Source organism: Zingiber officinale, chromosome 5B (genome assembly GCF_018446385.1).
Source record: "Zingiber officinale cultivar Zhangliang chromosome 5B, Zo_v1.1, whole genome shotgun sequence".
NCBI classification, from domain to species: domain Eukaryota; kingdom Viridiplantae; phylum Streptophyta; class Magnoliopsida; order Zingiberales; family Zingiberaceae; genus Zingiber; species Zingiber officinale.
This window is the reverse complement of record NC_055995.1, coordinates 115,407,665-115,479,753: the sequence shown is the minus strand read 5'-3', so window position 1 is coordinate 115,479,753 and position 72,089 is coordinate 115,407,665. Positions and strand designations below refer to the sequence as shown.

The 72,089-nt window shown below is 37.4% G+C and overlaps 2 protein-coding genes and 3 pseudogenes across 3 annotated transcripts; 1 reads left to right on the top strand and 4 right to left on the bottom strand.

Moving 5' to 3' along the window:
• Positions 1-16,755: 16,755 nt before the first annotated feature.
• On the bottom strand, positions 16,756-24,123 carry LOC121985442 (protein FLX-like 4). 2 transcript variants are annotated; one of them, XM_042538904.1, is made up of 4 exons: positions 23,903-24,123; positions 17,575-18,195; positions 17,351-17,490; positions 16,756-17,264 (listed from the first exon to the last, which is right to left on the bottom strand). In XM_042538904.1, the coding sequence occupies exons 2-4, from the start codon at positions 18,120-18,122 to the stop codon at positions 16,954-16,956; spliced, it is 999 nt and encodes a 332-aa protein (XP_042394838.1). In that variant the 5' UTR covers positions 18,123-18,195; positions 23,903-24,123; the 3' UTR covers positions 16,756-16,953. The 2 variants fall into 2 exon arrangements, with proteins under 2 accessions (XP_042394838.1, XP_042394837.1); XM_042538903.1 differs by having other exon boundaries at positions 17,575-18,127.
• Positions 24,124-32,441: 8,318 nt separating this feature from the next.
• On the bottom strand, positions 32,442-34,096 carry LOC121987754 (GDSL esterase/lipase At3g26430-like). The gene is made up of 5 exons (XM_042541487.1): positions 33,860-34,096; positions 33,564-33,773; positions 33,225-33,391; positions 32,842-33,112; positions 32,442-32,775 (listed from the first exon to the last, which is right to left on the bottom strand). Exons 1-5 carry the CDS (start codon positions 34,089-34,091, stop codon positions 32,513-32,515), a joined length of 1,143 nt encoding a protein of 380 aa, XP_042397421.1. The 5' UTR covers positions 34,092-34,096; the 3' UTR covers positions 32,442-32,512.
• A 3,922-nt stretch (positions 34,097-38,018) lies between these two features.
• LOC121986948 lies at positions 38,019-39,501 on the bottom strand (annotated as a pseudogene).
• A 1,993-nt stretch (positions 39,502-41,494) lies between these two features.
• LOC121987753 lies at positions 41,495-51,435 on the bottom strand (annotated as a pseudogene).
• A 4,011-nt stretch (positions 51,436-55,446) lies between these two features.
• On the top strand, positions 55,447-57,172 carry LOC121986947 (annotated as a pseudogene).
• Positions 57,173-72,089: the final 14,917 nt, after the last annotated feature.

Genomic DNA, 72,089 nt, shown 5'->3' with positions numbered 1-72,089 from the left:
AATTGATTACAAGTGAGTTAAATAATCTGTGCAGACCAGTACTATATTTATAGTACTGGTCCGGGCGCCTAGAAGGGGTTCCGGGCGCCCTGGGGGGGATAAAATTTTATCCCCCAACGATTAGATCGCGTTTGACGCAATCGTGGTCAAAAGTCAGCTCCGGGCGCCCGGACCCTCAATAGCGCCCAGGGCGCCCGGAATGATTCTGGGCGCCCGGACCTCTCAAGTCAACTTTGTTGACTTTTTGTGGTCCGGTTCCACTGCTCCGGTTTAGCTCGTTTCGGTCCGGGTCTGTTCGCTCTGGCTCCGTTAGCTTGGGTGATCTCGGCCTTCCGGAATAGGGCTCACCCGAACCCATGTTCCGGCCTTCTCCTCGAGCAGCCTTCCTTCCCGGTTTCTCATCCCTCGAACGCCGCGCACGTTCTTCTCGTCCACCGGTGTACTCTTCCATGGTCACCTCGTCCCTCGGACGCACCGAGCCCGTCGGCTCTCTCCCGTGCCATCCTTCTCGCTAGCCGCGTCTTCCGCTCGACTTCCTGTGTTCCTAAGCTCCTGCACACTTAGACACAAGGGTTAAACAAACGCAGGACCTAACTTAGCTTGTTTGATCACATCAAAACACCTTTGGGGTTCCAACAGTTAAACGCGGGTCTACATCAACGGTCGAGCAGCGACCTTAAACTCAAGTCTTCGCGAATTCTTCAACGGCGGTCGAGCGGCGACCTTAAACCCAGGTCTCCGCCTACGGTCGAGCGTGTTAGAGTATATACTAAAAGCCTAACTTTTGTATAAACATTTATTTAGAAATAAGAATCACATTGGTCAAGTATCTACATTTGTATATACTGAGTGTAGTCGTTCAATTAATTTATATTGTAGAAAACACGGTGTGTGGTGTCACGCACAGGAGATCGTGTTATTGGTTCTCTATAAATTATAAACAGTAGTTCACGACTGAGATGGAAAGGAACAAACCATTGGAATAGTCGTAGTGTAATTAGGTATTAGTTTATCTTGACTGATAAATTACACTAGTACACTCTAAGTGTATTGAGCAGGACCATTTAAGGAAAGTTCATTTTATACTGACTTAATAAAAGAACAAGTCCTTAGTTATTATGGAAGTGTGTGCTCTTAATCCTAATATAATAACAAGTACATATATTTAATATTTATTTCTTTGACTTATCAAAGGGTGAGATTTAGCTCGATAAATCAAAATACCCGATAAGTTGGGAAATGATGTTACTTATAGTGTGTCTTGTTGATTATAGAAGGAAATTATATCCTAGTAATGTAGGTTAATAATGTCCCCAGGAGGAGCTCATAAAGATTGTCATGTTAAACCCTGCAGGTGGACTTAGTCCGATATGACGATAAGGTTGAGTGGTACTACTCTTGGACTGAGATATTAATTAAAATGAGTTGTCAGTAACTCAATTAATTAGTGGACATCCGACATCTTAAACACAGGGAGACTAACACACTCATAATAAGAAGGAGCTCAAAATGTAATTTGAGATTGGTGCAGTAGTTCAATAATAATTCTTTAGTGGTATGAATTATTATTGATGAAATAAAGTTGTGTGTTCGGGGCGAACAAGGGAAGCTTAATTTCATCGGGAGACCAAAACCAATTCCTCCTCTCGGTCCCTATCGTAGCCTCTTGTATATAGAGAATTATACCCACCTTCTTACCCACTCTTTGGTGGCCGGCCAAGCTAGCTTGGAACCCAAGCTAGGGCCGGCCAAGACCCAAGGATTTAGCCAAGATTAGTGGCCGACCCTAGCTTGGAGTCCAAGCTAGGTGTGGCCGGCCACATATAATATAAAAGGGATTTTATTTATAAAATTTTCTTATGTGGATTCCATGGTTTTAAAAGAGAGTTTAAAATTTAAATATTTCCTTTTATAGCTTTCTACAAAAGATTAAGAAAAGATTTGAAATCTTTCCTTATTTGTATATTGAAAGGTAGATTTAATTTTGAGAAAACTTTCCTTTTTTGTAACCATGTTCATGATTTAAAAGAAAGTTTAAAAATTAAATATTCTCTTTTATAAGTTTCTACAAAAGATTAAGAAAAGATTTGATATCTTTCCTTATTTGTAGATTGAAAGGAGATTTTAATTTTTAGAGATAACTTTCCTTTTCGGAAATCATCCACATGTTTAAAAGAAAGATTTTAATTTATAAAATTTTATTTTATAACCCACCATGAAGGGAAAAATTATTAGAGAAATTTTTTATAAATTTCCGGAAATAAATTAGGAAGTTTTAATTCTTGTGAATAAAACTTTCCTTGATGGAGAATTGGATGTGGCCGGCCACCTTAATAAGAGAAAAGAAAATTGATTTTATCATTTTTTTTTCTTTTTCATGGCAAAGAAAATAAGAAAGTTTTATTAAACTTTCCTTATTTGCCAAGACTAAGGATTATAAAAGAGGGGGTAGAGGTGCCTTCATGAAGTGAACAACTCTATTCTATTTCTTCCTCTCTTTTCTTCCTTGGTTGTGGCCAGCCCTAGAGGTTCTCCCTCTCCTCTTCTCTTCTTCTTTAGTGGCCGGTTTCATCCTTCTCTTGGAGCTTTTGATGGTGGCCGGTTCTAGCTAGGAGAAGAAGGAGAGAAAGGAGACTTTATTTCTAACATCCCTTGGAGCTTGGTGGTGGTGGCTGAACCTCTACATCTCTTGGAGACTTGGTGGTGGCCGAAACTTGCTTGGAGAAGAAGGGATTGGGTGATTCTCATCTCGGTAGATCGTTGCCCACACAACATCCGAGATAAGAAGAGGAATACGGTAGAAGATCAAGAGGTCGTTATTTACAAAGAAAGGTATAATTAGTAATTATTTTCCGTATCATACTAGTTTCTTTTCTTTGTATGAATTCCAAACACAAGAGGCTAGAGATTCTAGATTTTCGGATTAGATATTCGAAGTTGTGTTTCTTTTATTTTGTTTTTCAAATTTGTGATTCGATTGTTCCTTTTGGTTAAACCTAGAGTTATATAAGGAAATTAAATATTAGCTTTCCTTAAAAAGCTTTGTCTAGGCAGTGGTGGATGCTCCCATACCCAAGAAGGCCACGTGCCTCGCCATGCAGTCCTGGAAGTCAATTTTGGAAATTAATATTTAATTGAATTTATAACATAGGTTGATTTGGATCAATAGTGTTAAGTTCCGCTTGCGATCCAAGTCTAAACCATTAAGAACAGATAAGTTAAATTTGGAATCAATAATGTTAAGTTCCGTTTGCGATTCCTAATTTAACTTCTAAAGAACACAATAGGTTGTTTAAGAAAGGTTTGACACTTATACAAAATTTTGTACAGTGGAACCGTTACGATCTTCCTAGGACCAACGTGACCATAAACTCGAGTCGCGCATTCTGCACCAACGGTCGATCGGTGACCCTAAACACTTGGCGCAGTAAGAAAAGCATCGACTATTCAAAAGACAAAGTCTTCAAAATACAATGACCGTTCGGCACTGCTCTTCAAAGCGTCCCCAAGACCGATCGACGGTATATGGAATTAGCGTGCCACTAAATTCAAAAATGGGTCGGTCAGCTGGGTGGACTAATTGCAGACGATCAGAGACATAGGGCCACAAGTTCGTTTAGGAATAAAAAAAAACAAGGGAGAAGAAGAAGAAGCATGCAAGGAAATAAAGCTCGTCCAAACGGACGAGCATGCACTAAAACTTGGGATTACAGTCTACAGGGCTCTACCTCACTCAAGATAATCTAGGGCATCGTTAAGCAGCGCAGCTGTAAGCTTGTCCCGGCTGATGACGCTATCGGTCAGAGCAGCTGGTAAGTGGCCTCCTTCTTAGAGCTGGCTGATCGTCCCATCGATCGCCAGATCGAACAACTAGAGTGCCCGGTCGGCGACTTTGTCGCAGAATGCGTCCGAGTGGATATAAGATGCTTCCTGGCCTCAAACCTACTCGACTCGGCCTCCTGATGGGTCTTTAAGGCCGTCCGGGAGGCCTCCAGCTCATCCTTGGCGGTGGTAATTTGGACGCGAAGGGCGTTTCTTCGGTCGAGCGGCTATGCCGCTTGGCAACCAGGAAGTCTTCAGCTTCTGGGCGAGGACCCGGACCTCTTTATTCTTCTCGTCGAGGTCGGCGATGACTCGGTTCTTTCGCGCATTCGCTGACTCGATCTTATCATCGAAGGTGGTAACTTGTTTATTGAGCCGCTCCAGCATGGTGGCCTGCCTGGCGCTCTTGTCCTGCTCGGCCTCAAGCAATTTGTCGCTCTTCTCCAGAACGGCTTAAAGTCTGGCCACCTCAACGGTTGTTTGTGAAGGCGCTGAAATTCCTTTCTGTTTCAATTTCCCTGTACAAAAAAAAATTGTACAAGAACAGAACTTTTCCTAGCAACCCGCATGTTCGATCAAACATGTGTTTGATTAATCAAGCAAGTTCTTGAATGATTAAAGCATACCTTGATCGAAGTACAAGATTGCTGGCCTCTTATGTTGGTATTCCAAAAATGATACAAAGAAAACTAACTAATTATGCAGCGGAATTAAAGAACTAGTTGTACCTTTTCTTTGTAACTAAAGACCTCTTGATCTTCTGCCGTATTCCTCTCCTCTTCTTGGACGTCGTGTGGGCGACGATCTACCAAGATAACACCACCCTCCTTCTCTTCTCGGTTTCCAAACCGCTGGCTACAAAAGGAGGCTCTAGGATGTGGTACCTTCTAATTTTCTTCCTCTTCTCCAAGCTGCTGCTCACCAAGGAGTAGAAGAGGGGGACGCCGACCTTAGCAAGGAGGGGGCCACCGACCCTAGCAAGGAGAGGGGTCGTCGGCTCTTAGCAAGAGGAGGGGAGGGGCGCCAGCCTTAGGTGAGGAGGAAAGGGAGGGGCGCCGACCACAAAGAGGAGAAGAGAGAAAATTAGGTTTTAGGAGCCACCACCTACTCCTTTTTATAGGCTTGCCGCCGGTTACAAAGAAAGAAAAATAACAGAATTCTGTTTAGAAAAAATCTCCCTTTCTATAACCAAGTTAAACCAAGCCAAGTTAAACCAAACCAAGTTAAACCAAACTAGGTTAAACCAAGTTAAACCAAACCAGGTTAAATCAAGTTAAGGATGGATGGATGCGAGGCTTTATATAAAGGCTACAACAGGGACATAGAGTTGGAATTGGTTTAGGCCTCCTGATGGGCTTGGGCTTCCTGTGTTCGGCCCGAACACCCAACCCAAGTCCATCAGTAATAATCTATACCACTAAAGGGTTATTATTGAACTACCGCACTAATCCCATATTACAATATGGGCTCCTTCTTATCATGGGTGCGTTAATCTCCCTGTGTTTAAGATATCGTATGTCCGTTAATTAAATGAGTTACTGACAACTCAATTAATTAACATCTGATTCCAAGAGTAGTATCACTCAACTTTATTATCATGTCAGACTAAGTCCACCTGTAGGGTTTACATGATAATCCTTATGAGCTCCTCAACGAGACATCATCAGTCTAAATAATTAGGACGCAGATTCCTTCTATAATCAGCAACACACCATATAAACAGTACTATTTCCCAACTCATCGGGTCTATTGATTTAACGAATAAATCTCACCCATTGATAAGTTAAAGAAATGAATACTAAATATACGCGCTTGTTATTATATAGGGATTAAGAGGACGCACATCCATAATAACAGAGGTTCTGTTCTTTTACGTAGTCAGTACAAATCGAACAACCTCAAACGATCCTACTCAATACACATATAGTGTACTAGTGTAATTTTATAGTCAAGACAAATTAATACCAAATTACACTACAACTGTTCCAATGGTTCGTCCCTACCTATCTTGGTTGTCAGCTATTATTTATAATTTATAAGGAAACGATAACATGATCTTCTGTGTGGCACCACACACCATGTTATCTACAATATAAATTAAATGGACAACTGCATCGACATATATATAAATATAAAATGCAAACATTTGACCAAAGTGATTCTCATTTTAAAATATTTCAAAACAGATGTTCATACAAAAACTAGGTTTATAGTATACATCCCAACAGTTTGTTCCTAAGCGACGGAGCGTTGTCCGCTCGACACCTTCAGCTGCTTCATCTCCTCCTCCAAGAAGGCGAGCCTCTAGCACATAGCCAGGCTCTCCACCCAGTACTGCGGACAATAGACAAACATAAGCATCGATCGGGAGTGAATCATGCAAATGTAGATGAAGCTAACCAGAGTGGACATCTGGGTGTGGCTGTCCGCGAGCGCCCCTAGGGGTATCATCACCGTGTGGGCTCGAGCGTCCTCTCAGATCTTCACGAGCAGCCCTTGGATGTGAATTTGGTGCTCAAGGGTCCGTGAATCAGCACTCGACTCGTGGTATTCTTCGGTCGGCAGATGGAGGATCGCTGTGATATGTCGCTGCCCACACAGGGCTGACTGTGCCGAGGTTACCCTACCGAATGTGCGGGACGCAGACACCGAATGGATGCTGGACTTCTTAACCTTTGAGGGCTTCGAAGGTGGTGGTAGGAAGGCCACTGCGGGGCGGCGAGGGTCCCCTGCTGTAGCTCGGCTAGAGAAGGCTTCCGATCGGACGATGTAACCGCTATAATCTCCTGGAGGGTCGAAGTCTCGACCCGCTCGACAGACTGTGCTCCCAAAGTGGCAGAGCGCAGTGAAGGAGCCGCTCGGTGCCTCTTGCGTCAGTTCAGTGGTACGTCGGAGGAGGCCGAGCCAGAAGGCTCCTCAACTGGCATGATGGATTGATGGGGTGCTGCTCGAACAAAGGGTGTGACGTCGCGGTCGCTTCCTCGCTCGGTGTGTGGCTGGCCTCGCCTCCACTCACCAGGATGGGTGCCGCATCTCTCTCATGCATCCTGGGGCTCTTCATGAGAGTCGACCGACTGCAGGCCGCGGCTCGCCAGTTCTTCAACAGCAGTCGCATTGATCGAGACATCCTTAAGCTTCACCCTGCTGGTCATACGGGCTTGCATCATGACTTCGACTGCAAAAGAGAAGAAGAAATCAGTTAGCATCAAAGGAAAAGTTAAAAGAAGCTTCATACCTAGGCTGGTCGACAATCAGGTGTAGATTGAACTCAGGCCAAAGATATACAGGACACCCTCCAGCAGCAGCTTATGGATGTCATATTCTAGCCGATTAGCATGGAGGCTGCGTTCAGATAGTTCGATCGGTCTTGTAGTTTTTCAGAGGAGGTCGAGGTGCAACTTCGAACTGCCAGCTGGTCGGGAAGTCTGACCACTTGGGAAGATACATAAAGAAAAAATACTCTTTCCAGTGCTTGTTAGAGGTCGGCATCTTGTTGAAGAATATCAAACCGACCCGCGACTAGAAGAGGAAAGTCCCCGAATCAGACAGTTTAGGGTAATATAAATAGTGGAAGATCTGGGAGATAAGAGAGATGTCGTGCATGACTCTGCACAACAACCGAAAAGAGTTTGACACAAGTTGAGGAAAGGAAATGCGAAAATATTTACAAACTGCTGGAATAAAAGGATGAAGGGGAAACCGCAGACCGACAACAAATTAGTCTCGGAAGAAATAAAGGTAGTTGGTCGGCAGGGAATGGGGTCGATCGAACAAAGAACGCAGAATAATTTGATGATCTGAAGGAACCTCAAAAGCATCGCACAGGCTCTCAGTGTCGCCTCCATCAAACCTACACTCCATGGATGTGTACCAGAGTTCGGGGGTAGAGGCAGATGGCTGTGAAGAGCTTTGTCATCGCAAAAGTAGACGAAAAAGAGAAGAAACACAATCACAAAGAAAAGCTATTGGAAGGTCGCCGGAGCGAAAAGAAATGCTGGAAAAGATCAGAAGCAGACACAAGGGGGAGTAGGCTTACGGGAGAAAGGTTAGCGGGAAAACTGAGATCGCCGGAGAAGAAGCACGAAGGATCACCGGAGAACAAAGGAAACAGGAACTCGAATGCAAGGGAACTCGAACACGAAGTGTGCGAAAGAAGCGGCGCAGAGGGCTTATAAGGCCCGGGCTCGATCGACCGGGGTCGTCCGATCTAGGTCATGGAAACCCAGGCCAAGATCTCACCGTCGAATTCGAACTGCCAAATGTCACAATCAATGCCCTATCACGTCAGGCATGCAGCGGCAAAGGGCATGACACATCACACACTACCACGGGCCGGCATTTAATGACGACATGGAAGCGCGTTCCGCCTTAATGCGCAAGGATTTGCACAATTTCCAAGAAATCTGGGTGACATCAACTTGGCTCGCGCTCGTCCGAGACAGCCTAAGGAGAATTTGAACAAGTGCAAACCTTTGTCGTGCCGATCGAAGGAGGGAGCTTACCCACAACCGAACGATAAACTTCAATAGGCCGATCGGTAGGATGAAGTCGCCTCTCGGACAGACTACACAGTGTCAAAGGCTGATTAGGAGAAAACCTACTTGGACAATCATCCAGTCAGTCGGACTACAGACTCCTTCGACTAGACTTGAGGGGGAGACTTGTGATGCAGTGATGAAGAAGGGCCCCACCCTGCCGCCACGATGGAGGTCAAAGTCAAGGCGGTCAATGCGTATAAGGCATCGGCCGGTCAGGCGAAGCAGTCCCCGATCGAGCAGAAGGCGCCGACCCGCCACCGTCTTCGACACGAGCATTTCAAACACCCAACGCTCAAAGGACGATGTGCAGAAGCCGAGCTGAGCAGCTACCCCACTCGGCCTGGTAGCGAGGCCTGGCACCAACAGAGTTCAACTTCGGCCGAGCGGCTCTTCCGCTCGACCTAGTAGCAGACTTGATGTCAGCCGAGCACGTGGACAGTGGGCTCCCGACCGAGCGGCTATCTCACTCAGCCCTTCAACAGACAACACTTGGGCAATGGACTTCTGACCAAGCGGCCACCCCGTTCGGCTTGACAACAGACATCATGTGGACAACCGAATTTCGGCCGAGCGGCTATTCTGCTTGGCCGAGCAACAGACATAGCAGGATATCTTTTAACATTCTTTTGGGAGCTAGTGCCGCTGACAGGCGGCATGGTTAAATAGAGGATCGTACGGCGGAAGCTTCCACTGTCATTTCAGAGATATGCTCGGCCCATTAAGGTACTATGTCAGGGACACTTTACCGACACATCTTTTCAGGAAAAGCTTTGAGATGCGTGCTCGCTGCGGGAAGCGGGCATGAGCACTACAGAAGCTCAATATAAAGGGGGTCCAAGCATCGGCGGAGGTATGCATGACATGCGATATTTACTGTTGCGCTACAATTCTCATTGCTTCTTCTTCTTCTTCTTGCTTCGCCGGAGACTGACTTGAGTGTCGAAAGGCCATCGCCGGGGAGCTCTTCCCTGGCTCGACACTGACGCTGCTTGTGTTATAGGTCGGAGCGAAGTACACCGGAGGTCAACAGGAGTGTCACGTCCTGAGCATCCATCTCGTCGACTTTCGGACAGGATCAGGGACTTCTCATGAATAAAGTATAAGTATCCATATAAAGAATAGTCATCTATAAAGTTTATAAAGTATGTTTGACTGTTCCAAGAAGCCTTAGGGAACAGTTCACATATATCTGTATGTATAAACTCTAAGATACTATTACTCCACCTTGAACCCTTATTACTTTTGTTATTTATTTTACCTTTGATACACTCAATGAAAATTTCAAAATCAGACATATCGAGGGAATCAATAACTCCTAGTAACAGTAACCTTTCTATGTGTTGTTTAGAGATGTGCCCTAAACGCCTATGTCATAACATAAATAAATTTTCATTTGTCACATCACGCTTTACACCTATACCACAAGGTTATCTATATAAGTTTCAATATCCAATCTGTATAGTTTGTCAATCAAGGAATCAATACCATACAAGATAGAATATAAAAAAATATTAAACTTTCCATTTCTAAATAAACAAATGTAGCTAGATTTGGCCAAATGTGAAATAAAAATTAAGTTTTGTCTAAAAGACGACACTACAAATGTATTTTCCAAATTTAAAAGTATATTGTTCCCTAAACAAACTCTAAAGACACCTATTACCTCTACTTTTATTTTCTTATCATTTCTTGTATAGATGAATCTATCAGCATCAATTGGCATTTGACTCCTGAGACAACCCTGCATAGTTACACTTATATGAGTAGTTGCACCAGTATTTATCTACCTAGTGTTATTAGAACAATAACTAGGTTGACTTCTGAACTAATAAAATTGAAAAGTTTACCTTTCTTGATATGCCGGTTGACATATCTAGGGTAATCCTTCTTCGGATGACCTTTCTTTTTACAATAGAAATAAGTTGGGTCCAGATCTTGTTATTTTTGCATCTTATGCCCTATACCCCCAATCATAGTAATTTGTTTACTCTTACTCTTATTATTATCTTTTTTCTTCTTCTTGTTCGAATACTGAGATGAGGATGTATAGTAAGCACTATGAAATGTGTCACCTCTCAATCTCTCTTCTTTATGTACACATTGAGTTATGACTCATTTAGTGTCCATTTCTCCTTTTGAGTATTATAACTAATCTTAAAAGGAGTCAAATGTGTAGGCAGAGAGATTAAGATAAGATTTACAAGGACACTTTTAGACATGTCTAGCTTTAGTGTCTTAAGTTTTGTAACCAAGTTGGATATTTCTATGATGTACTCGCTATGTTACCCTTCCCGTTGTACTGCATGGACACTAATTTCGTGAGAAGTATAGTAGTCTCGACCTTTTTGTTTGAGGTGAATCGGTCCGCTAATTCCTTAAGGAAGATTTTAGCATCTTCATTCTCAGTTATTAAACCCCTAAGTGATTCCGGAATAGACATCCTCATGATCATTAGACTCATGCGGTTTGATCGCTCCCACTTATCAAAGTTCACCTTTTGATTTGCAGTGGAATCATCAGTTAAAGATGTAGGGCGATCATGCGTAAATGCAAAGTCTATATCTATGCAACCCAATAAAATTATAATATGCTCTTTCCAGTCTAAAGTTTATGTTAATAAGCATGGGAATGTTGTTCAGATTAGTAGACATTGAGAGTACTACATAAATAAAAGCAAAGAACGTAACTCAATTTAACAAATAAGACATGTATCTTTATAGTTGTGCAATAATAAAATACAACAAATAAAACATGCTACTATATGGCCATTAATAGAGATACCTAGTGCAATATTACATCAAATCTTTGGACTAAATTGTAAATTACTATTAGTACTCTCCAAATACCTCATAATTACCTTCATCTGCCATGTAACTCTCCTTCCTTTAGGCCGACGCATTATGCACATAAAACTTTATTTATGAGCTTCCTTATTTAGCCTGTATTTTCAACCATCACTCACAATACTCTAATTGACCACATAATGCCCCTTCCTTTAGGCCAACATATTACACGTGTTAGAATTCAATCAAAGTTTCACATTGAAAAGATTTGGTAAAGATTATGGGTTTAAAAGGATATAGGATATCTCCATTGGCATAAGGTCTTTTAGAGAGAGCCCAAGAGCAAAGATATGAGAGTCTAGGCCCAAAGTAGATAATATCATGTCATTGTAGAGATATGTGGACATTCTTTGGGCACAACAAATGGTATCAGAGTCATGGTCCAGACCAGATGCAATGTGGGGTAGCCTTGAATTAAGTTGAGGGTAGGCTCGAATCTGGTCATGAATGACCGGATGCTTGTGGGAAGGCCCTGGAGCAGGTGAGGGTGACCAGATATTTGGGTAGAAACGAGTAGCTCAGGGTGACCGAATGCTCACGGGGAGGTCCGAAGCAAGTCATGAGTGACCAGATGCTCGTGGGGAGGCCCGAAGTAGGTTAGAATGATCGGATGCTTGCGAGGAGACGCGAAGCAGGTCAAGAGTGACTGGATGCAGATGCTTGCAGGGAGGCCCAGAGCATGTCAGGGTGACAGGATCTTGCGCGAAGGGGGGGTTCTGGACCATGAGAGTAATTGTGGCCCTTCGTTTGAGAGGAGGATTATTGGAATTCAATCAAACTCCCACATTGGAAAGATCTGGTAAAGATCATGGGTTTAAAAGAATGTAAGATATCCCCATTGGCATAAGGCCTTTTGGGGAGAGGCTAAAAGAAAAGCCATGAGGGCTAGACCCAAAGTGGACAATATGTATCTGGCATAACAATGTGCATGACTTAGAAGTTTAACTTAATTTGTAAACTTTCTTAAATATGTATCTGACATGGATATACATCCCCATACGCTAATACTCCTAGCATCCCCAATAGTTCTCACTTTGGCAATAGTATATGTTCCATTAGGCAGTAAGAGCAAAGAAGAATCCAATAAAAACTGTTAAAAACTGAGCCAAATAAGAATAGACTAATCGATTGCCCAACATTGACAATTAATTAGTACACAACAATCGATCCCTTGATCGATTCCGAAGGTCACTGTTTGTAGTTCATCCACTCTAATCGATTGGTGTAATTGATTCAGGAACGTCAATCGATTCGCTGATCGATTTAGAGACCATCTGTGGACAACTTAATGAACTATAATTGATTGTCCAATCGATTAGTAAATATCAGTCGATCAGCCGATCGATTCAGAAACTCTATGTGGGCGTCATCAAATTCCATATCGATTGACTCCTCATGGTAATTAATTATTGAATGTCAATCAATCACCCAATCGATTTTGAAAATCTATGTTTGCAAATCATGTTCGAGTAATCAATTGGTGAACACCAATCGATCAACCCAATTGATTTGGAACCCTGTCGCGATCTGGCAATCACAATCAAATGACCCTCATGCTAATAGATTGGTACACATCAATCGATTAGCCCAATCGATTTGGGAACCTTCATCGCGATTTGGCAATCCCAATTGATTGGTGCTCATGCTAATCGATTGGTAAACACCAATCGATTAGCCCAATCGATTTGGGAATTCTCTGTTCGCAATTTTGGGTATCTTAATCGATTGAACTTGTATGGTAATTGATTAGTGAACACCAATTGATTACTCAATCGATTGATAACTAAAAAAAAAATATGATTTCTGATTATGATTTTTCAACCAAAAGAACACTAAAACCATGCTGCCAATCGTGTTCTTCATGGATAATGCAAAAAACTCGATTCATAGGTTAAATCCTAATCTATCCATACTACATTCAACGGATATACATCAATTTCGTTTATCCATATGAAATCAAATGTAAAAAAATAATGTATACATGTCAAATCATTTAAAACTAACAATAAGCTAATCCTTAGCTCTAATACCAATTATTTGAATTGTGATACATTAATAACAAACTAAAGGATGCATCTACAAGAGGATCTAACTATTATCAATCTTTAAAGCAATATAGAAAATTGAAACAATAGCTAGCGAAGAGCTGACTTGAATCCATCACTAAGGACTAGTGCTTCTTACTTATCGCCGAAGTTCATGTAAGCACGGAATAATCTTCTACAGAAGTAGGCAGCGACAATCTATATTCCTTCTTATTAGGGAAGAGAGGAGGTCAATGAAGAAGCTCAAGAACATGCCCTAATCAATAAGCATCTTCTCTTATATATCAAGCTCATTCTATAGGGATCATCCACCTTAAAGTCTATCTATCATTACCAACTCATAAATGTTAATGAACTAAGTTATTAGATCTATATATTGAATCCATATTTATTTAATTCAAACTCCCTTTACATGCAATTAAGTATTAGATTATTTAATTAGAATTTATTTTCTTTAATGACAATTAGTTCGATGTTAATCAAGTATAAACTCATCACATGAAGATTAAGCCCATCCATAATCAGATTTAGTTCACCACGTGAACTTAATCCTACAAAATATACTAAAACAAAACTATTAGAAATTCTCTCAAAAATTATATTTTTGTTTTTGGAAAATTACTTAAAATTGGTTGAAAAACATCTTTTGCTAAGCTTCTAACTAAAATCCCGTATTTCTTTTCAATGCAATAATTTATAATAGTTTGATACGTAAGAGCTTTAAAAAAACAATACAAAGTCATCATAGTTTTTTTTAAAAAAATAAAATTCAATATAGTAAACTTATTCTCAATGTTAGGTTAATATTGATCTCCATGTGTTAAATAACATCATAAATATTAAATACATGTTACTAATTTTTAAAAAATAAATATCAATTTAAAATTATTTTAGGGGAGATATTTCCAATATCTGGAAGCTGGAAATTCAACATCTTGAAGTGAAATGAATTAGAGCTAAATATTATTCTCCACGTGCAATATATAAGTTTTCAAAATATAATTTCGAGTTCAATAAATAAGTAGAAAAACATTTTAACCAGTGACATTTGTGTAAAGTTTATAGACAATTTTTTTTAGGGTTCAGGAACTTCTGCCCGTTTTTTTAGTTACCTTACTAAAAGGTGCGGATTGAGGAGGGAAGGAATTAAAACGCAAAAAACAAAAAAAAGGAGGGATGCCTATATATGCCCCCTTACTTAGGGCATTTATAATCATGGATAGATTCGGGGCTGTCAAGATGGGGTCGGTGCATACGATCCCACCTCTAGTGAGGCTCCTTTTTTTAAAAAATAATTTTTATATATGTATTTTTTTCATTGTCATATCCGTACCACATCAAAAGTATAAAACCTCACACATCTCTTTACTATCGAAAAAAAATATTTCAACAACTCTTTTATAGATTCCACAATTCTACATATTTTATATTATATATAATTACTTTTTTATAAAATTTAAATTAATAATTTTTTATAAATTTTTTATAATATTCTCTCCCATCTCCCTCATATTTCTCATCATTTTTGTTTTTAATATTTTAATATTTTTTCTTTAAATAGAAATAAAACAAATATTTAATAAAGAAGTGGCTCCGTGTTCACGAAGCCGCTTCCTCGAAATCAACAAAGGAGCTCTCTCCCACTATGGGAGAGAGCTCCTTCGTGGCATCCACGTCACAATGAAAGCTTCGAAAAAGCTTCCACCCTAGATGCTCTTAGGGTTGTGTGAGGCACCATTGCAATTCCGCCTGCATAAGGCTGTGTGAGCGGCCATGCAATGTCATTCTATGCGAGACAGTTGCTCAATGCTACCTGTGCAAGGCTACATGAGTGGTCGTACAATGTGGCCCTGCATGAGGAGGCCACGTGAGGGAGTTGCCCAATGTCGTCTGCGCAGGTCCACATGAGCAACCGTTCAATGTGGCCCTATTCAATGAGGTTGCGCTAGGCCACTTGAGGTGGTCGCACAATGCCGCCTGTAAAAGGCCATATGAGGCGATCATACAATGTCGCTCGCACCGGGTCACGCGAACAACCGTATAAAGCCACCCTGCATGAGGAGGCTAGCAGGGCCACGCTAAGCTATCACACAATGTCACCCACACAAGGCAATCTCACAATGCCACCCACACAAGGCAACATGAGGCAGTCGCCCAATGTTAACCCACGAGGCTATCACACAATGTCGCCTGTGCAAGGCGATCATGCAATGTCGCTCGCGCAAGGCGATCGCGCAAGGTTGCCCGCGCAAGGCGGGAGTGCAATGTCGCCCGCGCAAGGCGATCACGCAAGGTCGCCTGCACAGGACTGCACAATGTCAGCCACGCAAGTTACACGAGTGGTCATGCATTGTCACTATGCAAGGCGGCTCCATAGGGCCGCATCAAGTAGTCGTGCTACGCCAGCCTAGTAGTGCCGCCCACATAGGACCCCTCGTGGCTTGCGCAGCTGAGGCGGGACCGAATCCTCTGATCCCTTTGTCTTGGTCCGCTCTTGGACTGGGACAAGGGGATTGCCTCCCACCAATGTAAAGGTTGGACTATGAATTAGTACAGTCTTTGCGGACCAGAAGATCCGCCCCCAGCTGAGGCAAATGCAACAAAACAAGAAAAGTTGCTTCCATCTAATTTGGACAAATGCAAAAATATCTAAAAATTAATCAACGGATAGAAGTCTAATATTCTATACAACAAAAATAAATAATTTATCCTTTTTCATGAAATAAACACCAAAAAAAATTTCCACGCAAAAAACTTTCCTTAATTTTTAAATTCATCCTCCCAAGTAAACATGACATAAATGGATCTTTAGTCTCACCTGAGATTATATCCCTACTTGAATAATGCATCTAAAATGCAAATGATACATCAAACTGTGGCCGATGATACTTAGTTCTAACCTATCCAACAGACCTAAAGCATCAATAATGCTAATTGACGATACTTCTGGCATGATTCTATCGATAATCAAGAAGACAAAATGGTTAATGAAAGACATGGTATTCAAGTTTATATAAGAGTACTCATAAACCTAAACAGATCTTTGCCCAACCAAAGCACCTCCCTAATTTCTATCAAATTGTCCTCTTAATATCCTTCCAACCTTTCAGATACCCTCAAAGAAGGTTAGCGAATCCAAAAAAACAGATGGATAAGCTTGCTCAGCTAAGCTAGCAAGAAACAGAAGGATTCATCACATCTACTCATTTTGACTCAACTAAATTATAAATGTGCAACTGTATCCAACGGACGACATCAAAGTATATGTAAACTATCTGATGTAATTCTGTTCTCTTCACATTTACACACTAAAAGTAAATTTAGAACATTTAATAGCATGCTATCCAATGCAGGATGCATATTGTGATAGGTAACATGATTACTCTTTCTACAATGGAATGAAAAACTCACAAGAACTAAAATAAATCACAAAGGAATTAGTAAAATCATGAGCAAACATCAAACATGGGAAGCTAAAGAACCGTGAGAACGCTTTGTCACTGAGCATTTCACCTGAAATCATCTTCTGGCAATTCTCATTCTTGTTTTCTAAAAACACGCTACAGAAATTCAATTGCAGCATGTTTAAGTAGCAAAACATATAATGCTAAAACTGGGTTCAGATCGACAAATACACCTTATACAATGGATTGTCAAATCACACCAATCCGACTGAAATGCATCGCTTCTTACAGATCAATGGGGCTAAGGCCCTCTGTAAGTGTTCATACTGCCGAGATTACCTGTGCCACTATAAGGAATAATGCCTTCAGCAGGTGTTCCACTTATGTGGGTATGAGGTCTTCCATATGCTTCAGAATAGTAGGAAGAATTAGCATAATCAAAACCAGCATCGGTGTAACTGAGACCGGTACCATAACCACCGGCGTACACTAAGGCATGTCCAGCAGCTGGAGGGTATGCACCTCCATGTTGGTTTGCTGCTTGTGGTGGTGGATATGTAGCTCCATATTGGTTTGCTGCTTGTGGGTAGGCGTGCCCATGAGCGTTTGGTGCTACATAAAAGTTAATGAAGAAATCTATGAAAGAAACGATCAAATAATTAGTTGAAAGATAATGAGGGCAAGATGAAAGCAATTACGAGCTGTTCTTTGTTGAGCACTTGCTATTTCAGCTCTTAACTTCTCAATTTCGCTTGCCATGGACATCAGGTTCCTTTCCATGGATCGCATCCGCTCCACTTGCTCGACATTTCTACCCTTCTCATACTCAAAAGTAGTGCTTTTGCCAAAACAACATGGAGTCTAGTGACATCCTTAGGAAGTAGAGAATTTCCATTAGATACAAAAATCACAAAATACATACCGTAGTTTCTGGTGCTCCTGTCTCAAACCATCTAACTCAGATTGTAAATCGGGCAACTTTTTGGTGCCAACTGACAAGGTCTCTAGTTCTTCTGTCACAAGCTTCATTTCCGCAGTCAGTTCTTGATTGCCAATAAACAACCTCTGTGCCTCTGAGTGTGCTTGCTGGAATTCCATTTTGAGGACATCACCTGCATAGATATCAGCTTCCATTTTTCCAAGTTTTTCCAGCAATCCTCTAACTTTGATATCACTTTCAGATCGAATGTTTCCAAGATGAGCTTGCAGGCTCTGCATTTCTTTTTGAGTAGCAACAAGCTCCTGTCTCATTGTTACGTTACTAGATGCCAGTCTCTGATTTTCTCGTGCAAGTTTTTCCATCTCAGCTCCTTGAATTACAACCTTTTTCTCAAGGAGCTCAAGTGGAAGGGGATCTCTAATGTGGGGATCAGATGGACCAAGCCCAGGAAGAGGGCCATGCCGCATCATTCCAGGTGCTTGGATAGTCCGCCCCCCATGAGCTGATGGTATTCGTCCGTGGGCATCCATTGTTTCTAATCAAGATTATGCAGGTTTTAAATGTGTATATTCATCGAGCAAAACATGACTTTTTGGAAGTATTCTGAAAAAGTAAAATTACAAAAGAGTGCTTTCAAGGTCCATATCTTGAGAGATTTGGTCAACCATGCATTCATTCAAAGAGCATGAACTGGTTGCATGCAAAATGTTCATAGAGTCTTTAAACAAATAAATATTAACTATTCAGAAATTGTCACACATAACTGATATGCACATCACTCTTCCTCTCATCTGAAAGTCGACAAATTAATGTCCCCTGCAGATTTGACCGAACATTTAGTTTTAACGACAACAAGAGGTCATAATGCTGTCATTTGGTTTTCCTGATTCATAAGACATAACGTTTTTCCTATGATCATATTAGAAAATTCCAAATCAAATCATTCCATGAGATTTAGTGGTTTCTTTTTTTTTTTAGCCAGCACCAAGTATTTAATCCTGGGATGACCAGCCCAGCCCCACCCCACAGAAATTTCTCACTCGCCGATAAATCCAGAGGTGCTCACAGCAGACAACCCAATATTCCAAGTTTGTCATCCCACTAGAGGAAAATGTCCTACAATGCATCGTAGCTGGAAATCAAACCGTGGACACTTAGGAGAGTGCATGGGTGCCCTGCCGCTGCACCATAGCCTGGTGGGCATGAGATTTAGCAGTTTTGCTTCCAGTATGGGTGGATTTGCCATAATTTGTGGATCAAGCAAGAGATGGAGGGAAAAGAAACACAAGAGTTTTAAAAGGTTTTTATTGCTTTAGATATAGCTTTCCAGTGCAATGGATTTACTACAATTTTCATATTGAACAAAATAAAAAATGACTTAAACAACTTGTGCTAGCACAAGTAGCATACACTTGTTAAAGATTCTTATGAAAGTTACAAGTGCATTGAGGATATTCCAACCATACAAGTTCAGATGGAGATATTTGTTAGAATTATTTCCATAGGTAGTCAAGCCCCCTCTACCTTAAATTTTAATATCATGATTGTGATTTTACATCTACAGACCCAATGTTTGTATATTAAAATTAAGTCCTATTGATGTAGCATTAAGGATGTTTTGATTCCAAATTGATGCAACACGAGAATGCTCTGATACCAAATTGATCCGAGGATGTTTTGATTCCAAATTGATGCACGCCAAAATCAAACTCAATGTCGCCCAATGAATTGAAACAAAATTGGCACGACAGAAGGAATAGCTACCAATGAAAACTTAGAAAGAGAAACATTATTTACTTGGAGATCAAAAACATATTGGATCAGACCTCTTTTATAGTCCCCAACAAATAGGAAAAAAAAACAAATTGCAAATTAGGAATTAAACCAATATAAATTAAACTCCTACTAAAACTATTCCGTTATCTAATTTAGATCTCACTAAAACCATTTAACACCCTAAAATAAAACAATTTTCATCTTAAATACTTCACTAAGTATATTCTCCTGAAGAGGAAACTAAAAGAAGAAAAAAAAGAAAAATATAAATTAGGATGAAATTCTCCACATTAATAGACCTTGGCTCAAAATTTTTGCATGTCCTCCAACTTTAGGATTAGTGTTGGGCTTTCCTCCAACCTTGGGTGAGAATTTTGACTTCATCATCCAACTTATGGGTCAGTCTGAGTTGGGCTTATAAAGTCAATCTATGTCTGATCGAGCTAGGACATAGGATGTTTTAACCTGTGTAAAGTCCCATCTTAGGTCTAGTACATTGCTTGGCCTATGAGATTGCTCTTCTCACCTTGGTTTGTATTAAAATGTATGAAGTAGAAACTCCATCTTGCCATTCAACAGATTGCTGTTCTTACATTAGTCATGTTGGACTAGTAAGATTCAAGACTGTCTTACCAACCAGGGGCATTGCTCTTCTCAGCTAGTTCACATTGGGCTATCAAGGGTTTGATGAACATCTAACTCAACTAGGGCATTGCTTCTGCTCAGTTCAGTTTGATTCAAGGGTCTCGGTCAAAGTAGAAACTCTTATTACTGGCTAGAATTTGAATCTCTAACTAAACTAGGGTGTTGCTCTGGTCAGTATGATTCAAGGGCATTGCTCTCCTTGGCTTAGCCCATTTTGGGCTCGCAAATAGTCAGGACTCCACTCCATTGGCCAGGGATGTTGGTTTTTGCAACTCTGTTCACCTATGGATTTGAAACTTCATCTTAAAAGTCCGTAACATTGTTATCATTAGATTGGTTCATGTTAGAGTTGCACAGGCTCAAAACTAAATTTTAATTGCCTATGAATTCCTTTTCTCATTTTGGTTCATATTGGGCCCAATAGAACATTGTCTACAGTTTGGGACATTACTCTTTTCACCTTTGTCTATGTTGGGCTCACATAAAACCCTTTGAGCTCTTGTTGCTTCTTTACAGGGCTTGACCCTTGTGAGGGTTGATGTCAGGCTTAATTGTGAAAAATACTACTGATTGGTCAAAGAGATTAGTTCTCAAAGAAAAGCTAAAGCACTTAATAATTAGCATCTCTCTTTTGACACATAGCAATGTCTTTCATGTGCTTAAGAGAGCTCAGCCTAGGAGTCTTTGGAGATGTTCCACACAATTTAAAATAACTAACTTTGACCTTATGCATCTACTAAGATGGGAATTTACTGTCGGAATCTTAACAACTCCACTGAGGATTTTCTCCTACCTCTTCAAAGTGACCACCTTTGATGGTATTTCCTCATCACGGTCAGAATTTCCTCATCTGAATCAGAAAGTTTTGTCAGATCTTTGAAACTGTGAATCTTATGCATATTGTAAATCATCACTGAAACATCTACTATGGTGGGAATTTACTAATGGAATCTTAGCAACGCCATTGGGGATTTTCTCCTACCTTTTCAAAGTGAATAACCTTTGATGATATTTCCTCAAAGGCAGAATTTCCTCATCTGAGTCAAAAAGTTAAGCCAGATTTGCAAACCGTCTCCCAATAATGTACCATCCATACTATTTAAGGAATCTTGACAACTATTAAATTTATGATTGAATAGTATATCACTTTTAACTTCTTTAACACAGTAAAAATTTCACAAGCCTATGCATGATCAAGGTCATCTTGTAGGACACAACTTTGAAGGTAACACATTTAACATTTTTCTATGAAATAACAAAATACTTCGTATTTCAATAGTGATTTATGAAACAATATTTTTTTCACTAGAGTCAGATGAGTTTCAATTCACAATTACAAAGAATGAATAAACACAGACTAATGGACAAAGTCCAAAATGGAAAATCACAGCCAGATGCACTAATTGAACAATCTAGTGAGCAAATTTAAAAAATATAGTTGTTTTTATGGAAAAGACACTGCAGCCTTATACATTATTCAGTTTGTATGGGTACATGACTCAAATCTCTCCGACTGGCTATGATAATGAAAAGTCATAATGTTGACCTTATGGAGTGCCAAATTAAAGTGTTTAACGAAGCTATAGATCATTTGAAAGCAAAACCTAAATGGTTGCACAACTTTAGAGTCAAATATCAGCACCATGCTAGGGTGAACGATGCATCAAGGCTAATCATTTATGTTCCAAACCAGTAAGTGTATGGTGGATCAAGAAATATCAAGCTTAGGCTTCCTGTCCCTAAGGTCTTATCAAGCCAGTCCTTATCAAACATGAGCAAAAACATACACACCTCCTCGGACATGTGACTAAAACTCACATGCGCATTTGATGTTTGAGATCACAAACAACTTTTCGGTGCCAGGTTTTCTAAATACATCGTGTTAGTTTAGCTTAGGATTTTGTGGTCACATATAGTGAGTGAGATTGTTGAAATTAGAATTGGTTCTAGAAATTATTGAGTTGTTAGAGTGACTCAAAAGTTAGGATTCTTGATTATGTCACCCTCGTGTGCTAATTTATTACCCATTATAGTTCTCCACCATTAGTGATCTTCATCTACTTCCACACCTGTGATTTTCTTCCTATTAAATCCTTATGAGTGCATGTTTGATGCATCTTCCCTGTGTCCATTCTCTGTTGCTTTGTTGTTTTGCCATAGAATCATCTATAGTGAATTGTTAATAAATCAGTAGCAAAGCAATTTTTCATAACAAGTTGAAATCAAAATCAAGGTGCCACTTAAGTTTAATCATTCCTGATCATGACAACAGATTCACTTTATGGTATATAAATATATGGGTGGCAAGGGAATATATGGGTGATTCCTACTCAAAATGGATTTTGAATGTGCTCTTAATCAGATGGAGAAGACATGTTCATCATGGCCAAAAATTGAACAAGAAAGGATAAATAAAAAGCACAACACAAATCCATTTACATCTCTTGAAAAAGATATTCCAAAGATTGTCACGGAGACACAATTGTAAGTTTGTGGCAAAATTGATCTCTGTAAGACAAACAGTTTGTGGAGCATAGAATCTGAGTTTGACATGAAGGATTTAGGCAACGTGAAGAAATATTGGGAATCCGTGTCACGAGGCATAACGAAAAAAATGTTTTTATTTACAAAGCTAAAATAAGAAAGTAATGGAGCAATTCAAGATATTCAGAATTGCCAAGCCAATCAAAACACCTTTTGTAAATCACTTCACTCTTTGCAAAAGAGATACCAAAGAAGGATAAGGAGATCTAGGTGAGATGTCCAATAGGTGTTATAACGGGAAATATTTATGTATGATCTGCAGTAGACATGATTTAGCATATGGACTTAGTGTCATGAGTTGGTGGTTAACAAATTCAAGTAACACAAGAAAACATTGAAATGGATATTTAGATACCTACACTCGAGTTCGTACATTTTCTTAGGCATGTTGAGAGAGTCAATTTAAGAATGTACAGGATTTGGTTGTGTATCCAAATAGAAGGTTCTCAATGGGTTATGTTTTTCTTCTCTTGGAATATTTCTATTAGTTAGAGTTGTTATTCCATATTGTGTTTGGACATATCAGATGCCATGAAGAAATTCATGTGGTGATCTAGTTAATGCTTTATAGTGTTCCTCTCATTTAAGTATGATGTTATGTGGCACCAAAAGTGCAATATCTTAACCAAAGGTCAAATATTTCATAAAGGGACCAAGCACAGATATGCAAGGTATAATTTTGTAAGTAATACAATCTCGAGGGGATATTTTGGTATAGAGTATCAACACACATGATATCCTAGTAGATATGTTGAGTAAAGTCCTTGCTCTAGATTTTAGTGTTCCATGGAAAAAATGTAACTAAAATGTGTTTGATATGTTCAATAATGAGGAGACAAGGCAGCCGACTTATTGGAGGGTTGATCTGAACTGTATGTTATGGCCAAAGTGACTCTAAAATAAACTTGTTTGGTTTGCAACCCTTAGGATCGTGCAGGTATCCATATCCATGTTAAAGTATAGGGATTCCTCTACTATGTTGCCAATCCTTCAGGGTTAAATAGACAAGATCAGAACTTGGTGAATCACAGATACTAAAGCCTTATATTGGCTGGAAATGAAGGCACTCTCCAAGCCATGCAATGCTTGCCATGGCAATCTCGGTTTCCTTAAGGATTTAGATTTGAGGGATGTAAGGTGTGAGTGATCTTCAGGAGACGATAGTAGCATGTCTGCAGATGATCAAATGATCTAAGAGCGCCACAACGATTAGATCATTCGACTAATTCAGTCGTTATGCAGTCCAATTTAGCAATCAAAACTTGCCGGACTACCACTTACCCCTTACCAGATTACAACTTAAAATCAGTAAACTCGAAAAAGGAAGTACCAGATTTCCACTTACAGGTTGAAGAAGAGTTGAACCAGAAGAAGGGTTCCTCAATCGCGCCGGCCGCCGGATCACGAGTTGACGGAGGAGAACGATAGAAATCACCGACGCCTTGTCTTGCGGTCCTGACGAGCGGGGGAAGGCAAGAACAAGAGAAGCAACCGACCACGTCTAGGGTTTGGAAAGTCGGGAGTTTACTTCGTCATTTAAGAGAGACGACACCGATCTGTTAACGTCGTTTCTTCCTAAATTATTTTTATTATTATTATTATAATTTTTAATATTTCATAAAATGATTAAAATTAAATAAAATAATAAATAAAGATTTATCATTAACGCTTTTATAATATTGTTCCTCTTTTATAAAAAAAATCCTTACATATAGGGACGGCTCATTTGTTTCTCTTCATTTTATGGTGGGATTGAACATTTGACTTAGTATTATCATGTTTTTACATATAAAAGATGTTTGGTCCCTCAATAGTATACAAGTGAGTTAGATATACATGGAACTTAGAGGTGTTCAAATTTAATTATGAAGTTAATCATAAAATAGTTGATAAATCTATTGTCAATTATTTAATTACTATGATAAGATATTTATTACTATGCAATTAATTATAATTGTGATTAATTGATATTGTTAAATATTTATCATGTCAAAGGCCTCATTTTTAACACGGCCGAGAATGTTTAAGATAGATAGGATATGTATGCACTTTGTTTGAGATCACAGCAACTTATTTATTTGAGCTTTAATTGATATAAGTTTTTTATAAAATTCTTAAATCTTCCATAAATATAATGTATTGTGTTTTGGAAATTATATACAAATTACGAGTAGATGAGCAAGCCATATCGTAAATTATCGTGTAGGTTAAGTGAAGAACCATTTGAGTGTTGGGACCGTTGTACCGGTTAGAAGGGTGAGTTGAATAACCCTATAAAAATTCAAAAACAAATCCTTCTCAGATTTTAAAAGAACACTTATAAAACTAATTAAAACAAGAAATAAACAAAAAAAAAACATAGGCTCAAGAGATTTACTTAGTTACAACCTGGGAGGTTGTTAATCTAAGGAAATGAAGCGCACTAAAATACTCTTTTAGGCGAAGAAGTCTCTTACAACAATGAAAGCACAAAAATGAAGAAGCTAAACAAAAATGAAAAGCGCACAAGTGTTGTAAATGAAATTGCTTGTTCTGTCTAGCTTTTATAGCCTTAGTCGGGGTGTCTGGAAGGGTTCCAAGCGCCTGAAGAGAGATAAAACTTTATCCCTTCCACAACAGATCACGGTCAAACGTGATCAGGATGGGATCGGATTTCGGGCACTCAAACCCTTCAAGTCAACAAAGTTGACTTTTTCGGTCCAAGCTCACTGCTCTAGTGATGCTTGCCTCGGTCCAGGTCTTCTGCTCCGGCTCCGCTCGCTTGGGTGATTTCGGCCAACCGAAATAAGACTCACCCTAACCCAATTTTGGCCTTCTCCTCGAGCAGACTTCCGCTCCGACTTCTCGTCCCTCGAACGTCGCACACGTTCTTCTCGTCCACCGGTGTACTCTTCCACGGCGCCTCATCCCTCAGACGCACAGAGTCCATCGGCTCTCTCCCGTGCCGTCCTTCTCACTAGCCACGTTTTCCGCTCGACTTTCTATGCTCCTAAGCTCCTGCACACTTAGACACAGAGATAAAAAATCACAGGATCTAACTTAATTTGTTTGATCACATCAAAACAACCTTGGGGTTCCAATAATATCCCCCTTTTTGATGTGAACAACTCAAATTAAGTTAAGGTAAACAGACATAAAGATAAAACAATAAATTCTGTAATAATGTGTAAAAATTTTTAAAAAAAATATCTACCTCCCCCTAGACTTAATCTTTTCCTTCTTCCCATTTGATCACATAAAAATGAGGTAAAAAAAAATCTGGGTAACAATTTTGGAAAACTTTAGAAAAAAATTTTGAAAATTATTTTGATATATAAAAAAATTGGATTTGGCACTAATTTTTAAAATATTTAAGTGTTGCAAAAAATAATTTCTAAGTAAGAAAATTTCAAGCAGAGAAAAAAATTGTGCACCGTAAAAATAAAGTTTGATAAAGCAAAGTTTATAAAATAACAATTTTCCTAAGTTTTACTAGTAAAAAAAAATCTTAAGTTAAACAAATTTGCAAAAGGAAAACTTTTTTTTTAAGTTAACCAAATTTTTTTAAAAAAAATTGAGGATTTTCCAAAATAAATTTTAGTAACTATTTTAAGAAATTTCCAAGTAGAGAAAAAAATGTTTAAAATTTTTTTTAAAGCATTATCTAATTTCAATTTAATGCTTTATTCAATTAAACATTTTATTTCAATATTTGGCTTCCAGACTATGGCGAGACAGACCTTCTTAGTTATTGGATCATCAACCACTTCTAGACAAATCCTCATAAGGAAATTAAACATTTAATTTTCTCGCTAAAAGCTCTAAGCCTAAATAAGGTTCAAGTTAGGCAAGACTTGGGAACCCAATATATATTCCAGCCAACTAGATTGATTAGGTATTTCTTAGAGACATATTTCTTTGAAATATTTTTAATTTATCCTTTATGATATCTAAAATACCAATTTAGGTTATTGAATTTTCTAAAACTTGTGTTATATGAGCATGCATTATTTTTCAAGTTATTTATTTCTTTTTGCAAAATATCATTTTCCAGTTTAATCTTGTCAAATTCTTCTAATGGGCAAGATTTTGCTAGAATTAATTTTAAATTTTTATTTTCTTTTTCAAGTTTGCAACAATCTTTAGTTAATAATTTTACAAACTTAAACAACTTATCAGGTGGGAGAGAACGTACATGACTTACCTTGTTGACCTCGTTATCTGTAGCTCCCCTTGAACTGCTGCTTTCTTCCGATATAGCTCTCCCTTCATCAATGCTCTCGATGCTTATTTCGGACGAGCTTGCCTCGTGCTCATCTTCTTGATGACTTACTATTAATGCAAGTCCGGAGAAAACCTCGACTTCCGATTCGGACGATGTATCATCCCACGTGTTGGGATCTAGCGTGCCAAAGACGCGGAAACGCAGCGGAAAAATTACTAGATCCTCTTATCCAGCAGATCCATGCGAAGAGAAGAAACAATTTCTGAAAACTATACTAAGCTACATGATAGGATTATATCTTTATTGCGTGCCCTTCGCAATCCCGACAGCAACCTCTTCTGTTTAGATGCAGATCTCAGCGCGTTCAAGCGTCCGTGCCTCTACGGTATCCACACGAACAAACCTTGCATTTGATTGTCTCACAAACAAAGCAAGATGGAGAAGAACATACAAAAGTTGTGCTAACAACCTTCAAGGGTGTGTTTGGCCAAGCAAGGAAAGGAGGAAGAAGAAGAAGCAAAGAGACCTTTCACCTTCTCAAGTGATGAAAATCTTATGAAAAATATCATCCAAATGATATTTATAACCATCCCATGGAATACCAAGAGTTTCCACCCTTTCATCTTCTAATCCCATAGCTCAAAATTAATCATTCAATCCAATGGTTCAATTTTGACCATTCAACTTCCTTGGTGAACTCAAGTTCACCCAATGAGTCCAACCCATTGATTCTCAAGCAACTCGACTCAATCCAACAATTGGATCCCTTTGAGTCTAACTCAATGAGTCAAATTCGGATTATACTTAATCCAATGATCCATCATATGAACCTCTCTCCATATCAACTTGTTCTTTATGTGTGGCCCTATAGGCTCTCGGAACGTTGGCAATGTATCCAAATCAACATTTGCGATACATAAACAATGAGTAGCATCTAGCAAGACATCATTGCTACCCAAGTGACGAGAAAGCCGTGATCGACCTAACCTTTCCGTGGCTATCATCATGTATGACTTGGTCTCTCTATCCTTGATATCTAGATTGATCAATAAGGCATAGACCGTGTCATCCTCTTATCAATCTTTGTGTTTCTTGATCTCCAAGTAGACACACTCAATCAAATAAGCTCAATATTTCATATTGACTCATTTGCGCATGACCATGCTTTCTTATGTCCTACTAATCAAGGGGGCCATAGATATCGCTTCCGTCATATGGAAGAGATAGATCCCATCTACATCACTCACATCCCTCCGCATAATTCATTGTATATTCAATGATCGACTTTATAGTCCACCCTGTTACGAGTGACGTTTGACGATACCAAAGTATACAACTCCTTATGTAGGGAACCATAGTGACTTCAGGTCTAAGGACTATTCATACCAATAGTCACATGAGAATGTCTATGACACTCATACGACGATCCATGAAATATTCTCATGGCGGGTCATTCAGTATATATTCTCTAATATATACTCATGTGTCAACCTGATATCTCATATCCATGACTTGTGAGATCAAGTCATCCGTTGACCTACATGCTAGTCTTAATGCATTAATATTGTCCTTGTATATTAATGTTCGACTATGAATAGTTAAGAGTAGTGTTCTCTACAATATCTCACTATTAATTCAACCAATTGATATACTGTAGATACAAAATGTGCCCTTTACAATCATCTCATAATTGGTACTACCCAAGGACATTATTATACTTATTCAATTGGCACTGAACTGAAATAAATATAATAATCAAAACCTTTGCCTTTTATTAATAGTGATATATGATACAAAATGTGCCCTTTACAATCATCTCATAATTGGTACTAGGGCTAATACTAACACCACGTCGCCTTTAGAGTCTTATACTTGTTCGTTTGGACAGACTTCTTTCCTTTGTCCTTGTCCTTGTTCCTTAGCTTGGGGCAGTTGTCCTTGACGTATCCTTCTTCATTGCAGTGGCAGCATCTAATCGTCCTTTTCTTTCTACCATGCGGATGGTTAGTTTTTCTTGATTTACATAACATTTTAAAACGTCTTACCATCATCACCATTTCCTCGTCGTAGAGAGAAGATTCTGACTCATATTCGTCTCTTGTTACCTTGAGAGTGATGTTGTGCTTCGGCTCCTTCGTACCTGCACATCTCGATTCATGCACTTCAAAAGTTGAAAAGAATTCTTCTAAGATAATAGATTCTAAGTCCTTAGAGATATAGAAGGCATCTACCAATGATGCTCATTTGGTATTCCTAGGGAATTAAGAGTGTACCTTAGCGAATCTCGATTACTTATCTTTTCTCCGAGATTCGAAAGTCTGGTGATGAGCTCCTTAGTTTTCGAGTGAAGATGTGCAATCGTTTCGTCTTCTTCAAGCCATAGGTTCGTCAGCTGGTTGCGGAGTAAGTCTCGTCTCGCTAGCTTGGCCTCGGACATCCCTTCGTGTAGCTCAAGGAACTTCTCCCAAAGCTCCTTTGTTGAGTTGTAGGTGCTGATCTGGTTGACTTCTTGTGGCGGAAGGATGCTCAGCAGATGGAATTCTGCTTTGCCATTTTCCATATAGTCGACCTGCTCTTTCTTCGTCCACTGGTATTCTTCCTTACCTTCGAGTGCTACAAAACTAAACTTCAATATTAAAAGTAATTCAAAGTTGGTTTTAAAGAATACCTGCATTCACTTTTTCTAGCTAGCGAATTCCCCCTCGAACTTCGGCGGGTATATGCTTGGTCCGGCCATCGTCTTTGCTTCGATCGACGGTTAGTCCTCCTGAAGCGTCCTGGCTCTGATACCACTTGTTGGGACCGTTGGGCCGGTTAGAAGGGGTTAAGGGGAGATGAATAGCCCTACAAAAATTCAAAAACAAACTCTTCTCGGACTTTAAAAGAACACTTGCATAAAACTAATTAAAACAAGAAATAAATAAAAAAAACAGAGGCTCAAGGGATTTACTTGGTTACAACCGGGGAGGTTGTTAATCTAAGGAAATGAAGCGCACTAAAATACTCCTTCAGGCAGAGAAGTCTCTTATAGCAGTGAAAGCACAAAAATGGAAAGCACACAAGTGTTGTAAATGAAATTGCTTGTTCTGTCTAGCTTCTTGGACCAAGGCTATATTTATAGCCTTGGTCGGGGAGTCTGGAAGGGTTTCAGACACCTGGAGGGGGATAAAACTTTATCTCCTCCGCAACGGATCGCGGTCAAACGTGATCTGGATAGGATCGGGTTCCGGGCGCCCGAACTGGTCCGGGTGCCCGGAATGGGTCCGGGCGCCTGGACCCTTAAAGTCAGCAAAGTTAACTTTTTTGGTCTGGGCTCTCTACTCCGGTGCTGCTCGCCTCGGTCTGGGTCTTCCACCCCGACTCCGCTCGCTTGGGTGATTTCGACCAACCAAAATAAGGCTTACCCGAATCCAATTTCGGCCTTCTCCTCGAGCAGACTTCCACCCCGGCTTCTCATCCCTCGAACGTCACGCACGTTCTTCTCATCGACTGGTGTACTCTTCCGCGGCGTCTCGTCCCTCAAACGCACCGAGCCCGTCGACTTTCTCTCGTGTCGTCCTTCTCGCTAGCTGTATCTTCCGCTCGACTTTCTGTGTTTCTAAGCTCCTGCACACTTAGACACAGAGATCAAAAACCACAGGACCTAACTTAACTTATTTGATCACATCAAAATAACTTTGGAGTTCCAATATTGAGTTCACTGCATAAACCCCATTTGAAGCATTTTAGAAGAAGACTCATGATTTCTCTAATGGAGTTTAATTAGCTTCAAATGTGTCCATCAATTTTAAATATTCTCCACTGCGAATATCATTTTCAAATATATTTCAAATTATTTAGGGAACATCTCTAAGTGGGTGTTAGTATGGATATGTTGGATACGATTTTACAAACCAAAATCTTGGTGCCATCGATCGTTGAAAGTCAAGTTTGACTTCAAAATCAAAATCTACGTTTCACGTAGATAAATCCGGACTATTAATTTGCTCAAAACCAATTACGGGTGAATGAGAAATTAATTGTTCAAAGATGTGCTCAAATTAACATTAAGGAAAAAGATGGGGTTTTAGTCCCATATTATTAACCGACAAGAGCCAGTGTTTCCTTATATATGTTGTTGTGTTAATGTTGTTAGTACAAAAGCACAGGTGCTCTCTACCCTTCGTTTCTATGGTTATTTCTTAAACGGCGAAGTCCTCTCTATACACCGGAGCTTCTTCTTTCATTTAATCAAATGGTATTGTGAACTTGTATAGTTCACACTCTTTGGCTCTACCCATCAATTATAGAGTAATAGCTAGGTAGCTGACCCTCTTAGTCCGTTCTTTTAACAATGGGAGCATAATCTTTTTACTTCTTATGATCTGTGAGCCCGCCTCCCGCCATCCGCGCAATGGACACTTTGTTGGCGCACTTTGCACTTCGCATTGTCGCGAGGAGCTTTAATTTATGCTCCACATGGTGGTGACGTGACATGTCGGGTGACGAAGCAGTGCCTATGTGGCATGTGACTGTGTAGAGAACAATGATTGGATTGGGTGAAGAGACGGTGACCATCGGATCAAAGATGATGACATATCGCAAGGAAGGCTTGATCTGAAGCGTCATATTAAATGTTGTAATATGACTGCTGAGATTAAGATGAGATCTGAAGAGTTATAACTCTTCAGATCAAGGGACGAGATCATATCAAAATCTGAAGAGTTATATCTCTTCAAATATGATAGTTGAGATTAAAAGTCATCTGGCTGAGATCAAAGGACCTTTAAAGGATTATACCCTTTTAAAATGAACGATCCGGATCAGTCCAAACCAAGGATTACTTACCTCTTCACCCAATATAAATAGATCTCTCTCCTTCTTGGAAATCATTCATTCGAAAAACATTTGTATTCAAACCATTCACCCATCTCTTGCATAAGAAGAGTCCAAAAAACCTACAAGAAGGTTTGTCAGTCTCGAAATTTGAATTGCTACTATTTCAAGACATCGTCGTTGTATCTTAGGAACGAATTGCTGCTATCCGTGAGCATCGTAGTGGAGCAATATCATTTTACGAAGATAGTGTCGAACACTAGCCTCAACAATAACTCAGCTTGCTTCCTCCATATAGTAATCTTTCGAAAGTCTTCAACTCTTGTCCAGTCCAAAGAATTTTTTTATTACTTATTATGAAAAAGTTTACACTATTTTATTACATACGGTTCTTTTGTGATTTTTTTTAAAAATTATTTAAGATTGTTTTTAACCTTATGTGTTAGTGTCGCTCAAAAAACCACATGAGTATGCATGAACGAATTTATTTGTGAAATTTGATGAGTTTTTTTATTTTGGAGCAAAAAAATTGCAAAGTTGTTTATCAATTATAATAAAAAAAACCATCCAATTAATCATCCAAAAAAGCAACAGTTCATGACACGTTATAAACTTAGAAATTCCTTTAAAATTCTTGAAGGAGACTCAAGATCAAAATTTTGATTCAATTTATTCGATTTTTTAAATATCAATTATTCTGATTAAATATTTTGAATTTTAAAAATCAATTAAGCTATTTTTTAATTAAATAATAAAAATAAAAAATATTAAGATTTTTAATTATATATATATACGCAATAGTTTATTTACAAAGAGTATACTAAAAAGTGAAATCAAACTTAACTTTAAATATAATTGCAATTTATTAATTATCAAGCTTCCTAACTAGATCGGCTACAATTCAAAATCAATAAACTAAAACTCATCAATGACTCATTATGCCTTCGCTTTACAAGCCAACCGTAGAGGAATCGGTGGATCAGAGAATTTTCCATCCATAATTTGTTGAAAGATCCATTTGTTGGCGGCGTCAGTATAGTGAACTCCATCCCAAATGATCCTCTTTGATGGATTCTGGCATGCCTTCCCTACCATTACCTCTTTTCCATTTCTTGTCTCTGTCGATCCGCATCCGATATTTTTATTGTAGTTGTACTTTCCTCCATGCCCACAACACGCTACAAGTGGCAACTCAAATCCTACAAAAATCATATTTATAAGAATTTAAGATTTAAATTTAGGGTTTAAATGCAATTCTTACATACCATGCTGGTGCGCATGGCTTAAAAGCTCGCGCTTGATTGAGTAAATATCCACATAAGTGAAGACGCCGAGCGGGAGATCCTTCCTCAGTCGACTCACAGTCTGATTTAGCTTTTGATTGAAAAGCTGGGCCACTTCGTTGAAGGGGGACCCACAACCAAAGCGATCCACCTCTGGCGCTTTAAGAGTGAGCCGGTCCAAAACATAAGGGAGGCAGCCAAAAGGACCGGTGTTGTGAATCCAAAAGTATCTTCCTCCTTCCCAATAAATGCTCTACAAACACCCAAAATAAAAAAAAATTACAGAAAACAAAATACTCTTCTTAGCGTTAGCATTGATATCTTGAAAACGAACAAGCTACAAAAGATCAAGACATTAAATCCACCTGAATGGCGAGAACAAACTTGTCTAAGATATCAGGAATAGCCGATTTAACTTCGTTAGTGGTCCAATTGCTGAAGTAACTCTCCGTGAGGTCGTTTTGGCCAATGTCAATCGTGTATAGAGCTTGAGAGAAGTACTCTTCCTTTGGCAGTTGATCCTTGAACAATCCTACACACAAAGTGTAATTTAATATCTGTATTATGAATTCATGTATTAGTCAATTGATTCTAGATCTACAATGCAAGAGAAGTCATCAATTTCATTAAAAAAAAGTTAAGTACAATATATGAATTGTTATGTATTAACCAATAAATAAAGAGTTTTTAGTATTATTATGTACCTTGCTGGATGAGTTCTTGGGAGCGAGACTTAAATTGGGAGAACTCCCAAGTCTGGACATCCATGGAGATGGGGCTGAAGCCAGACTGGCTCAGTGTGGCATAAGGCTGCCTGATCGTTGACCCAGACGTGGCGAAGTTCGCACCGTGAGAGAAGTTGGTGCCGATAGAGTTGAGGTAGGCGCTGAGGAACGGGAGGCCCAGACTACTCGCTACAATAATATTATGATTTTGCAAATGAGATGATGGAAGACAATCAATTGCCGTAATTGAGATTGAGATAAATGAATGAATGTACCGATGAAATCGATGAGGAGGCGGCCGTCAGAATACCGGCCGACCGGCTTGCCGAAGAAGGACTCGCCATAGGGCGACGGGGTCGCCCCAAAGGCGGCTGACAGCCCGCCAGTGTCAGAGTTAGAGTCGCCAAAATTGAAGATGGCCGGGAAGTGGCAGGAATCAGATGAGGCAGCTACGACGAGAAGGGCTTGGGCGAGGAGGAGCCATTGGAGGCCGCAGCTAGAATCCATGGAGAAGAAGGAAAAGAGAAGTGAGATAATTGGAATGGAATTGTTGTGGTATAAATAGAGAAATGTTGATAAGATTGACTTTTTCATAAATTATCTTTGGAATAATTTGATTATTTTTTTTTCTCTTAATTTTATCTTATGTACATCCGATTGTAAGTTTCTTATCTTTAGTTAGGTAATTAAAGATAAAGATAGCTCATTTTAATTAGATAAGATTATTAATAAATTGGTTCGAGTTTTTAATGTTTTCTATTCTTTATTGTTTTCTAAAATATAACTAAAATATGTTTGATATGTAGAAATGAAGGCAACCGACTTATTGGAGAGCTGATTTGAACTTTTATGTTATGGCCAAAGTGATTCTAAAATAAACTTGTTTGGTTTGCAGCCCTTAGAATCGTGCAGGTATCAGTAACGATGAGTGAGTTAGATATATATGGAACTAAGAGGTGTTCTTGTGTTGAATTTGATTATGAAGCTAATCATGTGACATCCTCATAAAATAGTTGACAAATCTAGTGTCAATTATTTTATTACTATGATTAAATATTATTGTGCAAGTAATTGTTAGTTATGATTAATTAATATTATTAAATATTTATCATATTGAAGGCCTCTTTTTGTTGCGACCGAGAAATTATTTACTTGGTTAGGCTCCATAATGTTTAAGATAGATAGGATATGCACGATCGTAGCAATTTGTTCATTTGAGCTTTAATTGATATAAGTCTTTAATAAAATTCTTAAATCTTCCATAAACATAATGTATTAAGTGTTTTAGATATTATATACAAAGAGTAGATGAGCAAGATATATCATAAATTGCCGCATTTTAGAAGAGGACTCATGATTTCTCTAATGGAGTTTAATTGGTTTCAAACTTGTCTTTCAATTTTAAATATTATCTACGAATATCATTTTCTAGAGTATTTAAGATTGTTTAGGGAACATATCTAAATGGTTGTCAGGACGGATCTGCTTAAGGATTGTCTTGAACTCTACAGTCCAGTCTAAAGAATTTTTTTATTACTTATTATAAAAAAGTTTTCTCTATTAAATTTAGTACATATCGGTTCTTTTGTAATTTTTTAATTTTTTATATTTAATTTACTCATTTCACATCTAAAATCCAATCTACCTCATTTTCTTAGATCGTCCCTAGTGGTTATAGATTCTTTAATTTTATGGATGTGTTTGGTTGAAGGTTATTTTTAATAATCTTGATTATCCATCTCAGGTTATCAACAAAAACCCTGTTTGATTTAGGTAATCGATGATTCCCAAGTAATGTTCCATGCCCGACACGTCAGCGAAAGGGTCATACAACCAGGAATCGGAAAACTTGGGAAAACTGAGAGTTTTCTGGATTCCGAGCGTTAACGATTTTTTTTACTCAAAATATCCTTAGATAAAAGAAAAATATGATAAAAAAGAAAAACGTAAAGAAAAAATAAAAAATATAAAAAATAAAATAAAAAATAAAAAACCTTAAAAAATAAAAAATTTTAAAAAAAAAATTAAAAAATAAAAACATTAAAAATAGGAAAAATATTTAAAAAATGAGAAAAAAAATAGAAAAACGTAAAAAATTTTAAAAAACATAAAAAAATTTTAAAAAACAAAAAAACCTAAAAAACGAAAAAATAAAAAAATCTTAAAAAAAAAAAAAAAAAAAAAAGAAAAAACATCAAAATAAAACAAAATAAAGAACAACATGAAAATATAGTAAAATATTGTAGAGTTTAAATAATAATAATAATAATATTATGTATAGTTGATTTTATAACTCAGCGTGATATAGAAAAATATTAAATTAGGTTATTCATTAAAATTTTTGAACAAATAAATTTTTATTGCATTAACTACATTGAATCAAACAATATTTAGTAAGATTATTTTTCTTATAATTCTTTGTTTCTTAATATACATAATTGAGTATGCATGTAATACACGTAATACAAGTGACATAGAGATGGGTAAGGATTGTAACTTTTTTTTTTTTTTCAATTCAGACATCTATTTAAAAGATCATCACCCTACGTTTTTTTTTTAAAAAAAAAATCAGATACGGTCTCGAGTCCAATTAATCCTGAGGTGAGTAGCCTTTTCTTAATCGTCCATCTGATAAATTTAGAAATGCAACGACTTTTGACATGATATCCTAATTATCCCAATAGTTCAAGTACTATCGGTGTAAGTTTGTCCGAGAATTAAATTGTGCACGGATAAATTACCATGTCTTTTACTATTGTATTGTGGCTCCAGAGGATAAGTCATCAAATTATAAACTAAGAAATACCGACTTACTAAAGTTCAAATTTGATTGAAATTTCTTTAAAAAGTGCAAAAGAGTGTCAAAGTTTACCATTTTCAATTATGATAAGAAGTTCATTAATCATTTTTGAAAGTATTTTGGGAGTTAGTGAAAACTTATTTACATTTATCTAGAACTTGTCTTTATTAGAAATAAGCAAAATTTTAATTCAGCTAGTAGAATAACCTGACATAATCAGACTAATTCAAAAAATTTGATTTTTTTTCAATTATTCTGCTTAAATTAGTTATGATTATAAATTTTAAAAATCAATTAAACTATTTTTAATTAAATAATAAAAATAAGAATATTAAGTTTTTTTTTAATTTTTTTATTAAACCCATTAAATTTTTATTAAAAAACTATAATATTTTTATTTTTTTAAAAAATTAGTTAATTTGGTTACCCACTAAATTAATTAATTTTTTATCGATGGGTTGAAATTTCAGATTGGTGCTTAGAGTTAATTATCAAAGATGTACCATACAAATAATATTTATTGAGATAATTATGATCTAACGAGATTATGTGTTCGCTTTGGAAGCCAACCGTAGAGGAAGTGGTTGACCCGAGAATTTTCTATCCACAATTTATTGAATATACGCAATAACTTATTTCAGAAAAATATTTATACTAAAAAGTTATAGTAAAAAAAAATCAAACTTCACTTCTAATAAAAATAAATATAATTTGTAATTTATTAATTATCAAGCTTCCTGACAAGATAGACTAAAGTTTAAAATCAATAAGCTAAAACCTAATGCATCAGCGGTTCATTATGTCTTCGCTTTGGAAACCAAGAGGAAGCGGTGGATCCGAGAATTTTCTATCCACAATTTGTTGAATATACGCAATAACTTATTTCAGAAAAATATTTATACTAAAAAGTTACAGTAAAAAAAAAATCAAACTTCACTTCTAATAAAAATAAATATAATTTGCATCAAACTTCACTTCTAATAAAAATAAATATAATTTACAATTTATTAATTATCAAACTTCCTGACAAGATAGACTAAAATTTAAAATCAATAAACTAAAACCTAATGCATCAGCGGTTCATTATGTCTTCGCTTTGGAAGGACCGTAGAGGAAGTGGTGGACCCGAGAATTTTCTATCCACAATTTGTTGAATATACGCAATAACTTATTTCAGAAAAATATTTATATTAAAAAGTTATAATAAAAAAAAAATCAAACTTCACTTCTAATAAAAATAAATATAATTTGTAATTTATTAATTATCAAACAAGATAGACTAAAATTTAAAATCAATAAGCTAAAACCTAATGCATCAGCGGTTCATTATGTCATCGCTTTGGAAGCCAACCGTAGAGGAAGCAGTGGACCTGATAATTTTCTATCCACAATTTGTTGAATATACACAATAACTTATTTCAGAAAAATGTTTATGCTAAAAAGTTACAGTAAAAAAAATCAAACTTCACTTCTAATAAAAATAAATATAATTTGTAATTTATTAATTATCAAGCTTCCTGACAAGATAGACTAGTCAATAAGCTAAAACCTAATGCATCAGCGGTTCATTATGTCTTCGCTTTGCAAGCCAACCGTAAAGGAACCGGTGGATCCGAGAATTTTCCATCCATAATTTATTGAAAGATCCATTTGTTGGCGTCAGTGTAGTGAACTCCATCCCAAATGATCCTCTTTAATGGATTTTGACATGCCTTCCCAACCATTACCTCTTTTCCATTTTTTGTTACTGTCGATCCACATCCGATATTTATATTATAATTGTACTTTCCGCCATGCCCACAACAGGTTACGAGTGGCAACTCAAATCCTACAAAAATCATATTTACAAGAGTTTAAGATTTAGAATTTTGGATTTAAATGTAATTCTTACATACCATGTTGGTGCGCAGGGCTTAGGAGCTCGCACTTGACCGAGTAAATATCTACATAAGTAAAGACGCCGAACGGAAGATCCTTCCTCAGTCGACTCAAAGTGGTTGAAGGGGGCCCCACAACAAAGCGGTCCACCTCCGACGCTTTAAGTGTGAGCCAATCCAAAACATAAGGGAGGCAGCCAAAAAACCCAGTGTTGTGAATCCAAAAGTATCTTCCTCCCTCCTAGTAAATGCTCTGCAAACACACAAAAAAAATATAGACAAAACAAAATACTCTTCTTAGCATTGGAATTGACAGTTTGAAAACGAACGAACTACAAAAGATCGAGAAATTAAATTCACCTGAATGGCAAGAACAAACTTGTTCAAGATATCGGGAATGGCCGATTGACTTCGTCAGTGGTCCAGTTTCTGAAGTAACCCTCCGTGAGGTCATTTTGGCCGATATCAATCGTGAATATATAGGGCTTGAGAGAAGTACTCTTCCTTCAGTAGTTGATCCTTGAACAATCCTACACACAAACGGTAATTTAATATTTGTATTATGAATTTGTATATTAGCCAGTTGATTCTAGATCTGCAATGCAAGAGAAGCCATCAATTTCATTAAAAAAAAATTAAGTACAATATATGAATTGTACTATGGAGTTAATGATTAAGTGATTAAGTCTTGTATTAACCAATAAATAAAGAGTTTTTAGTATTGTTGTGTACCTTGCTGGATGAGTGTTTGGGAGCGAGACTTGAATTGGGAGAACTCTCAAGTCTGGGCTGAAGCCGGACTGGTTCAGTGTGGCATAAGGCTGTCTAATCGTGCACCTAGCTGTGGCGAAGTATTCACCGCGAGAGAAGTTGGTGCTGACAGAGTTGAGGTAAGCGCTGAGGAATGGGAGGCCTAGGCTACTAGCTGCAATAATATTATGGTTTTGCGGGTGAGATGGTGGAAGACTATCAATTGCTGTAATTGAGATTGAGATAAATGAATGAACGTATCGATTAAATCGACGAGGAGGCGGCCGTCGCAATACCGGCCGACCGGCTTACCAAAGAAGGACTCGTCGTAGGGTGGCGGGGTCACCCCAAAGGCGGTTGATAACTCACCAGTGTCAGAGTTAGAGTCGCCGAAATTGAAAATGGGTGGGAAGTGACAAGAATCAGAGGAGACGGCTACACCGAGAAGGGCTTGGGCGAGGAGGAGCCATTGGAAGCAGCTAAAAACCATGAAGAAGAGGAAGAGATGTGAGATAATTGAAATAGAATTGTTGTTGTATAAATAGAGGGATATATATAGCGTGTATATAGATAGATGTTGATCCAGATTGACTTTTTGATAATTTTATCTTTGGACTTATTATTTTTTTTCTCTCTTAATTTTATCTTGTGTAAATCATTTACAGTGATTATAATTTTATATAAGAATATATGAAGACTGATGTATTTCATAATATATAAATTTGGAAACATACAAATTATTAAAATTAAAAAGTTATACTGCCAGCATAATAAAAATATTATATTTGTTTTTAGAAAAAAATATGATAAGATAAATCTTTTGCTGGGATGTTTTAAATATTATTATATTCTTTTATTCTTAATATTTTTTTTTAAAGAATCGAAGGCATTGATTTAATCTCGGTCCCTCCTGGTATTTATTTACTATTTGCATTATTCTTTTATAAGGATTAGCAATCGTTTTAAAATCAAACCGAACCGAGCTTAGACAAATCAAATTGACCGAGCTTTAGAATCAAAATCTAACAAATCATATTGACCGAGCTTTATTAAATATTTATCATATTAAAGGCCTCTTTTTGTCGCGACCGAGAAGCTATTTACTCGGTTAGGCTTGAAGAATGTTTAAGATAAATAGGACATGCATTTTGTTTGAGATCACAACAACTTGTTCGTTTGAGCTTTAATTGATATAAGTCTTTTATAAAATTCTTAAATCTTCCATAAACATAATGTATTAAGTATTTTAGAAATTATATACAAATTACGAGTAGATGAGAAAGACATATCGTAAATTGTCTGTGTAGGTTAGGTGAATAACAATTTGCGTTCACTACACAAACTCCACTTGAAGCATTTTACAAGAAGTCTCATGATTTCTCGAATGGAGTTTAATTAGTTTCAAATTTGTCCTTCAATTTTAAGTATTCTCCACTAAGAATATCACACCAATTTCTCTATCTAAAATACATAATTTAAGGTAAGTACTTTATTAAATTTAGATACCCACTTTTAAGGAATAGAATTCATTCATCTTTTCTCTCTTCTATAATGTTTAAGGAATAGAATTCATTTCCTAAATTTAAAAAATGGATAGAATAATCGATACAAATTTTTTTACCTTATCTAAAATTTAAAGTAAAATTTTTAAATAAAATATCTGGTATTTATACTCTAAGCCACCATACTATAGTGATTCAAAGTTTGAAAAAATCACATTAACAATACACTATTTCTCTTGTAATTATTTGTTTCTTAATATACATAATTGAGTATGCATGTTACTATTTTTTTTATTTGGACATCTATTTGTGAAATTTGATGAGTTCTTTATTTTGGAAGAAAAAATTAGAAAGTTATTTGCCAATTATAATAAAGAAGCCATCACCCTATGTTTTTTTTAAAAAAAAATAAAATCAGATTTATCAATCTTCTATAATGTTTTTTTATTTATTCTTAGAATAATTCAAAATTTTTGATTCAATTTATTAAATTTATTTTTAATATCAATTATTTTGATTAAATCTGTTCTATGATTTTAAATTTAAAAATCAATTAAACTATTTTTTAATTAAATAATAAAAATAAAAATATTAAGATTTTTCAATTTTTTATTAAACTGATTAAGTTTTTATTAAAAAAACTATAATATTTTTATTTTTTAAAAATCAGTTAATTTGATTACCGACTAAATTAATTAATTTTTTTTATCGATTTTATTTATTTGATTTTAATAGCAAAAATCGATTAGACAATTAAGATCAAGCGAGATTATGTATGCTTTAAACCATCACAACATCTATATCTAGATATATACGCGCAATAACTTATTTCTGAATAATGTTTATACTAAAGTTATAGGAATCAAACTTCACTTTTAATAAAAATAAATATAAATGGCAATTTATTAATTATCAAGCTCTCTAACAAGATCGACTAAAATTCAAAATCAATAAGGTAAAACCTAATGCGTAAGCAGCTCATTATGCCTTCGCTTTACAAGCCAACCGTAGAGGAACAGGTGGATCTGAGAATTTTCCATCCATAATTTGTTGAAAGATCCATTTGTTGGCGGCGTCAGTGTAGTGAACTCCGTCCCAAATGATCCTCTTCGATGGATTCTGACATGCCTTTCCAATCATCACCTATTTTCCATTTCTTGTCACTGTCGATCCGCATCCAATATTTATATTGTAGTTGTACTTTCCTCCGTGTCCACAACACGCTACGAGTGGCAACTCAAATCCTACAAAAATCATATTTATAAGAGTTTAAAATTTAAAATTTAGGGTTTAAATGTAATTCTTACATACCATGTTGGTGCGCATGGCTTAGGAGTTCGCGCTTGACCGAGTAAATATCTACATAGGTGAAGACACCGAGTGGGAGATCCTGTTAGAAATGGGGATAGTGGGGAACGTGGCCCATGTTCCCCACTACACATAATGGAAATGTCCATTATGCCCCTAGGGTATTTCCCTATATAAAGGGGGTCCGTCCAAGGCTCAGTGTGAGAAATCGCGATCGTGCGACGAGAGTAAGAGGAGAACATTCAAAGCGGCGGGATTTGGTTTGTGGAATTGCGGAGGGCTTTCCGATCCTGTGATCGCTCTTCCGATAGCGAGCTTCGTCATTGTCGATTGCAGATCTGCGGGAGATCGCTGTAAGTTTTTACCGTATTTATTTAATTCGTCTATCATGCATTTAGAACAATATATTCAACATTGGTATCAGAGCGCGTAGTTCGTTCTAAATGCTTAGAGACGAATTATAAAATCGTTGTTCGGATGTTTCCTTGTTTTGCCAAATCCCGTCGCCGTTTTGCACGACTAATGTGTCGTAGCATACACGTTGTGCCCAATTTGTAAAATCGCTACCGCTGGATTTACCGGCGATGGCAGTCCGTGACCGTTGTTGGCGTCCTGGCTGGCTGGCTATGTGTTGGTGGCTAGGACAGGCAGAACCACTGTCGGCGATCTCGTCGGGCCTAAAGATGACTGATTTATGGTACCGGAAAGGACCGGCTGCTACCGGCAGAAGGCTGGCATGGCCGGCAACTGTGTTTGTCGCAGTTGCGGAGTGGGCAGCGTGATTGGAGAAGGCAGCGTGTGCGGCATGTGCAAGGTGCACGGCATGAAGACAGGGTAGTGGCGGAGAAATCGGCAGAAGAAGCGTTCGTGTAAGGAAATATTTTTTTTTTCAAAAATCAAATAAAAAAATAAACGGTTGCTGCATGTTTTTTAAGCTTCTGTGTAAAAGTAAAAAAATGTGTGCATCGTCGAAATAGGCTAATGCATGCCTACATGTCTACTGTAGCATTAAGTTAAATTTGATGCATGCATTTAATTTCGAACTGTTCAAGTGGAATGCAATGTTTTTTAATTCACTTGAAAGCAATGAATTTTATTCAATTGAACTGGTTCAACTTTAAATGGGCTTGATTGAAAGATAATTAGAATCAGACCCGAGGTAATTAGTTAGCTTAGTCGAATCAGTTTGGTCCATTTAGATTTGGTTCAGATTTAAATCATTAGTTGATTTAACCGAACCAATTTGATCTAAACCCGAAATTAATTTGGGTTGATTAATTGGACTTGGACCAAATATGATCAAATGACTAGATTTGTTCAATTGAGTCAGATTTGATCAAAACAATTAGATTTGTTCTAATTGGTTGGACTTAAACCAATGGGCATTGATTTGATCAAACGGATCTGAGTTTGATCAATAAATCTGAAATTGGTTGAAATGGACTTAGAGGAAAATTAACAGAACATAGGTACAAAAATCCCTGTCCAATTAGATTAGTTCTAATTAAGGACAATGGACCAAGCTTAGGATCTGGATCCCTAATCAACCGATCCGATGGGTTTGACCAATTAGATTAGTTCTAATTGTCGATTTAACTCCTGAAAATCGAGAAGATTTGTTTTTCTTGATTGATTATGTTGTTGGTACTATGCCTGTATAAATTGAAATAAGCCGGTTTTGTACTGGTTAGTCGGTTTGGTACTGACTTATTTATTTTCAATTTTTCAGATGGCACGGACGATTACCACATTGACTCGTCGCGAAGTGCGACGAAATCAGCTCAGGGAGCAGATTCAGGAGATAGAGTATAACTCTACTTATGGAATCGACGGACACATTGGACGGCTTGATGATCTGTTTTGGAAACTTGAGCGAGAAGAGTTTCCAGTCCTGGACAGTTATAGGATTTGGGCTTTGATGCGTTCATTGCCAACAAATCCTAGGATGATAGCAGACTATATTTGGGGGCGTCATCAAGGATGCGTCACATATTCTGTATTATGTGAGGAACTGCTTTATCAGATGACTGAAGAGGATCCGGAAGAGTTCGAAGAGGACCCGGAAATGATCGAGGAGGAACCAGAAAAGGATCCAATTGTGGATCCAATAGAGAGCCTTGAAGCTGTCCTGCCTGGGATTACCCCAAATGAGTCCAGGCTGAGAGGGATTATATTAGCCACTGCACTAGTGTCTGTCCTAGTGGGAGTGGTAGTTGCCTATTTAGTTTATTAGAGTTCTGTTATTTTTATTGTCGTTTTTTATGAACAATAGTTAGTCCATTTCATTCATGTCAGTTGGTTATATGTTAACAATTTGCAGCATAATTTTATATTAATGATATGTTCATTTATTTATGCTGTTTGCTTGACATGATGCATGATTAGTTCATGATGTATTAAATGATTAGTTCATTTAATTAAAAAAAAACATGATATATTAAATGATTAGTTCATTTAATTAATGAATTCATGATATTATAAATGATTAGTTCATTTGTTGGGATGTATGTAATAGAATTGATTAATATTAATTTGATTGGTCATACGGATGATGAGTGAAAACATAGTTGTCACTTGATTTTGTAAACCAACTCAAAGTAATATTAAGTCAATCATAAATTGCATACATATGATATACACTGAATATTAAATAATTTGTTTATTTATGATAGATTATGGCAACCAAAAACATAATAGCTGAACTCAACAAAGGTGAGAAACTTAATGGGGATAACTACAAGATCTGGCACCTCAAGATACAATATGTACTTGAGGAACAAGAAGTTCTAGAGGCTGTAAATCAAGTTATGGAAGTACCTGTAGATGGTCCCACTGCACAACACAGACGAGATCTTGATGCCTATAAGGCATGGAAGAAAAAGGACTCCACTGCAAAGGGTATATTGATTAGTTCAATGGTAGATGACCTAGCTTTTGAATATGAGTCATATCTTACGGCTCATGAAGTCTGGGTTGCCCTTAAAGAAAAATACAGTGGAGTAAGTCTGAGCAAGCTTCGACAGCTGACAATTAAATTTGACAGTTACAAAAAGCGTTCGAATGTGTCAATTGTTCAACACCTCAGGGAGATGTCGAACATGATTCGGGAGCTTAAAACTGCTGGTCATGAGTTGACTGATGAACAACAGGTTCAAGCAGTTATTCGTTCACTTCCAGATTCTTGGGAGACCATGAAGCAGACCTTAACTCACAGTGAGAGTATCAAGACTTTCACTGATGTCTCACGCCATGTAGAATTGGAGGCGGAGAGAGTTGAATCCGCAAGGATTTCTGGACAAGCCTATGTGGCTGTAGGTTCTGCAGGATCATATGGATCCAAGAAAAAGAAATGGTTCAAGAAAGGGAAGGGAAAGAAGAAGGAAGCTGCTGGTGTGGGACAGGGCCCAATCAAGAAGATAGTCAAGAAGACTGGAAAGAAACCTAAAAACAAGTTGACTTGTTTTAACTGTGGCAAAAAGGGCCACTTTGCTCGGGAGTGCACTGAGCCGAAAAAGGTAAATCCAAGTGTGTCTTCTTTTCAAGAGCATTTTGTTGCTAGTTCGGTGTTGTTAGCTGATTCTTATCTTTTGTGGATTATATATTCGGAAACAACCAACCATGTAGCTCAGGAACGAGTTACATTTGTTGAGTATCGTCGGGTACCAGTTGGCAACAAATGAATCTATGTGGGAAACAATGCAAGAGTTGAAGTCAAAGGAATCGGCACTTGCAAATTCAACCTTCATGGTGGTAGTGTTTTGTTTCTACATGAACTCTTGTATGCTCCTAAAATGTGACGAAATCTTATTTTCATTACGTGTCTTCTTGATTTAGGGTATTATATTGATTTTTACAGTCGGTGTGTTGAACTTAAGATTGACTCAATGTCAATTAGACATGATTTTTTAACAAATGGCTTTATGCTTCTTAATGTAGAACCATATGTCAATTATGCTATTGATGGTTGTTTTTCAAACATTACTCTAACTAGTGATGCAGATATAACTGATGAGGTTTGACATGCTAGATTAGGACACATAGAACAAGAGCGTATGAATCGGTTAGCTAGAGAGGGTCTATTGGGCACTCGGGCTAAGATTTAATTGTCTATATGTGAGCATTGTCTTGTTGGAAAAACAACTAGAAACCATTTGGTAAGGCCATTAGATCTGAATCAACATTGCAGTTAATTCATTCGGATATTTGTGGTCCAATGAATGTGAAGGCTAGACATGGAGCTTCCTATTTCATTACATTTATTGATGATTTCTCTAGGTTCGGTCATGTGCATTTGATTTCTCACAAATCTGAAGCATTAGATTGCTTCATTCGTTATATGAACGAACTTGAGAATCAAACGGAACGTAAAGTTAAGACTTTACGCACTGACCGTGGAGGGGAGTATTTATCTGATATGTTCAAGATAATATGTAATGATAGAGGGATTATTAGACAGCTGACAATCCCTGGAACTCCACAGCAAAATAGGGTAGCTGAAAGAAGAACTATGACTCTTCTTGAAATGGTTAGGTCTATGATGGCGCAAGCTAATTTGCCGATCTCCTATTGGGGAGATGCATTATTAACTGCAGCCTATATACTTAACAAAGTGTCTTCAAAGTCAGTTCCATCTATCCCATATGAACGTTGGACAGGCAGAAAACCAGATTTAAGTAATCTGAGACACTGGGGTCAGATGCTTATGTTCATGATAGTTCTCACAAGTATGGAAAACTAGGGCCTAGGGGTAAGAAATGTATCTTGATAAGATATCATGAAACCTCCAAAGGTTATGTTTTCATAGGTGAGCAACTAGATGGAACCATCTCCGAAATAGACTCGAGAGATGCGACTTTTCTCGAAACAGAGTTCCCAATCAGAGGTGATGTTGATAAAAATGTTCCTCTATTTGAGGAGGATGAGATATTATCAACGAGAGAGGTGTCAAAAGAGATACCTGAGTCTAGTCAACCGAGTGGGAGTGATATGCCGAGTCATGAGTTGACTTCTCAACAGCCCAACTTACGGAGAAGTGTTCGTAAGATCAAACCTAAGAAGAGGTTTGATATTGAGAATGAGGCATTGGTTACACTTCCAATTGACGACGACGAGCCTCAATCCATTGAGGAAGCATTGGGATGTAGAGTTAGAGAAAAATGGAAAGCTGCAATGGTTGAAGAGATGGAGTCCATGATTCAAAATCATGTTTGGGACTTAGTTGATCTTCCTCCGGGCCGAAGGGCTATTGGGAATAAATGGATTCTCAAAATAAAGAGGAAAGCAGATGGATCGATTAACAGATACAAGGCTCGTTTAGTTGCAAAAGGATATACCCAAATGGAGGGTATTGACTTTGAAGAGACATTTTCTCCTGTAGTGAAATTTGTATCAATAAGAATTATTTTGGCATTTGTGGCACATTATGACTTGGAATTACATCAAATGGATGTAAAAACCGCTTTCCTTAATGGTGATCTTGACGAAGAAATCTATATAGTTCAACCAGAAGGTTTCATTGCTGAAGGCAAAGAGCAGAAAGTATGTAGACTAAGAAAGTCTATATATAGGCTAAAGCAAGTATCAAGACAGTGGAACATAAGATTTAACGAAGTCGTTTTATCTTATGGTTTCGAGATGATCAATGAGGATCATTATGTTTTCCTGAAAAGGGAAAAAGAAAAGTATGTCATTTTATCATTATATGTTGATGATATGCTGATAGCTGGAAATGACATAAGATATGTGAATGAAGTCAAAAAGTGGTTGTCATCACAATTTGATACAACAGATATGGGAGAAGCTGAATACATCTTAGGAGTAAAAAATCATAAGAGATCGTCCTAAAAGACTTTTGGGTCTGTCACAAGAGTCTTATATAAATAAGATGTTACATCATTTCAGCATGTCTAATTGCAACATAGAACATACACCTATTGTGAAAGGTACTGTGTTGAGCAAGAGTATGTGTCCTAAAACTCCAGAGGAAATAGCTGAGATGAATAAAAAACCATATGCCAGTGCTATTGGTAGTTTAATGTACACTATGTTGTGTACACGTCCCGATATCAGCTATGTTGTTGGCTTGGTCAGTCGCTAACAGTCAAACCCAGGAACGAGACACTAGAAGGCAGTAAAAAGGATATTCAGATATCTGAAGGCGACAACAGATTATTGTCTCTGTTTTCAAGGATCAGATATGAGTCTGAAAGGTTATTCAGATGCAGATTGGGCTGGAGACCTGGATGATAGAAAATCCACATCAGGCTATGCATTCTTGCTGAATGGTGGCGCCATCTCCTGGAACAGCAAGAAACAAGCTTGTGTAGCTTTGTCGACTATGGAAGCTGAATATGTGGCATGTTCAGCAGCTGTGCAAGTAGTCTGGTTGAGAAGGTTTCTGAAGCATCTGAAAATTACTGAGGATAGTGGGAGTCCAGTAACTGTCTACTGTGACAGTCAAGCTGCAATAGCTTTTTCCAAGGATCCCAAATATCATAGCAAAGGCAAGCATATAGAAATTAAATATAATTTTGTAAGGGATATTGTGGCTAAAAGAAAAGTCATTCTTGAGTATGTCCCTACACGTGTTATGCTTGCAGATCCTTTTACTAAGCCAATGACTAAAGAGTCATTTAAAGAACATGTAAAGTCTTTGGGACTTCGTAGAATGTAACAATATTGAAATAACAATCAAACTTTGTGTTATGATTATGTAATTTGCCATAATTTATTCAGTGTATATGTTGTATGTGTTACATTCATGTAAGATCTCGGTGAGCATGTTGGCAGGTGGAGATTGGTCCACTCACATGGACAATCATCTCTGTTTGTTAAGTACAAATAGGGGTAAGACCGTTACTTATGAAACAGCTTACGTAGCTGAAATTATGAAATTAGAGACAGATTCATAAGTTGAGGTCGCCTTGATAATTGTGTCAAGATGAGATCATTTATGTGTAAATAATGATCAAAGTAAATGAACCCACCATTTACTAAACCTGTTGAAAGCCAGATTAGAATTCATATGTTGAATTCAGGATTAGACGTTAGGTATGTCTAGATCGAAATCTGTACGATGTTGAATTTGAAGACAACATGCACTCTTTTTCGTAAAGAGAATAACATCGTAGCATGTGATTCATACCACATGTGCTATTGCGACAATAAAGGATGTAGGAGAATGAATCCCTGTTTCTCTACTATGTGAGACCTTTGAGATTATATGTTAATCTCAATTTTTGCCTTAGTGACTATTTAGCTGTCTACTTGAAGTTTTGATCAGTGTCTGCTACTTTAGCGTGTATCCTATGACTATGGATGATTTGATCTATGGAGCATAACTAGGAAAGCGACTGATTAAAATGAATTGATTCTAGCTAAAAAGGAAGATTAAATAGATTTACATCTTTTGTTGTTATTCACTGGTTGACCCATTTCTGTTATGTACGGAAATGAATGTGAATATTGGATATGGAACATGCTCATGACATAATGGTCATTATAAGGGATTAGAGATGTTCATATCGATGTAAATGAAAATTATTTAATCTGGGTAAATAGCAAGACATGGATATCTTCAAGATAATGGCTGTGTGTCACTTGAAGATTGGATGGATCCTGGATAAAGGCTATGTGCCACCAGGAAAGAGGCTATGTGCCATGAAGAGTGTGTCTCTAATTTATTTGAGCAGCTAAGCAAAGTGTAACAACTTTATTAGCATTGATTGCTCAACGAGCGGCTAAGTCAAGGTGTAACAATCTTCTTAGCAACTATCGCTCAGTGTGCTTGCTGTCGCACGAACCATTTTCTCTAAGTATGGATTGGATGTTCTCATATGGTCTATGTGACCAAACTCTCTAATAGTCTATGTGACTTATTAAGTCTTTGTGACTTACCTGAATGAACTAGTCTTAGTGACTTACCTTGGACGAGTGGGAGATGTTAGAAATGGGGATAGTGGGGAACGTGGCCCATGTTCCCCACTACACATAATGGAAATGTCCATTATGCCCCTAGGGTATTTCCCTATATAAAGGGGGTCCGTCCAAGGCTCAGTGTGAGAAATCGCGATCGTGCGACGAGAGTAAGAGGAGAACATTCAAAGCGGCGGGATTTGGTTTGTGGAATTGCGGAGGGCTTTCCGATCCTGTGATCGCTCTTCCGATAGCGAGCTTCGTCATTGTCGATTGCAGATCTGCGGGAGATCGCTGTAAGTTTTTACCGTATTTATTTAATTCGTCTATCATGCATTTAGAACAATATATTCTACAGATCCTTCCTCAGTCGACTCAAAGTTTGATTTAGCTTTCGGTTGAAGAGCTGGGCCACATGGTTGAAGGGAGCCCCACAGCCGAATCGGTCCACCTCTGGCGCTTTAAGGGTGAGCCGGTCCAAAACATAAGGGAGGCAACCAAAAGGCCCAGTGTTGTGGATCCAAAAGTACCTCCCTCCCTCCCAGTAAATACTCTACAAACACCCAAATAAAGACAGACAAAACAAAACACTCCCTAGCATTAGAATTGATATCTTGAAAACAAACTACTACAAAAGATCGAGAAATTAAATCCACCTGAATGGCAAGAACAAACTTGTCCAAGATATCAGGAATGGCCGATTTGACTTCGTCAGTGGTCCAATTTCTGAAGTAACCCTCCGTGAGATCGTTTTGGCCGATGTCGATCGTATATAGAGCCTGAGAGAAGTACTCTTCCTTCGGAAGTTGATCCTTAAATAATCCTACACACAAACAGTAATTTAATATCTGTATTATGAATTCAGGTATTAGTGCTAGATCTGCAATGCAAGAGAAGGCGTCAATTTTATTAAAAAAAAGGTTAAATAAAATATATGGTGGTAAAAGGCGAATACGCTTGCCCCCAGCGCCCTCGCCAACCCATCCCAGGGCAAACACGGATGAGGTAAATCATGGACGACTACTAACCTTTGGAATAATGAGTAGCACATAAGGGAGGAGGTTAAATACAATATATGAACTATATTATGGAGTTAATGAACAAGTGATTAAGTTATGTATTAACTAATAAATAAAGAGTTTTTAGTATTGTTGTGTACCTTGCTGGATGAGTGCTTGGGAGCGAGACTTGAACTGGGAGAATTCCCAAGTCTGGACGTCCATGGAGATGGGGCTGAAGCCGGACTGGGTCAGTGTGGCGTAAGGCTGCCTGATCGTCGACCCGGCCGTAGCAAAATTCGCACCATGAGAGAAGTTGGTGCCAATAGAGTTGAGATAGGCACTGAGGAACGGGAGACCTAGGCTACTCGCTGCAATAATATTATAGTTTTGCAGGTGAGATGGTGGAAGACTATCAATTATCGTAATTTAGATTGATATAAATGAATGAACGTACCGACGAAATCGATAAGGAGGCGGCCATCACAGTACCTGCCAGCCGGCTTACTAAAGAAGGACTCGCCGTGGGGCGGCGGGGCGGCCCCAAAGGCGGCTGACAACCCACCAGTGTCAGAATTAGAGTCGCCGAAATTGAAGATGGCTGGGAAGTGGCAAGAATCAGAGGAGGCGGCTACAACGAGAAGGGCTTGGGCGAGGAGGAGCCATTGGAGGCAGCTAAAAGCCATGAAGAAGAGGAAGAGATGTAAAATAATTGAAAAGAGATGTGAGATAATTGAAATAGAATTGTTGTGGTATAAATAGAGGGATATATACAGCGTGTATATAGATAGATGTTGATCTAGCAGATTGACTTTTTGATAATTTTATCTTTGGACTTATTATTTTTTTTCTCTTAATTTTATCTTGTGTAAATCATTTATAGTGATTATAATTTATATAAGAATATATGAAGACTGATGTATTTCATAACATACAAATTATTAAAATTAAAAATTATACTGTCAGCATAATCAAAATATTATATTTGTTTTTAGAAAAAAATATGATAAGATAAATCTTTTGCTCGGATGTTTTAAATATTATTATATTATTTTATTCTTAATATTATTTTTAAAGAATCGAAGGCATTGATTTAATCTCTGTATTTATTTACTATTTGCATTATTCTTTTATAAGGATAAGCAATCGTTTTAAAATCAAACCGAACCGAGCTTTAGACAAATCAAATTGACCGAGCTTTATTATCAAAATCTAACAAACCAAACCGAATAAAACATATTTACTCAATTGATTATAGAATTAAATAATCACGATTGATAACATCATTAATTGATTGATGTTAAGTATTTGAATGTTGATGGATATTATTTCAATTTAATTAGTTAAACTGATTTATAAATTTTAAAATCAAATCAAATAAATAAAAAATAATATTAAAAAACAAAAGGTTTAAATTAAACAAATTAAAATTTTAAATTAGATCAGTTGATTGATTAATCCTATTCTCGATTAGTTCGATGGTTGAATTTTGGGATTGGTGTGTTCAGTTAAATTATCAAAGATTTACTATACAAATAATATTTTTGAGGCAATTAAGATCGGCGAGCTTATGTATACTTTAAACCATCACAATATTGGAAACATATTATATGTACTTCGGGTATCACAAATTGTATAGCATCAAAAATAATTATTCCTGATATTACCCATCCGCTGGAAGAGTTTATAAATAAATAAAGATCCCTAGTCTGATCTTCTATACCAAGTTATACCATGAGACCAATAATAGTATTCAAGATCTCCTCCTTAACCTCTTGTCCTACAAAAAATAATCTTTTTTGATAAAGTTGGTTGATTAAAATAAAATACTCTCCTTTAGTCCTTTAGGAGCCATACACGTACTTTTGGATGCATACTATTCAAACTCAAAATGAAACGGAAAAAAAGGAATCACTGTATCGATTCTTGTTTTATTTCTTTTTTCTTTAACTTAAAGTAGTTTTTTCAAAAAAAAAAATGTTTTTCTTGCATTTTTCAAAAAACATGAGTTGTGTTCTCATTTCCTTACCTATATATATATAAAAAATTATTGAACTTATCGAAATTGAACTAATCTCTCTCATTGATGTATTATTTAATCGATATTCAAATCACGATTCAATTTCTTATTTCTGAATGGGCCTTGCGATTCTTTTAGGTTCATGTTCTACTCGGGGAAAAGATCTATCTGAATTTTATTTGCACATATAGGACAAATAGTCACAATACTATTTTTTTTAATTCGTTTCATGTCTTTTCCCAACTCAACTATTTTATAATCTCAATACTTTATTTTTGTTTTTCCAAGTGAACCATAAATCCTCCTAATTGATGATATAGATCTCAAAATGCAAATATAAATAAATTGATCTAATTACACTTCATGCTCCGAATGATTGATGCTTCCCTCAATACAATATTTCTTAGGCGAAATAGAGGATATCTCAATCGGGGAAGAAAATGGGTAAATTTCATATGACTCAATATGTCTGACAAGTCGCACTATAACTCAACCCAAATTGCATCTTCCTCTCTAGGATTCCGAACAAGTACTTTTGGAACACCAACAAACATTAATTTAAAGACAAAATTGAGTACTATATTACACGTTAAAATGGAAACGTAACAATGATTTTATCATCTTTATCTTTTTTTCTCTTTATTGTATTTTATACATAGATTCAAAGGTTTATAGAGTAAGATAGAATGAATAAAGAGAAAATTTAACTAACGCATCAATCGTTGGAATGATAAACAGGTATTTATGTATTTGTTTCTCGAAAGTAAGAGTAATCCTGCCATTGCGTATTGGTACTTATTGGGTATAGAATAGATCCGCTTATCTTTGCTCTTATGAACAGAATTTTTACCTTATTTTTAATGGATATAACAGAATTAATATTGACCTTTTCTCATACAGAATCTACTGAAAAGTTAGGTACATAGCAGAGGTGGATTTACATGGAGACTAGGGGGGGCCACGACCTCCCCCCTGGCCGTCGCCGCAAGTCCACGCGTAAATCCTCCCTTAGAGTTATTCTTTGGCCATTTTTTTCATGCTTTCATCATTATCACTTTCAATGAATCCTTCGGCCATCTATAGCCAAAGCAGAGTGATACATCTAACTAAGTACTCCTTCGGGAAAATGTTGAAGTACAAGAAGCATGATTTGAGGGGGTGAGGCAAATCATTATAACGCAGCAAGAAATTCTCACGACAGTTTCGAGCTTCGGATTGTTAGCCAACTCAACGTGAAGATTATCATGCAACATAGTCCATTCCAACATACAATTCTTCTTGGACAAGAGACCAAATAGTGTCATGATGGCCAGGGCCAATCCTTGGCACACTCTCACTAGTTCTTGAGAAATAACATGCAATTCTGGAGGGCAGGGATCTGAAGACCTTTTTGTAGAACAATGACCAAGCAACTGTTGGAAGTAGAGGTTATAGACTATTATAGGGAAAGTCCACAATCTAAGTTTTTTGTTATTAGTTTGGAACCCAAAATTTTAAAATAATATAGCCACCTTGAGACGAGCTATTGGCCCTTGTTTATGTCAGAGCTACACACGAACTTGTTCGCCGTTGTCATCTCATCGACCACCATACAACTTGGGATGGTGATTTCTAGGAAGTTTTGAGCTTGATTCCAATCATAAATAGAGAATTCCGAAGCTATTTGAGAGTGAACATATTTTTATCATAATTATTTTTATTATTTAATATAGTGCCCCCCAAATTAAAAATCCTGGATCTACCCCTGGTACATAGTATAATTTTTTTTGGTACCCCAAGGTAGTTTTGATGTGATCAAACATGTTAAGTTAGGTCATCATGTTGTGTTTAACCTTGTGTCTAAGTGTGCAGAAACTTAAGAGCACAGGGAGTCGAGCAAAAGACGCAGCTAGCGAGAAGGACGACACGGGAGAGAGCCGACGGGCTCGGTGCGTCTGAGGGACGAGGTACTACGGAAGAGTACGCGGGCAGACAAAAAGGAGGTGCTCGACATTTTCGAGGGACGAGAAGCCAGAGCGGAAGGTTGCTCAAGAAGACCGAAAGTTGAGTTTAGGTGAGCCCTATTCCGGATGGCCAAAATCTCCCAAGCGAGTGGAAAAATCCGGACCGAAGCAAGCGAAGTCGAAGCTGGAGGCCCGGAGAGAAAGTCAACAAAATATTGACTTTCCCCCTTCGGGTTGCCCGGAACCCAAGTTTTAGCCATTTCGAAGTGGTCTTTGACCGTTACATCGGGGATAAGTTTTTATCCCACTCCAGGTGCTTGGAACCCTTCCAGGCACCTTGACCAAAGCTATAAATACAGCCTTTGTCCCAGAAGCTATCAACAACAAACATTCTTGCAACAACACTTGTACACATCTCAGTTTTTGTTTAGCTTCTTATTTTCTGTGCTTTCACTACTGTAAAGAGACTTCTCCGCCTAAAGAAAAAACTAGTGCTACTCTGTTCCTTGGATTAACAACCTCACCGGTTATAACCAAGTAAAACCTTTGAGTCTCTGCTTTTCGATTTATTTATTATTTAATGCAAGTGTTCTTTAATAAAGTTATTTGTCCGAGAAAGATTCTTTTTCTTGATTTTGTGCAAGGGCTATTCAACCCCGACCGCCAACGGTCCTACAATCTTTTCCAATTCCAATGCGATAAAATAAAGTGGCATAGTGTCTAGTTTTTTTTTGATAAAAAGGTATTTCCATGGATTTGCCTTGGTATCGTGCCCATACTATCGTACTAAATGATCCTGGTCGATTTCTTTAGGTTCATATAATGCATACAACCCTAGTTGTTGGTTGGGACAGTTTGATGACTTTATATGAATTAACGATTTTTAATCCCTCTGACCCCACTCTCGATCCAATGGGAAATAAGGTATGTTCGTTATACCCTTCATGACTCGTTTAGGAATAACCAATTCATGGGGGGTGGTTGGAGTATTTCAAGGGGAATTATTATGAATCCAGGTATTTAGAGTTATGAAGGTGTGGCAGGGTCACATATTGTGTTTTCTGGTTTGTGCTTCTTGGTAGCTATCTGACATTGGGTGTATTGGGACCTAGAAATATTCTGCGATGAACGTACGGGCAAATCCTCTTTGGATCTGCCTAAGATCTTTATAATTCATTTATTTCAGGATTGGCTTGCTTTGGTTTTGGCACATTTCATGTAATACGTTTGTATGGTCCTAGAATATGGGTGTTCGATCCTTATGAACTAATTGAAAAAGTACAACCTGTAAGTCCTGCATGGGGTGCGAAAGGATTTGATGCTTTTGTTCTCGGAGGAATTGCCTCTCATCATATTGTCGCAAGTACATTGGGCATATTGGCAGGCTTATTCTATCTTAGTGTCCATCCGCATCAACGTCTATACAAAGGATTATGTATGGGCAATATTGAAATTGTACTTTCCAGTAGTATCATTGCTATTTTTTTCTTTTGCAGCTTTCGTTGTTGTTGGAACTATGTGGTATGGTTCAGCAACAACTTCAATTGAATTATTTGGTCCCACTCATTATCAGTGGGATCAAGGATACTTTCAACAAGAAATATACCGAAGAGTTAGCACTGGACTAGATGAAAATCTAAGTTGATCGGAAGCTTGGTCTAAAATTCTTGAAAAATTAGGGTGTGTTTGGTTTGCCCCATTTTCATTTTCATTTTCTGAAAAACACGCATTTTTTATTTTTTAGAAAATGACTTTTCCGCTTTTTTCGTTTTCTTAGAAAACACACTCTCATTTTCTTAAAAATGAACGTGGAAGACGCAAACCAAACGCGTTTTTCATTTTCTCATAAAATGAAAACAGAAAACAGCGTGGAAAACGCAAACCAAACGCCCCCTTAGCTTTTTATGATTACATTGGTAATAATCTGACAAAAGGGGGATTATTTACAGCAGGGTCAATGGATAACAGGGGTGGAATAGCTGTTGGATGGTTAGGGCACCCTGCCTTTAGAGATAAATAAGGGCGCGAGCTTTTTGTACGTCATATGCCTACTTTCTTTGAATCATTTCTAGTGGTTTGGTGGATGGAGACGAATTGTGAGAGCCTATGTTCCTTTTAGGAGAGTAGAATCAAAGTATAATGTTGAACAAATAGGTGTAACTATTGAGTTCTATGGTGGTGAACTCAATGGAGTCAGTTATAGTGATCCTTTTACTGTTAAAAAATATGGTAGATGTGCCCAATTAGGTGAAAATTTTGAATTAGATCGGGCTACTTTGAAATTTGATGGCGTTTTTCATAGCAGTTCAAGGGGTTAGTTCACTTTTGGTCATGCTACGTTTGCTTTGTTCTTCTTTTCAGACACATTTGGTATGGTGCTAGAACTTTGTTCAGAGATGTTTTTGCTAGTATTGATCCAAATTTGGATGCTTAAGTGGAATTTATAGCATTCCAAAAAAATAGGAGATCCAACTAGAGTTGTAAACGAGACGAGCTGAGCCGAGATTTAGGGTGTTCAAGCTTGTTTGATAAGGTAACAATGCCAAGCGAGCCAAGTTTAAAATGAACCAAGCCTTTAAAATGATTGTATAGGCCTGGCTTGGTTTGTTTTTTATGATCTTGAGCTTGTTTGAAACTTGGTTTGAGCTTGATTCGTTTAGCTTTTATTGATCTCTTAATTCAAGCTTGACATGACTTGGTTCGAGCTTGGTTCGTTTAGATATTATCGAGCTCTCAATTCAAGCTTGTTTGAAACTTTTAGTTGTTTGATTGATTATTGAGCTTGATAATTCAAACTTATTTGTTTATTTTATTTTATTATTTATTTTACATATTGATAAGAGTTTTATTAATGAATATGGTTCGTGAACATTATTCATGAACGTTGTCCACGAACATTGTTCACGAACGTTAACAAGCTGAACACATATGTGTTCAAGCTTATTTGTTTAATTGATCTTGTGTATATTGAATGAACATAAACAAACTCTTACCAAGCCGAACACCAAGTTTGTTCACGAATACTTGGTTACGTTCATATACACCCCTAGATCCAACTATGAGGAGACAAGTAGTCTGATACAAGATTGCTCTGGTATCTTTTGCCTCTTTTTTATTTTTATTTTATTTGACATAGGGCTAGAGTACTTAAGAAATCTTGACTGAATCACTATCTTTTCTTTTCATTTTCTTTATATTTATATTTTATACTATATGATAAATGATGCCAAATGAATATGTGTGAAAGCTATAATTGTAAATAACAATCGAATCTATGTAAGCATTGGTTTGCACATTCCTTTTAGTCTCTACTTTATGGATAATTTTTTCGCTATCTTTTTTCGAGAACTGCCTAAGGTTCCAACTAAAAAAGTAGAATAATTTTTCATTATGGAAGATTCATTACTTCAACTAGTCCTTGGAAGACTCATTACTTCAACTAGTCCCCGTGTTCTTCGAATGGATCTCTTAGTTATTGAGAGGGTTGCCCAAAAACGGTATATAAGGCGTTCCCAGTAAAACTTACTAGTAAACTAGATATAAAGATGGCGATTAGGGGTTTCTATTTCCATTTTTAGACAATTTCAAGATCACAATACAATGAATCTATAATAAGATCGTTTATTTACAACTACAATGAAACGACATACAAAGTCAACAAATCTCAACCAATGATTAAATAAATAGGATTTGTGGCTACACAAGCCATTGAAGATAGTTCTATATCTGAGCCAAGACGAACTACTGTAGGGAATTTATTGAAACCACTGAATTCTGAACATGGTAAAATAGCTCTGGGCTGGGGGACTACACTACTAATTGGGGTCGCTATGACCCTATTTGTGGTATTTCTATCTATTATTTTGGAAATTTATAATTCTTCCATTTTACTGGATGAAATTACAATGAGTTAACTTTAATAATAACTATGAAGTATTAGTTTAAAAAAAAATACTTTATTTAAACTTAAAACTTTGATTTATAGACTATTCTGGTATTTTGACCGTGGAATTTATTTGTTTCGATATCTCTAGAATATGTGTATATGACTTGTTATAATTGATCCTATTAATAATACAGAGAATAGTTATGTAATCTCTATCAAGATGAGTCTATTTCGTCGGATAATTATTCTAGTATCTAGAACATGAAATCCGTGTAATATAGAATAGATCAAGAAAAGAAATACGAAAACTATGATCCATAAGTAATATTCAGACCTCGAAACTGAACTCCAAAAATTTCAAATAAATATTTCCTAAATCAAACGATTTTTCTTCTTTCAGACTTACTTTTTTTTTTTTTTACCGAAGGACAACTCCTTTTCTAGATCTAGATTTTGTTGAATCATAACATACGTTCATTGAATAAGTGATTATGAAAGTGTTCTTACTTAGAAAACCCTTGAGTTTAGCTTGGCTTTATTAAATCATCATGGTTCTAGTATGAATATGGAGTTTCAATTGATTCATGGGATCTCAACAAGTGAATTCCTATACCAAATATATATATAATATTTAAAAAAGATAAATAAATAGTTAAATAAGAGTTAATACACATTATAAAAAAACAAGAAATCAAATTAAAATAAATAGGAAAGAGAAGATTCAAGAGGCTTGTAATAATCAACATAAAAAAGACGGATGAGCCAACTTGATATTTTTAGGCCTTATCCTACAAAAAATACAAAGAATAGATTTCTATTTTTTTTTCTTTGTATCTTTGGGTTAGAGTAAATCAAGCGGCTAAGCTAAGAAGTTTTGAACTTTCTGTTACATATCTGTTAAAATCAACATTTGTATATTTCTACTTGAGCTATATGAGATGAAATTCTCATATATGGTTCTCCAAGGGGAGTTTCTTGGTTTTGGGTTATCTATCTCAATAAAGTATATGATTGGTTTGAGGAACATCTCGAGATTCAGGCGATTGTAGATGATATAACTGGTAAATAGGTTCCTCCTCATGTCAACATATTTTATTGTTTAGGGGGGATCACACTTACTTGTTTTTTTAGTACAAGTAGGTATAGGTTTTGCTATGACTTTTTACTACTGTCCGATTGTTACATATGCTTTTTCCTCTGTTCAATACATAATGACTGAGGCCAACTTTAGTTGGTTAATCTAATCAGTTCATCACTGCTAAGATAGTATGATAGTTCTAATGATAATTCTTTACGTATTTCGTGTGTACCTTATATGTGGATTTAAAATACCCCACGAATTAACTTGCATTACAGGTATGGTTTTGCCTGTATTGACCGCATCTTTTGGTGTAACTGGTTATTCCTTACCTCGGGACAAAATTGGTTATTGAGCAGTCAAAATTGTGACGGGTGTACCTGAAGCTATTCCTGAAATAGGATCGCCTTTGGTAGAGTTATTCTGTGGAAGTTCTAGTGTACTAGTGTCGACTAATCTAATTTAACATGTTTTTATAGTTTACACACTTTTGTATTGTCTCTTCTTACTGCCATATTTATGTTGATGCATTTTCCAATTCTACGTAAGCAAGGAGTTTCTGGTCCTTTATAGAATCATAGATATTTGTATTTTATCATATCATACTGGCGAGGAACGATAGACAATAATATTTCATCATTGCTAGAAATATGGATTATTGAAAAAGTAAGACATGTTATTTGGATATTTTTCTTCAACTTAAAAATATTGTATTCCTTATTTGATATAAATAGTTGAAGTAGATTTTGTTGGGACCTTGATGCCCCACTAGAGGGGGTGAATAATTGATCACCTACTTCGATTGCTTCCCACAACTTGGTAGTACACAGCGAAAATACAAACAATACTAACAAAAAGAAAGCTAACCTTCAAGACAATGAACCAGAAGAAAGCACATAAATCTAACACGTTTATATAACGTGATTCAGAGATAACTTACTCCTACTCCAAAACTTGTTTGTAAAGTGGATGATTCCAATCCGTCGGCAGATAACTCCTTGAAAAAATTTGGCTAGCTCAAATCTCCTTCTCGGTGGAGAAACCTCACCACAACATTGATTCAAAAACTTTTAGATCACAAGAAGAGCTTAGAGCACTTAAGAAACTTCTAATAGACTTTAACTAAGTCTATTTCGTCAATCATGACCGGCTACCCCGAGCTCTATTAAATAGAGCTCAGGAGAAAACACAAGCTGTGCTTCCTGCCACCAGTCGACTGGTAAAGTCATCAGTCGACTGACCTCTATAAAAAAATTGACCGTTACACACTAACGGCTAGATACCAGTTGACTGCCATACTTACCAATTGACTGGTCTTCATGGGCTAAGTGAACAGAAATATTCTGTTCGCTACCAGTCAACTGGTACTTCTGCCAATTGAATGCACCAGTCGACTGGTACTTCTTCTAGTCGACTGGTAACTCTGCAACCACAAATTTTGCATCTTTCTTAGTTGCTGATTCTCAACCATCAGTCGATTGAGACACATACTCGACTGGTAAACCCTAACTTAGGGTTTAACGTGAAGCGCGCTGGAATTTCGTTCTGTTTAAATTTCCCTGTATAAAAATTATACAAGTACAGAACTTTTCCTAGCAACCTGCATGTTCGATCAGTCATGTGTTTGATCAATCAAGCGAGTTCTTGAATGATCAAAGTGTTGGTTGCTACTCGGAATACCGTTCTAGTTCCCCTGTATAAAAATTTGTACAAGCATAGAACTATCTTAGCTACCCATGTGCTCTACTGAAGTTAAATTTGGATTGCAGACGATGCTTAACATTATTAATCCAAATTGTCCTTCAGTAGTTAAACTTGGATTGGAAACGATACTTAATATTTTTACTCCAAGTTTAACTGATGTGTTCTTCATAAGTTAAACCATATTACAGAAGTTAATTAAATATCTATTTCAAAGATCGGCTTTCAGGTTAAACATGGCGAGACACTAGGCATTCTTGGGTATGTGATCATCCACCACTTCCTAGACAAAAGCCTTTCAAAGAAATCGAATATTTAACTTCTTATAGTAAACTAGGTTTAACTACAGAGACCTCAGTAGAAGCACAATATTGAAACATGAAATCGAAAAATAAAATTGATAACAAAATGATAACCTAAAACCGATAACCTCTTGTGTTTGATTTTTCAAGATCTATACAAAAGGATGAACTAGTTATGATGCAGAAACAAATAACTAGTTATACCTTTTTGTAGCTTATAGACCTCTTGATCTTCTGTTGTATTCCTCTTCTTCTCTTGGACGTCGTGTGGGTGATGATATACCAAGATGAAATCCACCCAAGCATCTCCCTTTGCTTCAAAGTTTTGGCTACCAACTAACCTCCAAGGGATGCTCGACAAGAGAGCTTCCTTCTCTTCTTCTTCTCCTTCAAGCAATCGACCACCAAGAGAAAACCAAGCTCGATGCCGTCAGCCTCCAAGAAAGAAAACAAAAAGAGAAGAGAGAAGGAAGAGGGCCGACCACCAAGGGAATAGAAGAGAGGAGTTTCGGCCACAATAGAGAGGATGCAAGGCTTAGGTTGTTGTCAATGAGGCACCCTCTCCCTCTCTTTTATAATCCTTGGTGAATCCAAAAAAGGAAAGTTTTAAAACAAAAAATTAAAACTTCCTTTTATTCCTTTACATGGCTGGCCACATCATGTCCATACAAGGAAAGATTTTAAACAAAAATTAAAATCTCTGTTTAAAATCCCTTTTGTGGATAGCTATAAAAGGCATGTTTTATAAAATTAAAATCTTATCTTTTAAATCCTTTTGTGGATATTTATAAAAGAAAAGTTTTAAAATAAAACTCTTTTTAAATCATGGTTACAAAAAGGGGAAGTTTTATTAAAAACTTAAAATCTTTCTTTTAAACATTATAGATAACTACAAATAAGGAAAGATTTCAAATCTCTCTTTTAAACCTTTGTAGTAAGCTATAAAAGGAAAGATTTTAAAAAAAATTTAAAACTCTCTTTTAAAACCATGTGGATAGCATCAAAATTTTATTTTAAATAAAATTTTCCTTTTCTCTTCTTATATGGCCGACCTCTTGCTTGGGCACCAAGCAAGACTTGGCCAGCCCTAGCTTGAGCTCCAAGCTTGGCTTGGCCGACCCCTTGCTTGGGCTCCAAGCAAGGATGTGGCCGACCCTTAAGCTTGGTTAAGAAGCTGGGCTTTGGGTAGATATAAGACTTTATAAATAAGAGGATACAACAGGGACTGAGAGGAGGAATTAGTTTTGGTCTCTCGATGAGCTTGAGCTTCCCATGTTCGCCCCGAACACCTAACTCAAGTTCATCAATAATATCTCATACCACTAAAGAGTTATTATTGCAATACCGTACCAATCCCATATTACAATATGGACTCCTTATCATGAGTGCGCTAATCTCTCTGTGTTTAAGATATCGAATGTCCATTAATTAAATGAGTTACTGACAACTCACTTAATTAATATCTAGCTCCAAGAGTAGTACCACTCAACCTTATTGTTATGTCGGACTAAGTCCACCTGCAGGGTTTACATGACAATCCTTATGAGCTCCTCAAGGGGACATCATCAATCTAGATCTCTAGGATACAATTTCATTCTATAATCAACAACACACCATATAAATAATATCATTTCTCAATTTATCGGGCCTATTGATTTAATGAACTAAATCTCACTCATTGATAAATTAAATAAATAAATATTAAGCATACGTGCTTGTTATTATATCATGATTAAGAGTACACACATCCATAATAACTGAGGCCTTGTCCTATTATGTAGTCAGTATAAAAAGAAACAACCTCAAATGATCCTGCTCAATACACACATAGTGTACTAGTGTAGTTTTATAGTCAAGATAAACTAATACCAAATTATACTACAACCATTCCAATGGTTTATCCCATTCCATCTTGGTTGTGAGCTACTATTTATGATTTATAAGGAACTGATAACATGATCTTCTACGTGACACCACACACCAGGTTATCTACAATATAAATTAAATGGACAACTGTATTTATTATATAAACACAGACATTTGACCAATGTGATTCTTATTTCTAAATAAATGTTTATACAAAAAGCTAGACTTTTAGTATACATTCCAACACAAAGCACACCTTGATCGAAGTACAAGATCGCTGGCATCTTGTGTTGGTATTCCAAAAAATGAAACAAAGAAAACTAACAATTTATGCAGCGGAATAAAGGAACTAGTTGTACCTTTTCTTTGTAGCTAAAGACCTCTTCATCTTCTGCCGTATTCCTCTCCTCTTCTTGGACGTCGTGTGGGTGACGATCTACCAAGACAACACCACCGTCATTCTTTTCTCGGTTTCCAAACTGTCGGCTACAAAAGGAGGCTCTGGAATGGGGCACCTTCTAATCTTCTTCCTTCTCTTCTTCCTCTTCTTCAACTTCTTCCTCTTCTCCAAGCCACCGGCCACCAAGTGATCTACCAAGGAGAGGCACCGGCCCTAGTAGGAGGGGCGCCGACCCTCAAGGATGAGGGGAGGAGCACCGACCCTAGCTTGGGAAGAATGGTGCCGACCCTAGGTGGAGATGAAGGTGGCGCCGACAAGGAGGAAGAGGGGAGGTGGCCACAAGGGGAAGGATGTGTGCCGCCGGCCCTAGGTGGAGAAGGGGCTTGAGGAAGATTAGGAAAATTAGAAAGTTAATTTTTAGGAGCCACCACCTACACTTTTTTATAGGCTTGTCGTCGGTTACAAAGAAAGAAAAAATAATAGAATTTTGTTTAGAAAAAATCTTCCTTTTATTTTTTATTTATCACCAAATTCTGTTGAGAAAAAATCTCCCTTTTCATAATCAAATTATGTTTAGAAAAATCTCCTTTTTCATAATCGAATTCTGTTTAGAAATTTTTTTTCTTTTCATAATCGAATTAACCAAACCAAGTTAAGTTAAACCAAATCAAGTTAAGTTACACAAACCAAGTTAAGTTAAACCAAACCAAGTTAAGTTAAACCAAATCAAGTTAAGATAAACCAAACCGGATGGGTGGATGCAAGGCTTTATATAGAGGCTACAACAAGGACCTAGAGGAGGAATTGGTTTAGGCCTCCTGATGGGCTTGGGCTTCCCGTGTTCAGCCCGAACACCCAACTCAAGTCTATCAATAATAACTCATACCACTAAAGGGTTATTATTGAACTACCGCACCAATCCCATATTACAATATGGGCTCCTTCTTATCATGAGTGCGTTAAACTTCCTGTGTTTAAGATATCGTATGCTCGTTAATTAAATGAGTTACTGACAACTCAATTAATTAACATCTAATTCCAAGAGTAGTACCACCCAACTTCATTATCATGCCGGACTAAGTCCACCTGCAGAGTTTACATGATAATCCTTATGAGCTCCTCAAGGGGACATCATCAACTTAAATAATTAGGACACAGATTCCTTTTCTAATCAACAACACACCATATAAATAGTATTATTTTCCAAATCATCGGGCCTATTAATTTAACGGATAAATCTCACTCATTGATAAGTTAAAAAATAAATACTAAGTATACGTGCTTGTTATTATATAGGGATTAAGAGGACGCACATCCATAATAACAGAGGTTTTGTTCTTTTATATAGTCAGTATAAATCGAACAACCTCAAATGGTTATGCTCAATATACACATAGTGTACTAGTGTAATTTTATAGTCAGGACAAACTAATACCAAATTACACTACAACCGTTCTAATGGTTTGTCCCAATCCATCTTGGTTATGAGCTACTATTTATAATTTATAAGGAACTGATAATATGATCTTCTGTGTGGCACCACACACCATGTTATCTACAATATAAATTAAATGGACAACTGCATTGACATATATATAAATATAAAATGCAGACATTTGACCAAAGTGATTCTCATTTCAAAATATTTCAAAATAGATGTTCATACAAAAGCTAGGCTTATAGTATACATCCCAACAATCTCCCACTTATACTAAAAGACTATGCTGCCATACATCTGATTCCTATCCCCTCAACATGCCTATCAAAAGCTCTCGCCGGAAAGACCTTAGTGAAAGGATCTGCCAGGTTATCTACCGATCTAATCTTGGCGACAACAACCTCTCCTCGTTTTATGATGTCTCGTATCAGGTGGTACTTGCGCTCAATGTGTTTACTTACCTTATGGGCTCGTGGTTCCTTCGAGTTTTCTACTACACCATTGTTGTCACAATAAATTGTGATTACTTTGGGCAAACCAGGAATCACATCTAAGTTCATCAAGAAGTTTCTGAGTCATACAACTTCTTTGGCTGTCTCAGAGGCTGCCGCATACTTAGCTTCCATGGTGGAGTCTGAAACGCATTTCTACTTAACACTCCTCCATGCTATGACTCCACCTCCTAAAATAAATACATACCCCGAGGTTGATTTACTGCTGTCCCTATTTGATTGGAAGTCCGAATCCGTATAACCCACAGGGAGCAAATCATCTGCCTTGTAAACCAGCATATAATCTCTAGTCCTTCTCAGGTATTTTAATATATGCTTTACGACACTCCAATGTCCTGGTCCTGGGTTACTTTGATATATGCTAACCATGCCCATGACAAAATAGATATCCGTTCTCGTACATAGCATCGCATACATTAGGCTTCCTACAGCCGAAGCATAAGGAACTGCCTTCATCTCCTCTATCTCCTTTGATGTATTAGGACACATCCTTTTAGATAAAGGTACTCTATGCCGAAAAGGTAGAAAACCTTTCTTGGAGTTTTGCATGCTAAAACGAGCTAGGATAGTATCGATGTATGAAGCTTGGGATAAGCACAACATCCTTTTCTTGCGATCCCTTATTACTTTGATCCCAAGAATATGTCCACATTCTCCCAAGTCCTTCATATCAAACTACTTGGACAACCTTACCCTTACGTCTGACAACACTTTGACATTATTGTCAATGAGCAAAATGACATCTACGTATAGTACAAGAAATACCACCACGTTTTCGTCACTTTTCTTGTATACACAAGACTCATCCGGACACTGAATGAATCCATAAGACTAGATCACTTCATCAAACCGAATGTTCCAAGATTTTGAAGCTTGCTTTAGTCCGTAAATGGACCGATTGAGCTTACATACAAGACACTCTTTGCCTTTCGCAATGAATCACTCTGGTTGCTTCATATAGATATTTTCTTCAAGACTTCCGTTAATGAAAGCTGTCTTGACATCCATTTGTCAAACCTCATAATCTATATGAGCAGCAATAGATAAAAGAATCCGGATAGACTTAAGCATGGCTATCGACGAAAAAGTTTCCTCATAATCGATTCCATCTTTCTGAGTATACCCCTTTGCAACAAGCCTCACTTTTTAGGTTTCCACCTTCCCATCTATTCCTTTTTTCCTTTTGTAGACCCATTTACATCCAACACCTTTTACACCATTTGGTGGTTTTACAAGCTCCCAGACCTGATTAGAATGCATAGATTCTATTTCAGAGTTCATCGCACTTTGCCAAGATGCTGCATCTTTATCTTGGAGTGCTTCATCATATGTCCAAGGATCAGCTTCATGTTCACCAGGGATCAAGTCCGAAGACTCTCTCAAAAACATGAATCTTTCAGGTTGCCTAACAACCCTCCCACTACAATGAGGCACTACTTGTAATTGTGCATCATTTGTGACACGTGTTGCAGTTACTTATGGTATCTCATCTTGTACCGTTGGTACTAAAGTAGAAGTGTCCTCTCTCATTTCCTCAAGAACAATTTTACTCATGGGTTTGTGGTTCATTACATAGTCCTCTTATAAAAATCGGGTATTCGTGTTAACAATGACCTTCTGATCTTTAGGATTATAAAACAAACCACCTTTTGTTCCTCTAGGATATCCCACGAACAAGTTGTTAGGATCGAAATGTAGCAAGAGGGGGGGGGGGGTGAATAGCTCATCGCGCTTGTCGTAGCTTGCTTCTTGATGATGATATGCAGCGGAATGTACAAGAAACAAAAATACAACGCTAATACAAGGATTTACTTGGTATCCACCTCAAGAAGAGGTGACTAATCCAAGGATCCACAAACACGAGCACTCTCCACTATGAAAACACTCCTTCTCGGTCACAGCCGGAGGTGGAGAAGCCTCGTACAAACTCACACAACAACAAGAAGAAAAAGAAGAAGCAAATACAAGTAAATCTTACAAGCTTTTACACAATGAACCCTAGCTAGCATCTCCTTTTTGTTTGGAATGCATCTTGACCTTGGAAGTGCAAGAACACCTTGCTCCAAGAAGCTTTAAGAACTGGCAGTGAGCTCTGGAGAAATCGCTGTAAGGATCGGAGAAGAATCGGGCGAAGTTCTACTGAAGAAGATGCTCACAACGACTTTATTCAGCGCCAACGGTCAGATCCCAATCGATTGGGGAGGATTTGGATTGATCAGTTGATCAATCCAGAGTGCCTCTGTGCTCTCTGGAACTCGCTTGAATCGATTTCCCGATCGATTCACTAACCCTCGTGCAATTCCAGTCTCTCAATAGATCACTCGATTGATTGGAGGCTCCCAATCGATCGGGTGATCGATTGGGAGGAGTTCGGTGCGACGCTGATTCCTTCCCAATCGATTCACCAATCGATTGGGAGGAAGTAATTGTCGCGAGACTCACCCAATCGAACAACCGATCGATTGGGCATGAGTCAATCGATCGGTTGATCGATTGGACTCACTTGTGACTTGCCAAATCTCGTCCAAAGTCCCTAAAACCAATATCCGGTCAACAATGACTTGTTGGGACATCATACCTAGCATCTGATCACCCTCAACTTGCTAGGACTTCTTCACCAAGTGCCCGGTCAATCCCTTTGACCCACTTGGACTTTTTCTCATCGTGCCAAATGTCCGGTCAACCTCTTTGACCCACTTGGACTTACCGATACCAGGTGTCCGACCATCCTTGACTCACCTGGATTTTCACGTTCCTGGCTTCACTCACCATGACTTCAACCTAGCTTCACTCACTAGGATTTTCATACTGCCTAACTTTACTCACTAGGTCTTTTACCTGGCTTCACTCACCAGGATTTCTCTTCTGCCTTGCTTCACTCACCAGGACTCCACCTAGCTTCACTCACTAGGATTTTCATACTGCCTAACTTCACTCACTAGGTCTTTTACTTGTCTTTACTCACCAGGATTTCTCTTCTGCCTAGCTTCACTCACTAGGTCTTTCACCTGACTTCACTCACTAGGATTTTCCTTTTTGCCTACCTTCACTCACTAGGACTTCCCAGTCAAGTATCCGGTCAAACTTGACCTACTTGACTCTTCTTCCCACTCAATCTGGTCAACCTTGACCAGAGGAGAATTGTACCAATAATTTCTCCAAATGAACGATTGCACCTGCAATCTCCATGTATTGTCTGTATTGTCAAACATCGAAACCCAAACACCAAGACTCAAGCTTGAGCCTTCTCAAGCTTAGTCAACCAGGTCAACTTTGACCTAGGGAATATTGCACCAACAATCTCCCCCTTTTTGATGTTTGACAATACCTTTAAGTTAGGCTAATCCCATAACCTCAAACTTCGTTTCATGCCAAGGCATGAATGAGGATTTCCTTTATTCTCCCCCTTTCCTAGAGGGCAAACTCCCTCTTTAGGTAATGAAGGTCTAACCCTACATTCTCCCCCTATTGGCACACATCAAAAAGAACTCTTCCCCTAAAGAGTTACTCACCGTTGTTCACAACTTCACTCGTTATTCACAACACCATAATGAAAGTCCCATACCTTTCATTATCTTCAATACTCACCCTTGAGCGTTAACCAATCCAACAATGAAGGTCCCATACCCTTCACTGTATTAAATGCTCACCCTGGAGCAGTACTCCATGTTATGATGCTCATCCTAGAGCATCCATAACCCCTCAATGAAGATGTCCACTCTTCATTGCTTTTCAATGCTCAACCTTGAGCAATTGTCTTTCTAAACAAAGGTTTAACCACCTTCAAAGATTTAGGAAAATAATTTTTATATCTTTAGTGAGTGACTCCCCCTAAAGACATGCTTCAAATTTCTGTCATTGCACCAACAATGACTTGGAATCCCTAAATCTTTAGGAAACCCACATTTAGAAGTTTTGAGGTTAAAAAATTCAATAATGAAACTAAACCTCAACCTAAACTCCTACTTAGTCTTCCTTAACCAATCCATCCTTGTTTTCATCATGAAAACTCCCCCTAAATGTATACAAATGAGTTTCAAGGGGTTAGGAATGATTTTAGACCTCTGATAAGTAACTCCTAAACTCTCATAAGAGATACTCGCCACCATGATCAGACCGTAGTGTCTTGATACTTTTACCATGACACTTCTCCACATCAGCCTTGTACTCTTTGAATTTATCAAAGCACTCAGACTTGCGGCGCATCAAGTAAATGTATCCATATCTCAAATAGTCGTCTATAAAAGAGACAAAATATTCGAAACCACCTCTTGCCTGGATAGTCATAGGCCCACACAAATTAGAATGAACTAATTTCAACACTTTTTTGGCTCTATACCCCTTTGCCTTAAAAGGCCCGTTGGTCATTTTTCCTTCCAAGCAAGACTCGCAGGTCGGAAAGTTTTCCACTACCAATGAATCCAAAGTTCCATCGGCTATTAACCTTTGAATCCTATTTAAGTTAATATGACCCAACCTTAGATGCCAAAGATATGTTTGGTTAATTTCCGAAGATTGCTTTCTCTTATTAGAATTAGAAGATGTGTTATTAATTAATTTCCATTTGTTGCATCATAGAAGTTATTTGATTAAGAGTATACAAATTGCCGACCAACGTACCAGAACAGATAACCACCCTATTTTTCTTGACAACCACTTTGTCATCAAAAGAAACAGAATATCCATCCATAAATAATTTAGAAACTGAAATCAAGTTCTTTCTAAACCATGGTACGTAAAGATAATTTTTCAAAATCAAAGTTTTATTCCTATCAAAAGATAAATAAACATCTCCCATTGCAACAGCCGTCACTCTCGTAGCATTGCCCATGTAGATGGTGATCTCTCCTTCATGTAGTCGTCGGGTTTCCTGGAACCCCTGTAATGAATTGCAGATATGATCAGGTACCGGTAGATAACACCGCTAAACATGTTTCAACAACTAATGAATAAGATACACCTTTATTGTTCTCTTGCCTGGCAACCCGATTCTGGTGTCCAAAGTGTTCCTTGAGATTGAGCATCATGTCATAGGCAGTGGGTAGGGCCTGATGCTAATGTTGTAAAACATTTGACATAGAAGCCAAAATATAATACCGCGCCATCTCATCTGCCTTGACCCATTTCCTATGTCTCTCTATCTCCTCTTCACTAGAATTCTTATCAGGCACACTAGGACAGACCTTAAGAAATATGAACTTGTATTCTTCACCAGTTAAGACAATGTCCAAGTTTTGTTTCTAATCAATATAATTTGGATCAGTAAGTTTGTTTTCTTTTAAAATAACAACAAGAGGATTGAAAACTATTTTGAAATCCTGAGAATCACAAAATAAAATACTTGGTCAAGACTTTAGAATTTAAAATAATATTAATTTCTCAAACAATATAATTTAAATTCACCAACATCTCAAAACACCGTGAATTTCGCATGTCACGATAATGTGGACGTATACTAATTCAAACATTTGTAAGACGAGGTTTTATCCATTAATTTTATTATCTTGTCAACCTAACTTTATGACAAATAAAATTAATAGTTGGTTTATCTTCAGTCACATAAATAATAGCAGTGACTCCGATGGGGAGGATACTATTAAATGCACCTAAGTATATACCATTACTTGATACTTAGTCCATTAATTATGATTGTGCCCCTTCAGATGGAGAAGATCACACATACCTAATTAATTTCCTATAACCATCCATAGAGAAAGTTTGATCTAGTGATCCGCAAACAAACTCATCCGATATGGAGGAAGGCACTTAAAGCCAACTCGCAAGTTTGAATGCATCACATACAAACTAGTAATGGAGACCGTGGAATTTATTTAAATAATCTCTCTCCTACTTAGTTATTTAAATTGAGGAATTTTAATCATGCACGCACATCACAGCACACACATCACAACACACACATCACAGCACATAAAAATATCATATAAGGTAATAAACATGAAAATAAAATTTCCAACTATTATGGCATCATCCAACGTTGTCCTCCAATATGTCGCTAATGGATCGCTGCCCTCCAATGTGTTGCTGATGGATCAAGTCATTGCGTCTATCTCGCTTCCTTCTCCGTCGCGCCTTTGGTCCTCAAAATATCACCACGCATAGCAAGGATACAAGTTGCAACAAAAATAAAATTTTACATTTATCGATCCTATATTCCACAAAGTAATTTACATGTAATCTAGATCGAATAGA

Coding starts and splice junctions, on each gene's coding strand:
- LOC121987754 (XM_042541487.1), bottom strand. CDS start 34,091: ATGGATTCTAGCTGCGGCCTCCAATGGCTCCTCCTCGCCCAAGCCCTT. Junction 33,392..33,563: donor CCAAGAACTCATCCAGCAAG/GTACATAATAAT, acceptor CTTTGTGTGTAG/GATTGTTCAAGGATCAACTG. Junction 32,776..32,841: donor AAGCCATGCGCACCAGCATG/GTATGTAAGAAT, acceptor TGATTTTTGTAG/GATTTGAGTTGCCACTTGTA.
- LOC121985442 (XM_042538904.1), bottom strand. CDS start 18,122: ATGGATGCCCACGGACGAATACCATCAGCTCATGGGGGGCGGACTATC. Junction 17,491..17,574: donor CAGGAGCACCAGAAACTACG/GTATGTATTTTG, acceptor TTTTGGCAAAAG/CACTACTTTTGAGTATGAGA. Junction 17,265..17,350: donor TGCTCAACAAAGAACAGCTC/GTAATTGCTTTC, acceptor ACTTTTATGTAG/CACCAAACGCTCATGGGCAC.